The sequence below is a fragment of the Sorghum bicolor genome, chromosome 3 (assembly GCF_000003195.3).
Source record: "Sorghum bicolor cultivar BTx623 chromosome 3, Sorghum_bicolor_NCBIv3, whole genome shotgun sequence".
Classification (NCBI taxonomy): domain Eukaryota; kingdom Viridiplantae; phylum Streptophyta; class Magnoliopsida; order Poales; family Poaceae; genus Sorghum; species Sorghum bicolor.
This window is the reverse complement of record NC_012872.2, coordinates 1,016,243-1,085,125: the sequence shown is the minus strand read 5'-3', so window position 1 is coordinate 1,085,125 and position 68,883 is coordinate 1,016,243. Positions and strand designations below refer to the sequence as shown.

At 42.9% G+C, this 68,883-nt stretch overlaps 9 protein-coding genes across 12 annotated transcripts in view; 4 read left to right on the top strand and 5 right to left on the bottom strand.

Moving 5' to 3' along the window:
- The window catches only part of LOC8079475 (indole-3-pyruvate monooxygenase YUCCA2), a 3,570-nt gene extending 816 nt beyond the window's left edge, over positions 1-2,754 (top strand). The window contains exons 1-4 of the mRNA XM_002457059.2: positions 1-234; positions 1,629-1,877; positions 1,986-2,108; positions 2,232-2,754. The exon at positions 1-234 is cut by the window's left edge and continues 816 nt beyond it. Coding sequence (XP_002457104.1) covers positions 1-234; positions 1,629-1,877; positions 1,986-2,108; positions 2,232-2,423 — 798 coding nt within the window. The 3' untranslated portion in view covers positions 2,424-2,754. The remainder of the gene's footprint in view (positions 235-1,628; positions 1,878-1,985; positions 2,109-2,231) is intronic.
- On the bottom strand, positions 11,785-15,321 carry LOC8081377 (mitochondrial arginine transporter BAC2). Its single transcript, XM_002454862.2, has 2 exons — positions 14,264-15,321; positions 11,785-12,884 (listed from the first exon to the last, which is right to left on the bottom strand). Exons 1-2 carry the CDS (start codon positions 14,612-14,614, stop codon positions 12,171-12,173), a joined length of 1,065 nt encoding a protein of 354 aa, XP_002454907.2. The 5' UTR covers positions 14,615-15,321; the 3' UTR covers positions 11,785-12,170.
- Positions 21,133-25,491, bottom strand: LOC110433962 (aspartate--tRNA ligase 2, cytoplasmic-like). The gene is made up of 10 exons (XM_021457222.1): positions 24,868-25,491; positions 24,385-24,495; positions 24,134-24,247; positions 23,367-23,657; positions 23,186-23,296; positions 23,040-23,093; positions 22,549-22,628; positions 22,360-22,475; positions 21,581-21,695; positions 21,133-21,479 (listed from the first exon to the last, which is right to left on the bottom strand). Exons 1-10 carry the CDS (start codon positions 25,390-25,392, stop codon positions 21,353-21,355), a joined length of 1,644 nt encoding a protein of 547 aa, XP_021312897.1. The 5' UTR covers positions 25,393-25,491; the 3' UTR covers positions 21,133-21,352.
- LOC8081375 (SMR domain-containing protein At5g58720) lies at positions 36,113-44,237 on the top strand. Of its 2 annotated transcripts, XM_021455414.1 has the most exons (12): positions 36,113-37,032; positions 38,208-38,233; positions 38,924-38,947; positions 39,070-39,231; positions 40,017-40,093; positions 41,452-41,669; positions 42,020-42,090; positions 42,188-42,244; positions 42,800-42,867; positions 42,939-43,045; positions 43,176-43,243; positions 43,733-44,237. In XM_021455414.1, the coding sequence occupies exons 1-12, from the start codon at positions 36,249-36,251 to the stop codon at positions 43,853-43,855; spliced, it is 1,785 nt and encodes a 594-aa protein (XP_021311089.1). In that variant the 5' UTR covers positions 36,113-36,248; the 3' UTR covers positions 43,856-44,237. The 2 variants fall into 2 exon arrangements, with proteins under 2 accessions (XP_021311089.1, XP_002457102.1); XM_002457057.2 differs by lacking the exon at positions 38,924-38,947 and having other exon boundaries at positions 43,733-44,213.
- Positions 45,517-51,022, top strand: LOC8081374 (GTPase Der). Its single transcript, XM_021457938.1, has 11 exons — positions 45,517-45,944; positions 46,320-46,544; positions 46,632-46,888; positions 47,344-47,426; positions 48,446-48,571; positions 48,708-48,758; positions 48,852-49,031; positions 49,673-49,810; positions 50,199-50,486; positions 50,594-50,629; positions 50,993-51,022. The coding sequence occupies exons 1-11, from the start codon at positions 45,517-45,519 to the stop codon at positions 51,020-51,022; spliced, it is 1,842 nt and encodes a 613-aa protein (XP_021313613.1).
- Positions 51,641-57,855, top strand: LOC8079474. Of its 3 annotated transcripts, none has more exons than XM_021456835.1 (9): positions 51,641-52,064; positions 52,718-52,809; positions 53,574-53,653; positions 54,900-54,941; positions 55,016-55,143; positions 55,640-55,820; positions 55,925-56,103; positions 56,621-56,821; positions 57,072-57,855. In XM_021456835.1, the coding sequence occupies exons 1-9, from the start codon at positions 51,691-51,693 to the stop codon at positions 57,313-57,315; spliced, it is 1,521 nt and encodes a 506-aa protein (XP_021312510.1). In that variant the 5' UTR covers positions 51,641-51,690; the 3' UTR covers positions 57,316-57,855. The 3 variants fall into 3 exon arrangements, with proteins under 3 accessions (XP_021312510.1, XP_021312509.1, XP_002457100.1); XM_021456834.1 differs by having other exon boundaries at positions 56,618-56,821; XM_002457055.2 differs by having other exon boundaries at positions 51,643-52,064; positions 56,582-56,821.
- LOC8079473 (3-methyl-2-oxobutanoate hydroxymethyltransferase 1, mitochondrial) lies at positions 57,874-60,506 on the bottom strand. The gene is made up of 5 exons (XM_002454861.2): positions 59,830-60,506; positions 59,202-59,408; positions 58,946-59,092; positions 58,580-58,633; positions 57,874-58,457 (listed from the first exon to the last, which is right to left on the bottom strand). Exons 1-5 carry the CDS (start codon positions 60,232-60,234, stop codon positions 58,209-58,211), a joined length of 1,062 nt encoding a protein of 353 aa, XP_002454906.1. The 5' UTR covers positions 60,235-60,506; the 3' UTR covers positions 57,874-58,208.
- On the bottom strand, positions 63,470-64,868 carry LOC8079472 (3-methyl-2-oxobutanoate hydroxymethyltransferase 1, mitochondrial). Its single transcript, XM_002454860.2, has 3 exons — positions 64,464-64,868; positions 64,007-64,360; positions 63,470-63,939 (listed from the first exon to the last, which is right to left on the bottom strand). The coding sequence occupies exons 1-3, from the start codon at positions 64,866-64,868 to the stop codon at positions 63,586-63,588; spliced, it is 1,113 nt and encodes a 370-aa protein (XP_002454905.1). The 3' UTR covers positions 63,470-63,585.
- Positions 67,125-68,787, bottom strand: LOC8079471 (3-methyl-2-oxobutanoate hydroxymethyltransferase 1, mitochondrial). The gene is made up of 2 exons (XM_002454859.2): positions 67,845-68,787; positions 67,125-67,752 (listed from the first exon to the last, which is right to left on the bottom strand). The coding sequence occupies exons 1-2, from the start codon at positions 68,697-68,699 to the stop codon at positions 67,393-67,395; spliced, it is 1,215 nt and encodes a 404-aa protein (XP_002454904.1). The 5' UTR covers positions 68,700-68,787; the 3' UTR covers positions 67,125-67,392.

Below are 68,883 nucleotides of genomic sequence, written 5' to 3'. Positions count from 1 at the left end.
TACCGCTCCAAATGGCTTGTCGTCGCCACGGGTGAGAACGCCGAGCCCGTCGTGCCCGACATCGACGGCATCAATGCCTTCAGGGGCCTGGTCATGCACTCCAGCGACTACTGCAGCGGCGAAGGCTACCGGGGTAAGAAGGTGCTCGTCGTCGGCTGCGGCAACTCCGGTATGGAGGTGTCTCTTGACCTCTCCAACCATAATGTGCACACCTCCATGGTTGTGCGTGACTCGGTGAGAAGATCGATATTCATGGATCATCGGTTTCATACTCAATCGCCTCTCAGTTCGCGCTCTTCCATTCTAATTTTGCGGCTCCAATTCGATTGTTTGTGTTTAGGTTCCTTTTGCAATTGCTGCTCTTTCATCTTTATTTATTTAAATAAATAGATTTGCTTTTGTTCTTCATATGGAATAATACCGATCGATTTAACTAACCATTGCAACCATTAGCTGGTCTAATATAATTCAGAGATTTGTGTTTTGCTAATACTCTCCTACTAACATTAATTAGTGAAAAAGATGCACGCACAAACGAACCCACTAAACAAACAAAGGTGGTATTTGCATCTTTTCCATTGGCTCAGCTTTTTCCCCGGTCCTTTATTTCTTTTTGTTCATGTTATGTTGCAACAAAATATATGCATGGCCGTATGGTAAAGCTATAGCTAGCTAGCATGGCTGTTATTATAGTACTAACTATATATAAAATGCTTGGCCTTAGTTGGCAGCACACTTGATCTCACGTGTTCATACACTTCGATTCCCGAAACACAATAGTTTTGTGGCTAGTCTGTGAGATCTCACTGCATGTGTTAACCTTACCTTTCTTCCTTGGGTTAAAAAAAGCACACACGAGCTACCTAGCCAGAGAGAGAGAGAGAGCCCCTGGCATGCATGCCAAGAAAGAGGCCGTGATTCTCCATGGAACTTTCTCGGGATTCATGAGCATGCGCATGATCCTTTTCGAGGAAATAACAACAGAAAAAATAAAACTTCCAGCTAGATTTGTTTACTCCAAGACAGATTGAACTGAACTTTCAAAACTGCCATTCAGTTCATCAGTTAGTTGGCCAAATAGGAGTAACGAACAATAGCACTTACAGATATTCGTTCGGCAAGAAAAACTCTTCCGGATTGGCCTTCACATACTTTACACTGGTATTTCATATATATTTTGTGTTTTATCTTTTCTTTTCTCTTACTGGAACGTGATTTACAACCCATTACCAAAACTGCTTTGATGCTGATAAGCATATGCATATGGAAGCTGCACCACAGGTGTTGTTGCTCCCACGCACTTTGCAAAGTTGTAGTACAACCTAGCAACCGCTAGCTTGCAACTAACACAATATCTATAAAGGGCAGGTTAGCTCCAAGCGTTTGGGCCCCGAGGCTCAACCTTTACTATTTTGCTCCCTTTAGCCAAATTGCTTTTTTAAACCTGCATCCCTGTCACGAAAGAAAACAAAAACAAGAGCCACTTTGATTTGCTTCCCCTTTCGGTGTTAGTTTATAGTATCTCAGATAGATGATTATTTCTCCAACTGACTGTAACTGTAATTAGTGCATTAGTGACTCTTATTCTGAACTATGAAACCGATAGTATCTTTTCTTATCTTTTTCAGGTCCATGTCCTTCCAAGAGAGATCATGGGGTTCTCCACTTTTGGTTTGTCCATGTGGCTTCTCATGTGTCTATCGGTCCAGACAGTGGACCAGGTCCTCCTCTTACTCACGCAGCTCGTGCTAGGTGACACCTCACGCCTCGGCATTCCTCGACCTAGCATTGGCCCGATGGAGCAAAAGAAAGTCTCCGGAAAGACACCGGTTCTAGATGTGGGAACTATAGCGAAGATCAAGTCTGGAGACATAAAAGTAATTAATTTATTTGTTTTTATTTAGACATTGTTGTGGTTAAATAACTATATATCTTAATTAATTACACATCCTCATAATTTTGCCTCTATATTGTAAATTTTCCAGGTGTTTCCAGCAATTCAAAGTTTTCAACAGCATGGTGTTCAATTTATTGATGGCAAGACTGAATCATTTGATGTTGTAATTCTTGCCACTGGATACAAAAGCAATGTTCCTTATTGGTTAAAGGTATAAAAAATTATATAAAAATAGCATGTTGTGTACTTATATCATTTTTGTTTAGCATGTACTCCTTACGATTGATGATGTCATGGAAACAAATTAGTGATCTAACTTTTTATTTGTACATAGGAGAAAGATTTCTTTTCAGAGAAAAATGGATTTCCACGCAATTCAAATGAATGGAAAGGAAAAAATGGTCTTTATGCTGCTGGGTTCTCAAGACGTGGGCTCTTTGGTGTGTCCATGGATGCTACCAATATTGCCGATGACATCGTCCGGTGTTGGAATGACTTTGGCTATGAAAGGCACAAGAGAAAATAATATCTAATTTGTTTGATTGATAAGGTCATCCATCTTTATATTTATTCAAAAATTTTGTGAATACGTGTACTAGTCTATTTACATCTATTTTGATGGGTAGGTGCAATAGGAAAAATATGATGATAGCTTCTCTATCACCACAATCATATAGTTGAATTAGGCTAGTACATGTAAAAAAAATTATAGGTTGATATTTTGTCTTTTCGTTTTGCTCTAACATTAGATCTCCTAATTTGAGATAGTTGATAGATTTTTTTGTGAGGTTGAAACGATTCTTTTATTTTAACAAGCAATGTAAGTTGTTTTTGTAAGTGTTGACTGTAATAGATGAATGGAAAATTTTCTTCTTTTTCTTATATTATAATAATATATTTGTTGCAAAATATTTTTACTTTGGTGCTTGAGTACACATATTGTTTAATCTTCATACCACCCAATTCTTAATATAATTGGTTTGAATATTTGAATACTCAACACAGTATTTAATTCTTTTTATGAATGAAGATATTTTGAGAGAACCATATTGTTGACCAATATTTTTCCTTCCACAACAAGCTATCTAGGCTCTAGTAATCATGCTAATTTGTTGGTAGCTCCATAATTTTGTATCCAATAGATTATTTAAATTGGATAGAAGTTGTAGCTTGTGATGATTACTGGGGATTAGTAAATAGTGGTGCCTAGATTTGTTGAATAACAAATGTAAAGACAAGTGCTTAATTCAGACCATGTTGAAATTAATCTTATTAGTCAGAATATAAAATGTTCACCTAAAATTTACATATACTATTGCTATGATAGTTTTTGTTATATTTATGTCAGTTTATATCTACTAAAGAACTGTATAGGAAATGAAGCAAATGGCAATGAAACTTTTGGTTGAATGTGTGACAACTATACCACTAGACAATAAAACTAAGGAAAACTATAAAAAATATCAAAAACACTACAATTTTTCTTTTACTAGAATGAGATAAGATGGTGCGGAAATCCATCATTCCATATGATTTAATTATAGTTCTAGTATGGTGTTTGATGCATATGTCAAACTACTCTTGATATTTTTCTCTATGAAAAGTGTTCCTATTATATTGTCGTCATTCTAGATCCATTTGCATTCTAGTAGACAACCGCCACTTTCACCATCTCACATATAATATAAAAAATAGAGAGGAGTAAATGAAATAAACAAATGATTCTCAAAGCTAAACCATTGTTGTGTGTGTTGTGCCTGATCATGTGCAGACAAATCTACTCCATGGGTACTTCTTCCACACGAGCATATTCTCATTAGTTTACAACGTTGTCACTTTACTAGTATGTGCAGCCTTGCTCCTTAGCTTTTTCTAGAGTCACGATTCCATTTCCTCTGTTTTGCATTGGTCCATGTGTTACTTTCCACTTTTGCGAGGTTTTGTGCCTAGATAGGCAGCAACGTAAGATGGTGTTCTTATGGAACCTCATTCTGTATAGGGCATGCAAGTTGTAGAATTTACCTATTTTCTTTTCTGTGCAACTGGTCCATGAACTTTTAGGATATCTACTCGTACATTTATTGGAAGAGTACACCTAGTATATGGGTATAGGATGTATGCACGCTAACTGACAATGGTAATAGGAGTTGATGATTTCTAGAGACGGCTTTTGCCTTAAATTTTAATAAAATTTCGGTAGGGCCTTAAACCCCTCCTTTTCCATAAAAAAAATAATTTCTAGAGACATATATGATGAACACTAGTCAAGTGACAAGCTCATTTCTAGCTGCAAACCAATGTATAGCGAACCACGCATTGGACTTGTTAAGGATAGATCAGCATAAAAAATTGAATAGGAACTTTTTAGTGAATATTATATGCGTGTGCCATAACTAGTTGTTACTTTTTTGTTAGTATATATGCACCTACAACACTTATAAAAAAGTAACAGTGTGTGTATTTGCATAGCATGCAGCTCTTGTTCACTGTATTCCAAAGACTGCTAGGGAATCGATACATTTCATATGTTTCATATATTCAAATCATGCTTTGAAAAGATATATCATGCAGGCACTTTCAAGGACCTTCGGAAAGCATAGGATCGAAGGGTCCTAGAAGTCGCTATAGAAGAAAGGATTGACTAGGTTAATTAAAGAAAAACAAAAAAAACCACAACACAATATCCCAAGTGACAAAATAACGAACACAAAGCAGCCAACAACACTATTCCACCGAGTGTCATTAATTGTTACAAAGCCTCATTACAAAAGATGACCAAGTATCCCTAATTTTTCATGGAAAACCTCAACCAAAACCACAATATCCCCTGCATGCACATAGTTAGCGCCAGTACACTTAGATAGAGATTGCAAGTCTGCAACACTTCATCATCACTGACAAGCATCGCCATACCCCAACAATGAGCAACTCTAACTACACCTCTACATGATCAAACTAGGAATGTCAGCCTCACACCAAAAGCAAGTAACAAATCCTAGGAGATTTAGGGCATTAGAACACCTTGGAGCATCGGGCAAGAACACAAAGATGAAGACCGTCATGGATCATCATAGACAAGCATCATCCTACCGCAATAACAAGCAATTCCAACTGCACATCTGCAAGCTTGGACTAGGAATGTTGGCCCCGCGATAATAGCAAGTAGCGGTTCTAAGGAGGTTCAGGCATTGGAACACCTTGCAGTGTTGGCCAAGAACACAAAGATGAAGACCATCATAAATCATTGTTGCCAAGATCGATGCAAAAGCAAAGAGCACCTTCAGCTTTCTATTGCAGATGGCAACCTTGCCTCAGGTTGTTGCCATATGCCCACAGAAATAACCTTCCACAATTTTAAAGGCTAGTCATGTGTCATTGTTGCTGGGACATCACCACACACAAATGACACGGTAGGTCTCACTTGATAGGTCTGGTTTGACAAGGCACACCCAATCTATGTGCATTAGATATTCATGGTGAATTGTGAAGCAATGAACAACCAAAAAACTAAGCGGAGTCCGCAACCCATCGTTGAGTTGACAACCACAACTAAGATGGGTCTGAACGATGCCTCCAAGGATGGTGTGGCACCGAGGGTTCAACTATCGCCCGTCCATGAATGGACAAGGTTTCCACGATTGTGAGCGATGCGAGGGGGGAGTGTAAAGACACATGTGAAGCCCACGCCTATGATCGTGAACGATGTGGGGAAGGGGAGCAAACACACGTACGATGCTTCTTGTAATCTTCTACAGTAAACAAGCACTTTTATGTCCAGTTCAGATCCCAATGAAACGTGAAATCCATATTGTGATCCAAACAGCCTAGCTAACTTTTAGTTTAATTTATACAATTCATAAAAGTAGTTTTTTCTTTGGATTTTATCAGTTTTTTGCCAATTAAAAACCTAGGTACCTTTTGCTCTAGCCTTTTACAATCTAACAAAAAAGGTTTTAAAAATATAGCATGGATCCAAACATGCCTTTGACTGCAATGCATCCATACGGATAAAACCGTTTGTCACTATGAAGGATAGAAAGGCAGTACAATGGTAAGAAAAACTAGTTGTAAGTTGTAACTAGATAGCCTTATCTAGATTACGTACTACGACATCCAGTAACCAAAGTGGATATGCTTGAGAACACAGCATACATGCAAAGCCATGTCCTTGTTATGTGAAGACGAGGTAAAAAAATCATAGGGGGATTGAACGAGCGCTCGGTTCTGAAGCGACAGCGAGCCGCACTCACTAGATATATATATATATATATATATATATATATATATATATATATATATATATATGCCTGGGCTGGACGGCATGGACGACCGGCGCACTCCGATCCCCTCTCCATGCATCACCGTACGTCGCAGGTGGTGGTGAAGCAGTAAAAAGCTGACCGGCCAGCCGGACGTCGGCTGTCGTTGTCGCATGTGTATGGCTGGTAGAATCCAAGGCATGCAGTAGCAAGCTAGTACTTGCGCGCGCGCCTGCTGCCGCGCGGTGGATCGGAATATGTCCGAGAATCAGAGCCCCCGCGAATGATTGAGGAATGAAAGGCAGGCGGCGCGCGCGCGGGCGAGTCAGCGACTAGTGCTCCGGCGGTCCCCGGCGCCGAACGCTGACGCGCATGAACAGTGCGTGGTGGAGATCGAGAGCCAGAGAGGAGCGAGGCCCGGCCTTGCGTGATTCCGCGCGCGAGCATCCATCGATCGATGTCGTGGGTTTCCATTCCATTTCCATCAGCAAGCGCTCTGGCACTTGGCGTGGCGCGCAGCCGGCCATGGCCGACGCCGACCTGACGCTGGCATGCACAGCACCGCGCGTGCGCCTCCCGTGGCGCCCACAAGGGGACGCTGGTGACCCGGCACACAGCGCGGCCGCGGCGCCCACGTGATGACATGCACACCGCGCGCGCGGGCGCATCGAATGATCGACGACATCGACCGACGGGCAAGCTATAGCGTTAGTTCTCGGCGGTTCGGTCGGTAGCCGCCAAACGGCATGCGTGCTGGACTGCTGGTGGCCTCCTGGAGCGTGTCCCCGTCGCGCCGGCCGCGCCCCATGGATGGATCGCCACGCCATGCAGGCTGCTGGCTGCTTGCATTGGTAGCTTGAGCTGTTCCATATCGATCATGACGTGACAGTGTCACGCCGCACTGCGGCCAGTGGACCGGCCGATGGATCAGATCCAGGGTCTGTCCACTGGATTGGCCCCCTCATCGATGGCCTTGTTGACGAACAAGTGGCGTAGCATCATCCATAATGTGAGTAACGAAGGATGCATGAATGAGCCACAGCCAAATGATGCATCAGCACTACTACTACTACTACTACTACTACTACTACTACTTGGTGTTGTAATTGTCGTACTACGGCGGTAGTGTCGACCGGGTGAGCACACGATCCACTCGGATTCTGGATGCATGCAGCAGGCAGCCATGTCAGTCGTCTCCTCGGTCAGATTCGGGAGAGATTCCCACACGCATCCAGCATGAATGGATCCTGGGCCTGCAGAGATCCATATGGACATCGCGTCGTAATGGGCAGCAGCCAGCAGCCATCGGTGGGCCGGCCGGCAAAGGGCAAAGCCGCCGCCCGATTGGGCTCGGCCGTTCCGCCCCTGCCATGCATGTCGGCCAGCCCCTGTCCGTGCGCGCGCAACTCAAACTCCTCGTGCCTGCTGGTGTGGTGGTGGTGGTGGCCATTGGCCATTGCCATGCGCGTCTCGCCCGGCGCCCACCCTACAAAATGAATGATTGGACGCCATGGTGTCCGTGTCGACATCGGTGCGCCCGCCCCGCCACCGCCATGCCGGCCGGTTGCTCCAGACACGCAGATGGCGGCAACCTGAAATGATGGGAAAGCCTCGCGCCCTCGCGTGGCAAGGGAAAGCGGCGGCCACTTTTCCGCGGCCCGACCGTCCGGCCGCAGCATGCCCATTTCGGGGCGCTCCACCAGCACCAGGTGGGCGGCGTGTCCCATCAGCTTTGGGCTTTGCCGCTTGCTCCTGTTAATTAACAGGAGCCCGCCTGTTCTTTTGGGCATCTCATCATTGCACATTTGCAGTGTCCATCGGTCGACCTGCACGAGCACCATGTTTTGATCATTATCGCATCACCGTCGCGTGCTCGGGTCCGTCAGGTCTCAGCAGCTGGTCGTTATTACGATGCCATCATGCGAACGATTCTTACGAGACAGTGAGTAGGGCCTTGTTTAGTTCAACATGAAAACCAAAAAATTTTCAAGATTCTCCATCACATCGAATCTTGCGGTACATGCATAAAGCATTAAATATACACGAAAACAAAAACTAATTACACATTATATATATAAATCGTGAGATGAATCTTTTAATCCTAATTAGTCTATGATTAGATAATATTTGTTAAAAAAAACGAAAGTGCTACGGTAGCGAAATTCAAAAAATTTCGCATCTAAACAAGGCTAGGTTAACGACACGGTAGCTTCGCTACACAAAGACCAGCCCATTTTTTACCGGCCCGTGTAAACCAAGGTGGGCCTTAGAAATAGAAAGTCCATGAGTCTTTTTGGGCCTATCTTTCAACTGTTCTCTGTCTCCCGTGTCATACTGCATTAAGCTTTCTCACGATTCTTCTTTCTTTCCTTAATTAAGGCTTTTTTATTAATTTCTTCAGAGACAGTCTTGTCAAGGCCCCCACTAATTTTTAAATACTTGAGAATTTTGAACTCATTGTTTCTCCTACAAGATGAGTTCAACTAAATAGCACCTTTGAGCTCACTTCATTATCACATCTATGGTATTTTGACTTTTTTTCCAAAGGGAAGACAGAATTATACTGAAACATGGCAGAATACAGCCCATACCACACATGAAAAATCTAAATAAAATTATATAATATTTTATCTATTTCCTTCTATTGTCTTCTTTCCTAATGACTTTCTTTGATGCAGCCAATGCTATAGATAAACACAGTCTTGTTCAATACTGGAGTCGTAGTCCAGTCCTTATGCCGAACTAATGATCAACCCCAAAACGACAAGACAGTTGCCAAATTACCGGCGAAATCAAAGAAAGAAAAAAAAACACAAAGAGCCAAAGAAAATACAGACAGCTATACATCTACTCGGGGGTCACATGCACATTCTCTACAGCGACCACTAGAAGAGCAGCCAATGCAAAAGCCCAGAACCGTAGAAGCCAACGTCTACTACGCTGGTAGTGAAGGTCCGAAGGAGGAAAGATTCCCTGTCAAATTCTTCAGTGACCCAGGAGTCGGGGACCTCAAAATCAGCAGGATAGTTCAAAAATTTTTTGCAACACTTTCGTTTTTATTTAACAAATATTATCTAATCATAGACTAAATAAGTTTAGAAGATTTGTCTCACAAATTACAAATAAACTGTGCAATTAGTTATTCTTTTTATCTATATTTAATATTTCATGCATGTGCTGCAAGATTCAACGTGACAAAGAATCTGAAAAATTTTGTAAAATTTTTTAGAACTAAACAAGACCGAATCTACTTCTGCTTGGCTTGGCTAGCTGGAGTAGCTGGATAGAATCTTTGTCAGCCGTAGCCGCGCGGGAGGATTGGACATAAATGGTAAAATTTCATATCCTCAGTGGACAGTTGCTGCAAGAAACTCTACTCCATGTTGCCACTGACCATTGCTGTCTTGCTGACTAAAAGCAACCGTTTAAAAAAAATGAATGGCTGGTCACAGCATCTTCCTTGCTCAACTGACAAGCAAAGTTCTGATGTTTTCCTTTTTTCTCAAATATACAAAAGACTTACTCCCTCCATCCTAAATCATAGGTCATTCTAAAAATCTTGGAGTCAAACCATCTCAAGTTTGACCAAAATTATATAAAAGAATTACAAAGTTTTGTGACATCAAATAGATATACTATGAAAATATATAATTAATGAAGAACCTAATGATACTTAGTTGTTATTATAAATGTTATTATTCTACCATATAAATTTGGTCAAACTTGAGATCACTACTACAAAATTTATTAACCGTGACCTTTCAAAATGGTCCTTGGAGGCGGGTAGTATTTTCAACTGCCTCGATTAATGCTTAGCATTAACTGAGGCGGTTATTCTTTTATTAACCGAGGCGGTTATAGTCAATCGCCTCGTAAAATCTATTTACCGAGGCGGTTTTTCTGACTCAACCATCTCGGTTAATATTTATTAACTGAGACAGTTTTCCTAATGCAAACGCCTCAGTTAATGTATTAACCGAGGCGGTCACGTTATAAAGTCCGTCTCGATAAATCAAGTCCAACCCATAAGCTCACTTCAGGCTCGCTACCATATGCAATATATAAACGATGTCTCATCTCAAATCCTAACTTCTCTCCCAGTCTGAGCCGCACCCTTCCCTCCCGACCCGGCCCCTCCACTCCACTCCACTCTTGTCCTAGCACCGAGGCAGGCCCCCCACTCCCCATCCCCTCCACTCCACTCCACCGAGGAGGTCGTCGGCCAGGAGCACATGGATGAGCGAGTTGGAGCCCCGGCCACGATGGGCACTCGCCCACGCGCCGCGGAGGCCGCGGCCTCGGCGGCCAGCGCGCGGAGCTCGCCCGCGTCGACGCGGACCACGCCCAGGAGGTGGTTCGGGACGCCGCGACGGGCACCCACCCACGCGCCGCGACGGTCAGCATGTGGCAGGAGGTGGTTCTAGAGCCGATGAAGGTAGGGAACCCTCTTTCTCACCATCTCCTTCACTCATCCCTCTTTTCCCCTCTCATCTCCCTCACCTTTTCCCTTTTGCAGATCCAATGGAGCAGAGGCAGATCCGGTGAAACAGAGGTAGAGCGTGGACGTGGATCTAGCTTTGGGATTGGGATTAGGTAGTGGATCTAGCCAGTGGGCTCGAAAACGGACTCTTCGGTGGGCTCTAGTTTTTTTTTTTGTTTTTATTAAATTCATTAACCGTGGCGGTCTTCCTTACTTGCCCGCCGTGGTTAATCAATTAACCGTGGTGGGCACAAGCAACCGTTGCGATTAAGCCACCATTAATGGTGACCTTTCATTCGCGGCGGTCACATGTGCCCGCCTCGGTTAACCAAAAACAACCGTCGTAGTTAATAAATTTTGTAGTAGTGCATGCTTTGACTCTTTAAATTTTTTGAAATAACTTATAATTTGGGACGGAGGAAGTATATCATTCTATTTATGAAGAAGGCACGACAATTTCATCACTTCTATTTTTTGGCGAGAACACGATTGATAACTTATAAAATTTTTGATTGATACTCCTTGTCGTAGTAGCAATCAAAAGCCCCACCCACCGCTGGATGTTTTCCATGCATCGTTTATCGATATACTATATCAATTAGTCATTGTGTCACTGATGTTCATGCATGAATAACAGCACACCAAGTCACCAATGTATGTACTCACATTGCACACCAAGCATGCTTCAATTTGTATATGAATCTTGCAGCTATGGTACTCTGAATCTTGCAAGTGTTCGGAACCGTGCCAAACGAGGTCTCACATGATCATATCCTCTGTTGCTACACAGAAAAGCTAGTCCATTTTTGCCTCTTCCACTGAAGCTGGAAAGTAAGGCCTTGTTTAGTTCCTCAAAAATTTTGCAAAATTTTTCAGATTCCCCGTCACATCGAATCTTTAGACGTATGCATGGAGTATTAAATATAGATAAAAATAAAAACTAATTACACAGTTTGGTCGGAATTGACGAGACGAATCTTTTGAGCCTAGTTAGTCTTTGATTGGACAATATTTGTCAAATACAAACGAAATTGCTACAGTGCTCATTTTGCCAAAAATTTTGGAACTAAACAAGGCCTAACAGTGTTTCAAAAAGAAAGACGAAAAGAAAATAATGACTGAACACAGCCTCCTCTCCTTGCTCTGACTGAAAGCAACTGACTAGAAGAATTCTGATGTTTTCCATGAATGGTTTATCGACACATACTGTAATGTCAATCGGTCATTGTCTCACTGATGTTCATGCAGAGTATCTGAAATAGCAGCACACCAATCTAATGTACTGCAGACTGTATTTCCCCAACTATCGGGGTAACTGATCGCCATCATCATCAAAGACGCAAGCTTCAATTTGTATGAAGCTTGCAGCTACAGTACTCTACGAATCTCAGCTCATTCCCATGGCATGAGACTCCCCCATCCACTCCCAAATCCCAATGAATACTAGCCTATGTACAACACGGTCCAATCTCACAAATGGGGTAGGGTATGGTTGCACGAACGAACGGTGCAGAATCTGGCACAGCACGCGAGCTCAGTTCTCCTCCATGACCAGCCTGGGGCCACTCCCGCTGGCCAAGAACCGCAGAGCCAGCTCGTAGGCGGAGAAGATGGCGCCATTGACGACGAACGCGCGGGCGACGGCGGTGCCGAGTCCGCGCCACAGCACGGGGAGACCTTCCTCCCGGACGCTCCTCCGGAAGCAGTCGACGACGCCGCGGTACCTGGGCGTCGCTCCCATGCCCTGCGCCTGCAGCCGGGACTTGACCACGTCCAGCGGGTAGCAGCAGACCCAGCTAGCGACGCCCGCCAGGCCACCGGACACGAGCATGGTGCCCAGGCCCTCGTCCCCGTCCCCGTCCGCGCCCTGCCGGCGGCACCCCGGGTGCATCCGCTCCCGGGCGCGCTCGTACGTCCAGAAGTAGACGCCGTGCGCCGGCGCGTCGCGGAGCGCGGTCACCGTGAGCCCACGGTACACGCCGCGGAGACCCTCACGCCGGAGGATGTCCCGGGCCATCTCCACGGGGCCGCGGCGGCGGTGGTGGTGACCCGGGCGCCCGTGCCCCGCTGCCTCCAGTTGCAGCCGGATCTTGACGAGCTCGACCGGGGACAGGATCAGCGTCTGCAGCGCCCCCGTGCCGACGCCGGCCAGCGCCACGCTCGCGTAGGACGGCGGCTCCGAGGTGGCCGAGCTCTCTGGGTCCAGCGACCGTGACAGGATCGCGTACACCTGGAACACCATCGCGTTCTGCAGGAACGCAGCAGCGAGAAGAGCATTCTCGTCAGTTGTCATGACACGACACAGACTACAGAGCATGCCATTGCAGCTCGTAACAAACACCACGTTGGTGACTTGTGCGGCGAACGCGGCAAGGCCATGGCCATGGCCATGTGCGGTGAAGTTGATGGGTAGTACAGTACAAATTTGTTGCACTGTACCAAACTTTGGATGGCTGACTGTTCATCCATATGATGTTGTGTGGCTAGGAATGGTGCCATGGATTCAGGTTAGATCCTTTTCTTCTACCTACCTTTGCGTTTTTTGACGGAGGAAAAGAGGTGCCTTTGCTGAAAATCTGAATGTGACGTAGCCGGAAGCGAAATGCATCAACGCCGACAATCCTAAGAGGACAAAAAAAATCTAAGACTTAAAATTTGTATATTTTTCAATCAAATTCAGTATCCCTTGACTAATCCAGCACCCCTTTGGAGCAGAATCGTGAGTTTGCCAACGCTAGGCGTGAGGCGTTATTAGGCCTTTGTAAGATATGAAATGACTTGGGCGACGTTAGGCGTTTAGAGGCAGTACATATTTACGCAAAGGTGGGCAGGAACACGAGCGCATGGGCATGTGCATCAGCGTACGTTAGTACGTTGCTGGCTTTGTTGGTGACTAGTGAGCGTGAGCACAAGGCGCACACCATGTGAAGCTCCAGAAGCAGCGGGCGGGCGCAGGGCAACAGTGCATTGAAGCTGAAGCATACCATGTGAGTGAGAGGACCATTGCGTGCAGCGTTTCGAGCCGTCAGCCCAAAGATGTTGTGCCCAGATTGCCAACTGCTTCTGCCAAACATGCAGAAATGCAGCCATTTCCATTCATCAGGTTTTGGTGATGGGTGATCAAGAGGACCATTTCCACACGTCTAGTTCTGAAATCGATGGCCACAAGCTGGCACTAGCAGGCTGTGTTTCCTAGTGCGATCTTTACGGGAAAGGGGAAACATGGCAAGAAAAACGCAAAGACAGACAAAGGCAAGAAAAGGTAGTAGCGCTGCAACAAGAGTTCAAACGCGACAAGAAAGGTGAAAATTTTGCGCATGGCCTTTTTGAGTGAGTGAGACGGGAATTAGAGTGCCGTCCATCGATGGCTAAACTCGATCGGCGGCGAGTGGGTGTGGCGCATGCTTGTTTTTTGAGCAAATAAAAATTTGTAGTATCTTTGAAAGCGATCGACTTTTGCTAAAAAAAATAAAAGTAGGTAATCAGTGGAGACAAACAAAAAAGGAAGACGTATCGAAAGAATCCACGGCGTCCGAGGTCCTGGAAATGGAATCCGTGATCCGTCCGTCCGGACCGCCGCGGCATGGGACGGAAGCGCGGCGACGCGGTGGTGCAGACGTGACTGACCTGGAAGGCGACGGAGGCGAGGGGCGCGGCCATGCCGCGGTAGAGCGCGGAGGGGCCCTCGGCGTGGAGGATGCCACAGAGGAGGCGGACCGCGGAAGGGTGTGGCGTGTCGCGGCGGCGGGGCGCGTGGGCAGGGGCGAGCCCGACCCTGGGGCTGGCGGCGGGCGGTTGCTGCAGGCGGATGCGGAGGGTGTCGAGCGGGTGGCCCGCCAGCACGCCCGCCATGCCACCCACCCCGCCGGCCACGAACTCGCGCCCGCCGCTGGTCGCCAGGAACTCCGGCCAGAACTCCATGGACCTGCCGGTGCTGCTCTCGTCGCTGTACGTGCCTGTTGGCGCGGCGGCGACCATCCGGGGACCCGGACGAGCGACGGGCCGGGCTGGATCGACTCGATCGATCGTCCTCCGCGCGCTCGGACGGACGGACACGGACACGGACAGGGCGCCCGGCGCTGAATGGACGAAATGGATGGTCCTCCCTCCGCCTGCTAGGTGCCCGTACGTGCACGGCAGATTGCGCGCCCAGCCAGCCCCGGCACCCCGCCCCCGCACCCGTGAACGCGATGGACGGACGGACGGACGGATGGGTCCAAAATTAAAGGCAGCGCTGGCTGGCGGGGCGGGGCGGGGCGGCCTCCGTTGGGAAAAGAAAACGACGCCACGCCCGGGCTCGTGCGGAGAGGGCGCGCGGTGGAGGAAAAAGAGGAGGCGATGGCGGCGGGATAATGGTGGGAGCCGAGCGCGCGAGGGAGCGTCGCCTGGCTGGGGCGGCTGGCTGGTTGGCGGGCGCCGAGGAAAGAGGAAACCGGGCAGCACCAGCAGGCTGCAGGCGCCCGCCTCGCCCTCTTTCCCCCCTCGTTTCACGAGTCGCGCGGGCCAGGATTGACATACAGAGCATGACTGTCACATGGTGTTGCGACTGGAACCACCAAATCCCTCTGCGTGCGCGTCCTAGGTTCCGTGACCGGCTTCGGCATCGCCATGACGGCGACCCTCTCGCTCTCCTGCCGTCCTATTTGGTGGTAGTTTTTATTACATACTGTAAGTCTAGGTCCATATCAACAGTTATGCATAATGTATTTATAAAGAAAAAACTAGAATGATTTATAGTAAAGAATAGAGAAAATAACAAAGAAATGGCTGATGAAATATGAGGGAACTGATCATCGTCGTCACTGGACTTTGTTGGACCACTTCGGACTAATAATAAACAAGTAAAGTCTCCACACGTGTCCGGCCGGCACTCTGGGAACGTACGTGAGCACGTCACTACTGGAAACCAGCTCACGGACTCGTGTGGACTCGTGATTGTTGCGAGGACAATACAATGCAGACACAGAGACGAATGAATGAAACAAGCAAACAAGTAAAGACGACGCAGATCGATCGATGAGCAGCACCATGGCATGCTAGTATGTTTACCAACGTTTGCTTGCGGGGTTTGGGTTTGCTTGTTCATGGGGGAGTAGCGAGCACGCAACGCGTAGCTAGCTAGTGATGGGTCGTTGATGATGGTTTCCATCGACGTACGTAGTCGACGTTTCTGGAACCATGCATATGGTGTGTTCATCACGTCTGAAATTCCCCTATTGACGACGATGACGTTTTTCGGGTACTGCGGCAGGCATTGTAATTTACCCACTTCTCGATTTTTAACTTTTGTTAAAATGCATATAGTTCACTTTCCTTTTGTCCCATATTAATTTTTACCTTTTTTATAAGTGTGTCCTAAAATATTTACACATCTACAATGATGGTGAGGAGATTATTAGTAGAGCTACCAAATTACGACTATAAATGATGGTGCAACAGTAGTAGTGGCTTGGAAGTTGCGGTGCAAAAACACTCCTGAACGAGTGCATGGGAGCTTTCGGCCTCGATCCCTTGCTTGGACGGAGGGACAAAGCCCTTGGATTACATTTTAGTACGCCAAAGCTGATGGCCGGGTCCAGCGAGCGAGGTGCGGCCGTTCAAGCTGCTGTTCCACGGACAGCCTGCCTGCTTAGCGCAGTCTCCTCCTCAGCTACACAAGCAGATGGGCATGTGGTGGGTTCGAGCGCGTGTTCGAGGTTGGTCCTGTTCAGAGCCCAAGACACCCAGGCATCTGCTGAATGATAGTGAGCAGATTAGTAAAGCTGTTGTGAGCTATGCAAAAGTCCTATCAAAATCAATGGCGACATAGCCATCTTCGTTCTTAAACTATCACCCGAGGCTCTATTTAGTCTCTTAACTTTCAAAACGCCCAGTTTAGTTCCTAAACAATCGATTTTCGGGTCAATCTCGTCCATCGCCGTTAACTAATCGCCACGTGTTTAGGAGGTCATGCCAAAAGCCATTGCTACCCCTCGTCCATCCTTTCCGAGCTGCCCAGTCTTCACGGCGTACCCTGTGGGGGTATAAACTCCTATACCCTCGTGGACCTATATGGGCCGCACCATCAGAGGTGGCTCGGCCCACAGGATGAAAACGTGCGGCGCGCGACTGGTCGGCGTGCACCGCAAGACTACAAGATATTGTACCAAATAGGATACTTTGCTTGTAACTCTGTCCCTTCAGAATATATAAGGAGGGGCAGGAGTCCCCTAGAGGACACATCACATCATATTCTCTCGACACAAATCAATACAACCAGACGCAGGACGTAGGTATTACGCCAACTCGGCGGCCGAACCTGGATAAAAAGCTTGTCCGTGTCTTGCGTCACCATCGAGTTCGTAGTTTGCGCACCGTCTACCGATAAACTACTACCGTGGGTACACCCCAAGGTAGACTGCCGACTAGCTTTCGTCGACAGTGGCGCGCCAGGTAGGGGGTGTGCGTACAGCTCTCCTAGACGAACAAGATGGCCATCATCCCAAACTTCGTGGCCATGGCGGGCGGCTTCACGTTCACCGTCAGCTTCAACAGCTTCACCACCACGACCGCGAAGGAGGCGTAGATCCAATCTGTGCCGATCACTTCTTCACCGACGTCGGCTGCAGCTCCAACCACGCTGGCTACGACTTCGACCACACCAGCAACGTTTCCGACCACGCCGACAACGCGTCGCACGCTTCCCTGCTACAAAGGGAGGCAGATCGACAACACCGACCTGCTCGGGTCATCGACCGAATTGTTTGGCCTACTTGCTTTGACCACCAGTCGCAATAATAATCGCCGCGAAGAACGACGCTATGACAACAGCGACCACCGTCATGACAAGTCGAAAAGCTCGAGGGCCGGACAATTTTGTCGTCACCGACTAGACTTTCTTTCAAAGATAAGTACACTTCTAATATTTTATTTATTTTTGGCATAATATTTTTAATATTATTATTCTTCAAAACAACTTTTTTAGCCGACTAGTTTTTTCTCCTACACGAGCTTTCCAGAGCCGGTACTGTCTCCGACTCCTCCCTACACGTGCACGAGATCCGCCCTCTGTGTTCCGGGTGGTCGGCAGTAGCTCTCTAACGTGGCTGACAATCCTACGCGTGCCTAGGTTCCGCACCTCATGCTGATTGTTGGCTAGACCAGAGCTGGTACAAGCTCTAGGATGAATTAACTACTCGTGCTAATTTTATAACAAAAAATCTAAAACTTATCTCAGTACTGATTTTTTATCTAAAGTTTATTTATACATCATGTACTACCTATTCTCTATATTTATTTTTCAGGAGTTTGGTCCAGTCGACAAGCTACGCTCGGGGACTCGTCGACTATTCCCTACGCTGTGTCCGGGGACTGCTCCGACCACTGAGCACGTTTACGTTCCCAACCACGCTCGGGGACTTGTCGACTACTCTCTACGCTGTGCTTGAAGACTGTGCCGACCACCGAGCACGTTTACGTTCCCAACCACGCTCGGGGACTTGTCTACCAGTCTCTACGCCGTGCTCGGGGATTGTGCCGACCACCGAGCATGTTTACGTTCCCAACCACGCTCGGGGACTGGCCGATCAGTCTCTATGTCGTGCTCGGGGACTGTGCTGACTACCGATCGTGCTCGGAGACTCATCAATCACTCCCTGCGCTGTGCTCGGGACTTGCTTCGATCACTCTCCGACCACAGCTCGGGGACTGCTTTTCTCAGTTACATATCTAATTGGACTGGATAATTTAAATTATTTAGACCTTGCTGCAAGGCTCATACTTCGCCTTCCAGCAAGCTCGGGGACTACATCGGTACGATGCATCTGACGATGCATCTCAGTTTCAGAATTTCTTTGAGGACTTTTCTTTTGACCCTGGCACCACGTGCCTACGTCACCTACTAACAGGCTCGGGGACTAAGTGGGCACACTTCACCTTGCGCTGAATGTGCTTGCTTTTTGAAAGGCTATACTTTTCAGAAAAGTAAAGTGGGCACACTTCACCAGGAAAGAAATCTTTTTTGATTAAGAGCACCATGCATTCTTCGAACAACCTGCTTCTTCGATGTCAATGTTGATCAACTGTCTTTTGAGTTGGTCAAAATACCGTTGCAACTGTTTGGGCGACTTTCCTACTTATTGAAGACGTCAAGCCTCACTGATCGAAAAAGCTCAAGACGGCGTGTTACATCACAATACATGGTGCTCGGGGACTAGCTGTGGGGGTATAAACCCCTATACCCTCATGGGCCTATATGGGCCGCACCATCAGAGGTGGCTCGGCCCACAGGATGAAGACGTGCGGCGCGCGACTGGTCGGCGTGCACCGCAAGACTACAAGATATTGTACCAAATAGGATACTTTGCTTGTAACTCTGTCCCTTCAGGATATATAAGGAGGGGCAGGGGTCCCCTAGAGGACACATCACATCATATTCTCTCGACACAAATCAATACAACCAGACGCAGGACGTAGGTATTACGCCAACTCGGCGGCCGAACCTGGATAAAAAGCTTGTCCGTGTCTTGCGTCACCATCGAGTTCGTAGTTTGCGCACCGTCTACCGATAAACTACTACCGTGGGTACACCCCAAGGTAGACTGCCGACTAGCTTTCGTCGACATCCCCGTCCACCGTTTTCTCTCTATTTTCCCTCTCACAATAGATGCCTCATGCAAAAATAAATTTCTAACAACGCTAGTCATATATGTCTCATGTTTTGACATAACAAAGACAAGTGTTCACAGACAAATGATTGGGTGATACAAAGGCATTAATACCATTGGCTTGAAACTATATTTTTTTCTTTAAATGTATCTAACGTGTTCATAGTTTTTTTTTCTGAGGAGAGCTACTCTGTCTTTTGGCTTAAAAAATCTAATGTGAAGACAAGCACGAGATTGACGTGTTCATAGTTTTTTCTTTAAATGCATCTAACGTGTTCATAGTTTTTCTCTTTGAATGCATCTAACGTGACTCATAAAGGATGGAGGAAGGGGCAGGAATGACTTTTGGCATGACTTTCTGGACACGTGGCGATTAGTTAATAGCAATAGACAAGATTGACCGAAAATTGATTGTGTAGAAACTAAATTGAACGTTTTGAAAGTTGAGGAACCAATTTGAGCCTTCTGCGATAGTTTAAGAACAAAGATGGCTATTTCGCCAAAATGAATCTGCAGCAGCTTCTTACTCGTCTCCAGCAGCATCCCTCTCCCTCGAGCTCCTCGACGGAGGGCGGCGGCGAGGTGCAGTGGCGCCAGCGTCGGCATCTCTGGATCTTGAGCTCAGACTGTGAACCTACTTGGCCAAGTACGTGGACGTCCTTGCATGTTGAGGTCCAGTGATCCACAACCGGTGATACAACTCTTGTCGTCGACGATCGATCTTATGCAATTTGAATGTTTTGCAACACAACTATTACACTATATCGAATTAAGTGTTAAGCTAATAAGTTGATCAAGCTTTGTAACTTGCAGTGTGCTGCATGCATCATGTTCTTACTTATATTCATTTGCCGGATTAACACTTGATTATTAGAATCCAAATTAAAGTAGCTTCTGCAGAACGGGCCGGTTTGCTTGAAATTCGAGAGTTAGCCCAACCGCAACTCCATCTTAATTTGTTTGGCCTAGTCGGGAAGTCCTGTCCCTTGCCAACGAGGCCAAATCGGGTTTTCTTTTTCCATCTTATACTTGAACATAAGCGTATTTTATAGTAGACTTGTATAATAAAATTTGACAAATAACAATCGTGTTTTCGTTTTCCATCCAAACTTTGCCCCAAAAAAAAAACTGATCAAAACTATATAAATGTTTAGAACATAAACCTGACATCATTTTAAGTGGCTATGAGATCATATTAATTTTTGTATCAACTGATAGTATATTTAAGAGAAGTTAAAGGTCTATTTGTTTGAATTCACTTTGTTCAAAACAGAAGATATGTTGCTACTCTCTCAGGCCGCAAAAGAAGTGTCAGTCAAATTAACTCAACTTTAACTAAGTTTATTGTAAAAATATTAACGTTTATATTTTTATATAAATTTGTTATAAAAATATATTCCATAACTAATATAATGATACTTATTTTATATCATAAATATTAGTGTGATTTTATATTATTTAGTCAAAGTTTAAACTATTTGACTTCTCAAAATTGAAACTTGCATTCTTTTGTGGACAGAGAGTTCACAAAGGACAACATGATAGATTTTACATCACCCTTTATTACACTTCACGGCAAATAAAGAAGAAACACAAAAAGCGATGAACCTAGAATCAAACCTTTTAACGGACGACAAATCCACTCGCAGCACAATTCTTCTTCACGTCTATAGATGCCGTGCAGAACTCCTACCGGCTCTTAAAAAAAAGTTTGTCATCACTCGTCTAGTCTTAGGAATTTAAGAAGCCCTAGCCCTTGGTATATACCATCAAACAGGATCAAACCTGAGCAGTGTGCACAAAGAATTTAGCAATACTTGCACTTAGTAATAATCAGACCAGAGCGACACGTGAGACGGGAAGAAAAGCCCAAAAGGATCGTATTGTTGTTGGTTTCATCAATCTAATAGATACAAGTAGCTTTGTGAATTTAACAGGAACTCTGAACCGCAGCAACCGGGTTCAGTTGCTGAGATTGCAAGTTAACGATGATGGTAACATTAACATCGGAACAACCCATACGCTTAGTGACAGTGACACCACTTGCAGGCTCAGGCTTGAAATCAGGAAATTAAGGCACAAGCCTCTGCGGGTCGCGGGGGAACATTGAGGTCTTCCTGATGTTGTTTAGGGCGCAGAACAGCATCACGACCCTCTCCAAGCCCACACCGAAACCACCATGTGGAGGTGCACCATAGCTACAATGGGCAGGGAAACGTACATCTCAAATAAGGAGCCTACGCAAGAAAGTGTACCCCAACTGATCAAGATTCAAGAGCATGGTATGGCAACAACATACCTGAAGGATTCAATGTAGGCCGAGATTGTGCTCACATCAATTCCACACTCTGTTGCACGCTTGGCCAACAGCTCAGGAGTGTGTATCCTTTGTGCTCCAGATATTATCTCCTCACCTGTAATATCAGCAAAATTGGTTCAGCTCATTATTTGGATGCCCATGAGTTAAGTTTGAAGTTCAAAAGGAACAAGCACATTTGCTTTAATGAAACAAACACATTTGCTTAAGTGAAAGAAAATTCTAGAGGAAGCTTAAATTGCAGTATGTCAAAACAAAATTTCTATTATTTGACAATGCTAACACTAATGGATTTGTTAGGAAATAGCTGAAAGTGATCATCCAGTGGGAAATGATTTCATGGTCAAATTGCATTCCCAGGAGACAAGCAGGAATAGAGTCGAGCAACAACACGTTTTAAGTTCACTGAAGTAAAATAACAGCTGAGTATAACCGGAGGTACAACCATAGCATAAGGGTGTAACGCTGAACAATAAAACAAGCTATTTATACAGCTCAAACCCAAGGAGACAACCTAACTCTTAACAGTTTAGAAAGAACAAATCCTGCCCATGCACATTTTTATTATAAATAAAAAGCAATAGAGATACATTAATAATAGAACAATAAAACATATAGTTTACTTTTACTGTTACAAATTGGAATGGGAAATCAAATGATTTCTTTATGCATAATTGCATATAAAACACTTACATGATCAAGAAGCATGCCAAATTACTACATGGTGTCAGAAAAATAACATTTACAATTGTAGTGCTTACCTCGAATGAAGACATCAAAAGAGTTGGTGTAAGCTGGGTTGTCATAGCAAGGCATGGTGTAGAACGGACGTACAGCCAAAGGATATCGATACAAGATGAAAAAATCTGTGTTATACCTACAAATAACAAAGGAAGTTGTTATCAAAATATAAATTAGTGAAACATAATAGGGCTGTAGAGTTTACATACTTTTCCCTGACAAGCCGACCAAGTTTTTTCTCAGCTTCAGTATTGAGGTCACCCATAGGCTCAATTTCTGTTCCGGCTTCCTGTTGATTAGATAAATCAACAATGTATAGTCTGATTTTGCCTATAACAAAATTCACAGTAGCAACTACTTCCACTGACTTAAATAAGTCCATTTGAACTTGCATACACAGATTAAGGTGGGTGGAGAAAAGACCCAACTGCTGCTATCATTGCTATAGAAAATGTAATTAGCTTGTTTACTTCATTTATTATTAGGTGTATTTAAATAGGGGCAACACAGGGAAGTGGAGCAAAAAAAAAAGTTACATTGGATTTGCTGATGGACGTGTATTTGGTTTGAGTCTGAGATGGCTATGGACTCATATTAAGGATCAGAGGAAATAGCAACTAGATTTATTTCATGATCATATATTTATATATGCAACACAGAGCAAGCCTAGACTATGCAAGAGACAGCTGCAAGTATGTACCTTCAACATTTGAATCCCTTCCTCATAAGTGAGCTTCAAGGTTTTGTCTAGATACTGCATAACATTATTAGTGATCTGTCAATCTCTAGAGCTACAGAACCCAGAGAACTGCATAGTCAAATTACAAAACAAGCAAGAATCTTTACCTTCAGAGGTTCAAACGGATACTGCCTGTTTATTGTTTCGAGTTCTTTCTTGCAGTTTTCAGTCAGGTGTTTAAATATTGATACGAATAAGCCATCTATAATGTCACAGACCTGTGTAAAAAATATAATTAATAATGACTGCTTCAGACAATTAAATAATACATTCTTCTTACAATCTTACCTCAAAATAATGCTCCTTAATCTCCATTTCAGCATCAAGACCAACAAACTCACAGAGATGCCTGTGTGTGTTTGAATTTTCTGCTCTAAACACAGGGCCAACCTCAAATACTCGTTCAAAACCACCACAGATAGCCATTTGCTTGTACAACTGAGGAGACTGTGCTAAACAGGCAGGTTGACCATTGTACAAAAGCTTGAATACAGCTGCACCTCCTTCACTAGATCCAGAAATCAATTTTGGGGTGTGGATCCCAACAAAATCCTTCGACAACAAAAATTCTCTGAATTTCTGCACATGTTCAGCAAAAAGAATACATCAAAAATCAGTAGAAAGAACAGTATATGTTAAAAATTAGATAATCAAAAATCCATATGCTTGGCGCCTCGACACACCACTGATGTAATATAGAGAGATGAAAATGAAAATGAAACAAAAAACAGCTTTGAACAATAAATGTCTCATGCTGAATGTTGAAAAGTGAAAACTACTATGGACAATTAGACAGAATACACATTCGACTTGTTAGATAATGTACTATGACTAATATTATTCCACTTGTTAGCATATGCCAAAATCAAGTCTGGCACCTAAGACAGAACAGCCTTGTATAGAAGAAAATTATTCTATTCTGGAAGCATGAAGGTTTTTGCAGACTCAATAACAATGCAGTTAAAGCCTAAAACATAAATCATATACTATCTCGTTCAGCACAATACATACATGAATGGTAACAGATTAACAATAAAATAGTATGGAACACTCACGTTTTCAACTTGACACTGGATCCGGAATACAGCTTGATTCGAGGGTGTTCGAAGATCAATAGCTCTGTAGTTCAAGCGGGTATCTTGACCAACACGAACAAGCTTTTCTCCAGCCTTCATCATTAGAACAGTCAGTTGAAAAAACTTCAATATGAATCTAAAATTCATAGGTAGAAAGGCTAAGCACAAAAAATGAGTGCTTTCTTGAAAAAGATGCAAGTGAAATCACTGAATGTGTGCATAACGCATACCAGTTCAGCCTTCTCAAAATCTGCCTCACTCCGAGCCGCATCTTCAAGGTTAATTGGAAGGGTCGGGATAGCCCTATTGATGCAATAGATCTTCCTCACTTGAATCTCAACCTATAGATTACATCCAGAGCGACCAGAGACAATCCATCCGTTAGTTGAATATAGACAGTCACGGGATCCAAACAAAACCATGTTTGCAGAAGCATGCGGTAGGTTGAAGCGTGAATTAGGCTACATCAGCAAACCTAATTTATACTGACAACAATCCAACATGCATATGTACAAACAACATAGTCCCATGTCAATTCATCAGCCTGGCTACTTCGAAAAAATTCATCATCCTAGAGTCTAGAGACACCAGGAATTATCCTAGATGTTCACATGTATCTGATCAGTTGGAACCGGTTTTACTACTCGTGATGATAAGAAAATACCATATTTGCGTGAAGCCAAATTACAAAGCAGGAGACAAGTCAGACGAACCTGCTGTGTGGTGGCCTTGAGGGGCTCCTTGGGGAGGGAGACGACGCCCTCAACGTCGACGATGGACTCCTTGCTGAGGGCAGTGGCGAAGCGCACCATCTGCGTGCTGACGCCGGCGTCAGCGCTGGCGACGAGCACGCACTGCACGGTGCTCATGCGCTGGCGCAGCACGACGAAAGCCATCTTCTTGCTGACCGGGCGGAAAGCCTGCGCGGCTCCGCGGATAAGCACGGAGCGGCCCGCAGCAGAGTCGTCGAGGTCCCCGATTTGGGTCCACGAGCGGCCGGAGATGACCTTTGACTGGATCTCCTCGACGGGGACATCGCCGTAGTTGGCCGCGAAAGGGTCCTCGGCGTCGACCGGCTGCTGCTGCTGCTGCTGGCGCTGCGCCGCCTTCTCAGCTTTCTCCGCCTTCCTGGCGTCCTTCTTCTGCTGCTTCTTGCTGAGGGTGGCGGCGGAAAGGTCAGCAGAGAGTTCCTCTGCGCCGGTGGCAGAGGAGGCGGCGGGTGGAGGCTCCGACGACATCGTGGCGACGACGAGAAGCGAGCAAGGCTAGGCTACGAGGTGATCTGGTCGCCGGCGGCGGCTATCGAGCGTGAGGTCAGCAGGAGCAGAAAGGGACTAGGGTAAGTTAACGTGTAAGTGGGCTCGATGGGCCAGGGAATAGAAGCCCAGCTATGGTCTTTCCAGGATTAATGGGCTCATACAATATATGTCCTGATGGGCTCTTACCATATATGCCCTCAAGACATCTATATAAGGACAGTCTCAGTGGCCTATTTCAATACACTATTTCAAAAATAAATTCGCTGACAGGGCATCAATAAGACGAATAATGAAAAAAATCTTCACAATGCATAAGTTTCACCTTGACATTTTCTAAGCTGGGTAAAGCATTTAATTACTACAAAATGATTGGATCACATGCAAGATGGTGAAACGATTTAACCCTCAGTGGGGATTTCATCCTGTTTCACCGCGTGGGAAACAACGCCCGTGGGGTTTCACCATGGTGAAACTACTTCATTCTCTCTCCTCTTCGTTTCATGCAAAAAGTGCAATTTTGCTGACATGGCACTCTAATAAATGTGCATGACATCCTCGTGAAACCCCCACTGAGACTGGCCTAAAAAACCACATGTACGTCTATATTGACTAATGAAAAGGCAGCTCCCCTCATATACTTGTGTCTTCTATGTGTTCTTGTACATTGTTCTTGAGGATTGAGAGAGGGAGACGAGATCTATCTACAACTTCTACACGCCTCTTTTTTGGGATTGCGAACAGAAAACGGATCTGATGATTCATAAATAGCTTGTTTCTCAACACGTTATCAGCAATTCTTCCAACTAGGCTACCCACTCCACTCCATTTCAAATTGTAGATCGTTTTGACCTTTTATAGGTTCATGAAGTATATCTAGACATACATTTATATTTAGACGCATATGAACATCTATGCACCTAGAAAAAACAAAACAACCTTCAATTCAGGATGGAAGGAGTATAAGCCAAATCATAGCTTGGTTTCATTACAAATGAAATAGATATCAATCTTAGCCATTATATTGGGTAACTCCAGCCTATATAAATTCAAAACATGCGGTAACTCGATCTCTTTTCGTGGAAAGTAGAACAGACAGACAACATCTACAGTCTCATTGTAAGGTGATCGCATAAACAAAAAACAGAAATGTTGGTACTACTCAAATAGTAACAAAAAATAAAGAAGCAATCACATTCTTTCTTTCGCTTGAATTTCATCATCTTAAGCATCTCGCATGATTCTCTGCACTGACTACTTTAGTGTTGAGCATCTAGAGTTAGTCTTAAGCATCTAGAATTCTATGGTAGGTGACTCTAAGGACGTGATCCTTAAGCTTCTCATCTTCATTTGGTACGTAGTCCTCATTAAAATCAGAATGATAATTCTACCGGATATCTTGCCAAAGGACATCGACACCACAAATAATATGAATCTAGACACCACCATCACCGTCAGCAGGATTCTAGACACCGGCATCACCATGAGTGGGATTCTAGACACCAGCATCAACAGTACCCTGGGCAACAACAACACCATCACCATCAGTAGGATTTTGGACACTGGCATTAGTAGCAGTCTGGGCAACAACAGCAGTAGCTCTCTTAGCTACAATCGAGGTCCCTGCTTGAAACTCCATGTTTGGAAGTGACTTGTATTCTAGGAAATGGTACACCATAGCTCTAGGTTCCAAAAGAGCAAGGGGGCAAAACAATGTGGCGCCTGAATTTTCCACCACCGTTGATTTCACGACAAGGAAGATAGATATTGTGTCTGACCTTGAGAGATGACACAAGTAGCTCTAGCATACTCAGAAATATGTTTGGTTTGTACCTAGGCCACCCCTAGCTCCTCGACTCCTCTAACAAGTTGCATTTATGCTGGTAATTAAACTTAGTCATAAAAGGCAGCCCCAAACTTTGGAGTCGGAAACTTTGAAGTTAACTTTCTAACTTCTACCATGAAGTTTGTTTGTAGATAAGTTAATATGGCAAAAATAAAAGTTTGAGTTCACCGGGAATATTTCGGCTTCGCTGAAAGATTTCACCTTCATTACTAAAAATCAGCAGATAAGACAAGATCAAGTGAAGACAAGAAGTTGGCTTCGTCTGCTGATTGAGAACAAATTTTGACTAAGTCAAGATTAGAAAGACAATTCAAAGACTTGATGAGCAAAGCTGAAGAGTTGAAGACATAGATTAGTCATTTCGCCCTTGTTTGTAAAAAGAGTTGTAGTCATTTATATCGAGGATATATTAGTCATTCGGTGTGAAACGCGAAGGTTGGGGCCTTATAAATACCCCCACTGACATGTATAGTGAACTTAGAGTGCAATCCTCATATGTGTTCGACATTCGATGCTTGTGTGATTATTTGCTTGGCATAAAACTTTCACCCAACAATTTCATTATACAACTTGTTAGTTACCAACATATTTTTGAATTCCTTATGATTACCATCATCAGCTGGGGGGTTGACATTAGCATACATCTCGCCATTCATCAGCCTAGCACACACTTTAAGGTTCAGGGCATGTCATTGTCTAGCATTATCCATTGAATAGGCCAGCGATTTAGGTCTATCAAACCCATGAACATCAAAGCCTCGCCACTGCAAAATAAAAAGCCTCACAATATAAGAAAAAATAGGCCCTACCTCAATAACAAATAAAGTTTATAAAATAAATACTCATAACGTAAATAGTAAATCAAACATATATACCCTCCACAAGTACAATATACCAAATTGAATTTCTAGACTGTGTAAACAAAATTAGTTAGATTCGATATTACATAAGTCTTCAAAAACTCAGTAATATTATATACAGTAGCAACGTGGAGGTTGATCCACATGGAAATTGTACTTATTGTTCACAAATATATTCACATATATTCAGAGCTACAAGATAATTCAAATAATATTAAATGAACAATCATCAAGAAATGATTTGTATAACTAGATATTGTCTCAAATAAAATATTTAAAAGCTTCCTTAACCCAAGATATTTCCTTGAATACCCAAAGATTAGTTGTCTACTTGAATAAAAGAAATATTAGTTTTCTACTTAAATAAAATATTAGTTATACACATTGATGCCGTGCGGCAGCCGACAAGCAAATGGGTGCCGTTGTGCATGGGGGCTGAAGTGCGGCGGGCATCGGGCCGAGAGGAAGTGCAGCATGTGGTGCGGGCGTAGCATGTAGCGGTGGCACTCGCTCGATGTCGAGCAACTAGAGATTGGGATTAGGGAATTGTGGAGTACGTTTGGGCCCTTAGTTGGCTAAACAACTTACCTATACTGCCAAAATAAAGGCCCAACAAGTCAACGAGTCGTTCATCACCGTTCTCCTCGCGTATTCGCGTGGCTCGTCGTTGTGCCTTGCAAGAAAATAAATACAACAAAAGCTATTATTATAATTATTATTTATGTCACCACAGTAAATATTCCTACAGGGTTACTATAAGTCTATTCATGTGGATCTTTTACTATTTTATGATGCAGTAAAAGAGCAATAAAGATTTATTTTATTTTATTTATATATATATATATGCATATGAAAATATTAAAGTAAAAATATTAATGTAAAAAGGAATACTAATTAATTAGATAACTACCATATTATCTTATGGCAAGAATATAAATGTTAAAGTTTTACCGATAGGTCTTCTTCTTCTACTCTTGTGTATTTCTTCATCTTGAGAGATGGAGGTTTTGATGGTTGCATACCTCTAGTGATGGTAATGTAACTTTGTTCTTTGATTTGGCCAGTAGGTTGAAGTAGAGCTTTAATGATAGTTGGTAGCATCTTGCTCAGTGTGCATGCTCACAGAACTTTTACTTGTAGAATTAATAAACTTTGCTTGATGTGTTGTCTTGTTTGCAAAACTAAGGTAGAGATCAAGTGCATGGGCTCTGCTGGTGGAAAAACATCAACAGAACCAAATCTATTTCTTTATTTATTTTTCTCCATCCTTAGACATATTAAATAAGATGAAATTGTATTACATGATTTATTTATTTATGAGTGGTAAGATCAAAATATTAAGCATTTAATGTTTCATTTAAGTTCATATGACAGAAAAGAATGAAGTTGCTTAACCAATGGAAGGATTGTCTATCTCTATATAAATTTTCCCATGAGTATGACTATCATATTTTTAAGATTGAATACAATGTTTTAACTTGTTTGGTTAAGACTGAGATTAAAAGGGCAGTGTCATAAACAATCTTAAAAGATAAATCATGTTGAGTTAACTAGGTTGATCAATTTAAGTTGTAACTCTAACATGTTTGTGTTTTAATTTATGTGCACACCAAGATCAAGAGGAGAGAGTGACCACTTACCTTAGAATATTACCTTCATTATTAGAGCGTGATGAGACTAACTGATGAAGGGTAAATGACTGGTGGTTCTTCCTCTTGCATCTTGAGCTGTTCATGGACATCTTGTCTCCTCTATTGCACTTATGCTTTTGCCATCTTTTGCTTCTTTAATCTATCAACTCTTTTCACTCCAGTCATTATTATGCCAGCGTGGGGAGCGATAAGGAAGGACTCAGTTGGACTAGCTAGTAGAGTTGGCCTCCCTTATTGACCTTAGAGGTGAGAGTGCAGAACGTCGCATTCTCTTCTCTTATCAATCCTTATTTCTTCTTGGCTACGAGTGAGTTGTATCTTCCTTGTGCAAAATTATTGTATCTTTTCATCTCCAGTGCGAGTTCATATCAGGACTTTCCCACTTTGAATTTGAAAGTTTTTCTGCAGGGGTTAGTCTAACAAAAATATTTCAATATCTACTACAACATACTATCGGCTTAAAAATCAACCTAGACACCACGTCTATTTTGACTTAGGAGGGTATTTTAACCTAAGCACCACGCTTAATTTAAAAAAGCCTTTGAATGTAAGTTCACCACTCCTAAACTAGGCACCATGCTTCATTTAAGAGATGAGTGAAACTACTCCAAACCTAAACATATACTACAGCAAACAAAGGTAACATGAAAGCATTATAGAGATTTACTCAAACAATGATAAAAAAGCATGATTATTATTCAACAAATTGAGCATATCTTAAAAGTAGGGACAACCAAGATAGTATAGCAATGTGGCAAAAGATATATCTATGTAAGCATATCTCCTAAGCTTGATTTTTTCAAAAATCAAGATTGGATGAAAGTAATTCAATGTTGCATAGTGATTGGTTGGACATACCATGTATTTATTACTCCATCGATCTTTTGCTCCAATCCTAGAGGGTTAGTGACAAGAATACCCGAAGGAGTATTTTCATAATTATGATTCTATGCTCAATTAACAAGGGTAGCACAATAGAAGAACACTAATGACATGGCCTAAACAGTGCTTGTTTTAGAACACTAAGCTTGTCCTTAGAAACCTTCAAGATGTGGTTTGGTGAAGTGGTTTCCCTTCCAACACCACTCTAAGTGTATTATTCACCACAACAAGATCCACAATATTTATGGTCTTATGTGTCTACAACCACCCTCTTAGTGATTTTATTAATAGATAGAATAAGGGGGTTGAGGATCTTGTGTGTGATAATATTAGTGACTAATTGATCCAGGAGATTTCTCATATGAGCATGGGTCTGATAGGGTGTTTAATGAAATAATTCACATGCTCGGCAATATGATCTCCCTTTTTAAACTCCGAGGGTGTCTCTTCATGGTTGTCTATAGGCAATAAATTTGTCTCTATTATTTCATGCCTATAACATTTATTAGATATTTTATTTTCTAGGATTTCTCATGAAGTGATGTCCCTAAGGTTGGTCTCGTATAAAGCTTTCTCTAAACTTGGGTGAGTTTTGTTTATCAAATAAATTGATTTAAGCTTAACATTTAATTTAGACCAAGTTTAGATGCTAGTGCTAAAACTTCATCTTCTTCCATTCTTTGACAATAACATGTGTATTTCTAGTATGTTCTACGCATTCCTTCCATTGTTGTTGCTCTTCTTGGGTATTTCTATAATTTTCATGACTCCTATTCTTAAGACATCTTGATGGATTCCTAGGGTCATTATGAAGTTTAGTAGAAGGAGAATAAAAAGATTTATTGGGGTCAAGGATGAGTTCAAAGACATTTAATATGGGCATAGAAGGGAAGAAGATCCTGGCTGTCATCCCAGTCTCAACTTCATTCCCTCGTACAAGAACTGAAGAAGAAGCTAGGACATAAGTTAATAGTTGAGTTTCATAAGTAGAAAGTTCATATTCTTAGTCAATAGTTGAGTTTCATAAGTAGAAAGTTCATATTCTTCAGTCATTGATAAATAATTTTTTGGATAGAATTTATTTCTAAGTGGCTTGACTCTCCTTCTATGGCATCACTTGGCATGCCATCCTTAAATTCTTCCCAATGTCTTTTTAGGAAAGGAAAGGAAGTTGATGATGCTTTTTCCAACATACACTTCTAAGAAGATTTGATATGCGTTAATTTATGAGCATCTTGGCTAATTGGAAGTCTAAATCATTGATGTGGAATTTTAAAGGTTTAGGATTGATAGCTAAATTTTAAGAATGATGTGATTGTGTTTTAGCTACCAAGACTTCTATTTTTAGTTTGGATAATAAATCCTTTTCTTCTTTTGGGGAGCTAAGAAATAGCCAGAGCAACTCTTTTGAGCATTGCTTTTAAATGATAAGAAAGAACTCTCGAGAAGATAAATCAAGGGATTCCTTATAACTCTTGGTAAGACCCAAATGTTGAATGAACATGGGGCCTAGTAAAGCAAGGTCACGATTAATGATCCCATGATACATTTGAGGAGGATTTATTATATTATGTAGACATGGGCATAGCTTATAGATATTATGATAAAATTTATGCTTTAAGCTCTTGCACATGCCATAAAGATAAATATCAATAGAATTAAAAACATCCATAAGGATGAACACAAAAATAATAAAGAGATTGAGATAAAAACAGGAAAAGATAAAAGTATAATACAAGATTAAGCTAAACTAAGTCAAAATCAGCAAACCATTCTCCGGCAACGGCGCCAAAAATGCTTGTTGGTATAAATTAACTGTACTCCATTTAAATAGATTTAAGTAGGATTATCCGCAAGCGCACAAATATCATACCAATATCACATTTTACCTAGAGGTTTTAAATATCGAATCCACAAGGAACAGTTGTGATGATAACATAGTATATAGACTTGACCGTACAATTAGGCTAGATCATATTAAGAAAAAGAAAATACTAATGCACTCTTGTTCCGACTCCGGTAAACTTTGTATAATATCATCTTATCGGGCAAGTAACCCGAATAGGGGGAGAATCAGAGTAACCCCCTATCAGGCACCTATAAGTCTATCAATCCTATCAACAGCAAGTGGACTATAGAAGAATCAACGCAGCTGTCACTTACGCGAACTACCACTGTCTGGCTGATCAGGGGACATTCACAAGTAAACCTAGCCTAAGCACCACGCCTACACTACGAAATACTACTTCAACCAAGTAATGACTAAGATCAAAGCACTCAATATGAGTTGTGAACCAAAGAACGAATAATAACAAGTTGCTTACTTAAACTAGAAGGGTGTTGGGTATTTTACACACAAACAGAAAAATCCGCAAGCGCACGAATACCGATGTAGCTTTCACACGGAAGTATTCTAGAGTATCAATTTTCCAAGGGAACGTGAGTGTACTAATTAAGATTCAAGATCGCCCAAGGATAACTATATAATTATTTTTGGTGGGAATAGAGGAAGTTTCCTAAGAGTTTTTTAGTTGATCTAAGAATCAAGAATTACTTCAAAGATTATTTATTTCGGAACATCAGAACACTAACCACAAAAAGAGATGAGAAGGGGGCTAGGAAGCTCTGACTATGGTCCTACAAACACCGATCCGAACGAGGTGGAATACGTCGACCGTTAGGGCTATCACTACCCTAGGGTTACCACAACAATCCGCAGGATTGGGTGCAATTCCAGGTAATTGCAAGACTAAACACCATGTCTAATTTATTAATTACTACTCTAGCGTTGCAAAGACTAGAGCACTTGATGCAAGCGGGAATCCAATAAATAACTTGAATGTAAATAAAAGTAATTAAAGAACTCAGAAATTATGAATTGAAGAACTTGGAGAACGATGAAGAACGAACCAGTTGCTGCAAAAGTACAATGTTGAGGTTGAGGAAGATCCGACAGATCCGGCTCCTCCTCCGCTCTCCTCTTCACTCTCCCTATTTTCTAGATTACAACTAGAACTAACTAGAACTAGAACTAGATGAACTAGAGGGATCCTCTCTACTTGGATGAATAATTCAAACCCTAGCTTTGATTCTGTAGAAGAGGTATGCCTCCAAGGGCTGGTGGGGGTCTCTTTATATAGTCTAGGAATAGTAGCTCCCAAGAAATCTAGGAAGAGTAGCCCCCAAGGAATTTCCACGTCATCGATCCGCGTCACGTTATTCTCCACCATCCGATCAAACCGACCTTAATCACGTGATTTTCCTCGATCCTTAGAGTCGGTGGGACATAATCCCCGAAGTGGACCCTGATTGGGCACCACAGGAGGGCGCGCGCCCTGGGCCAGACCCCGTTCTGCCTCCGCTTCATTCCCGTGGCTTCTGGACTCTTCTAGATGTTGGATAATTGCGGTGCACGTTAATATCTCTATGTAAACCCGACATGTGGACCTTTCCTCCATATTTCCTGATAACCCCCTGCAGAAATAGACAAACACCAAAACTCGTGGAATTCTGTCAGATGAAACCCTAATTTTGGATATTAGTTGCATATAGGTCCTTTTCTATGATTAGTTGACGGTTAAATGTGAGCATTAAGGACCGTCAACAAAGGGTAAGTACAAAAGTATCTCAGAACGTAGCTCCGGGCGAGGGAACTGAATTCCGAAGAATACAGCCACGAAGAAGCACCGACAGGCCGGAACTCCTCCAAAATCTCTACTCCTCTACTCAATCTCTCTAATCTCTAAACAAGACTAGATTTAGAAGAACTAGTCTCTCCTAATTGCTACATCTAGATGAACTAGAACTAGAAAAACTAGAGGAACCCTAACCCTAATTATGTAGAGAATATGAAGCACCAGGGTGTAGAATGCCTCTAGGGGAGCCTTGGGCGTCATTATATAGGCCGAGGTGGAGTAGGAGGCAAGGAACCGCCACGTTAGCGATCCGCGTCTTCATCTTGTGTGCACCGTCGGATCAAACCGACTTAAAATCGACGGAGGGATATCTTACTTGGCTTCCATGGATGCGTGGGAGGAAGACTCCAGAAGATGGTGGACATTGACCGAAATAGGGCGCCGACCAGCCCTAGGGTGGGGCCGGCCGGCCCCACCTTTCCACCTCCTCGGCTCTCGTTCCTTCGGGTGTCTTCTAGACCCTTTCTGAGTCTTCTCGTGTTATTTTTCGGCGCGGATGAGTTTCATGGTAAATATGCACTAGAATCCCTCTTTTCAGCTTTCTATAAAATAAACCCTGGAAAACATAAAATATGCAAAACTCGTGGAAATTGTTAGTTTAAACCCTATACTAATGTGTATTCATGTTCTACTTCAGGTTTAAAGTTCTAATAAATATTGACGTTCTCGACCGTCAACACTCGTGTGACGCGTAGGGGTAGTGACCAATAGATACAACATAGACATAAGAGATAGGGGAGACTATTCTTTATTTCTCTAAATATTGGTGATTACAGCATACAACTCCTACGTATATATAGTTTAGCCAAGGCCTAAAAGTTTTGATAAAAGGTCACATACAAACGAACTAGGATTAAAATTTCTTCTTCTCCTTTCCTTTTAGGACTAAGTCGTTTTAACATTTTTCACCCCCGCATCGTACATAGTATGACGCATAACATTAGTGGAAGTAGCTTTGCCGACACTGATCCCTTAATCCAAAGTTGGAAAGTTGGTATTGTTGGTTTGGTGAGTCTAGGGCCATGCTTAGGATAGCATTATTCTATTTGATCCTATGAGAATGATATATTACAAATAGATCCCTCGCCGGTGGATGATATATTCTACGACGACGACAAGGCGAAGAGGTCGGCGGGTGGCGGCGCTCGACTGCGATGCTTGGTTGAGAGGGAGGCGGGCGGCGCTCGGAGTTTTTTTGTGTTTGTTGTTGTAGTTCGATAATTTTAGATGTCTTCTTTAATCGTATGACTCAAATAGCCAAAGAGGTCTCGTGTTTATATCGGCTCTGTTGGAGATAGTCTAATGCTGTAAGGCCTTGTTTAGTTCCCCAAAAATTTTGTAAAATTTTTCAGATTCTCCGTCACATCGAATCTTTAGACGTATGCATGAAGTATTAAATATAGATAAAAATAAAAACTAATTGCACAGTTTGGTCGGAATTGACGAGACGAATCTTTTGAGCCTAGTTAGTCCATAATTGAACAATATCTGTCAAATACAAACGAAATTGCTACAGTACTCATTTTGCCAAAAATTTTGGAGGTAAACAAGGCCTAAATGCCAGTCCAAAAATAAGTACCCTGCCACCTACAGCGAACCGTCCTTACGAGACTCGCCCATGACAGGCAGGCCCCACCCTTGTGGTACCCCACATGACATTGAGCAGGGCCATTCTACATGGGCCCACCCGGGGCGCCGTCGGCCGCCCGTCTCCCTCCGCGAGTCCGCGTGGCTGCTCCTCTCGGCATTTCTCTTTGGTCGTGGGGTGTCCCCGTCTCTTCCCCCACGACTGAAATTTTTTTCTGGCAAATCGAAACCCCCCCTCGCGCGAGAGACGCCAAGACGGAGAGGAGAACGATAGGGGAAGGGGAAGGCCCAGGGGGAAGCCACGGCCACCGGCGCGATGAAGCCGTCGCAGTCCAAGAAGAAGGGCAAGAAGAAGAAGAAGTCCTCGCCGCCGGCCGCGGTGCCGGCCCCACCGCCGCCGGCGGAGGGGGCTGCGGATTCGGAGGCCTGCTCACTGCTGCCCGAAACCCTAACCATATCCGCCGCCGCCGCCGCCACCGCGGCGGTTTCGGAGACGGAGTCCAGCAGCAGCGGCGAGGCGTCGACGTGCGCGTCGTCGGCTTGCTTCACCGCAAGCTCGTCGGGGACGGCCTCCTCGTCCTCCTTCTCTCCCTTCTCCTCGTCGGCGTCCACGGCTTCGTCGTCGGCCGCCGGCGAGGAGCGGCGGGACCTCACGTGGCTGCTCGACGCATTCGCCAGCGCCACCATCGACCAGATCGACTCCGCCTACCGCGAGGCCGGCGGGGACCCCTTCGTGGCCGCTGGTATACTCGGCTCCACGCAGGACACGCAGCCGCCGCAGCCACCACAGCCGGCGCCGCAGCCCCCGCCACCACCGGATCTCTCGCCGCGCAGTGGATCTGGTGGAAGGAAGGCTGGTCGGAGGCCCAAGCGGGTTGCGGTGGCCGCTACGGGCATGGTCGCGGACGTTATTGGCAAGGAATACACGCGGCCCGTGACTGCTCCTGTAAGCGTGCCAAATGCATGGAAGGGTCGGGATGTGGAGAGGGATGGCGGGTCTGGTGGCCGCAAGTACAGCGTTGAAGAGGCAGAACAGTTCCTGTGCTCGATGCTCGGGGATAATTCCGAGCTTGGCATGGGTGTTGTCAGAGATGTACTTGGTGAGACATTTTTTCACTTGGCGGTCTATAGTTGTCTATTCAGAATGCTGCATTTTGACCCATCCATGCCATGCTGCCATTTCCACGACTCAACTGAATTTTGGACCTTGAATTTGTAAACCCAATGCCCTTAGAAGTAGTTGAGTGTTCAAAAGATGTTTTTTTACTGGCTTGCATATATAGAGAGGTTCTAATAGGAGCCAAACATAAAAAAAGGATCCTTTACATAAAATCTTCAGTGATTTTTCAACAAAAATCTTGTGAAAAGAAATATCTTTTGGCTCATTGTTGTTCAAACATGAACTGTAAAGCTATCAAGCTCCTTTTTTTGGCCCCTGTATTACATGGGAAAATTACGAAGGGCAATGATGGCATTTGAACTCTTGGTGGTTAGTTTTTTTTACAGTGCTGTGTGCTTTGCTGTGACCAATGACAATGAAAAGGAGTAATATACTGTCTAATTAATTCATGATGCGTGGCAAATTGATTGGACGATGCCACTTACAGCGCTGATGTATCAATGGACAAGCTAAAGATGGTGGCTTTGGGCGAGAGGTCCTTTGGTCAGGAACATTTGCAAGATTGGATTTTCAGTTAGTCATTTGAAAGGACTTGCAAGTTGCAAGGCTCAGAGAAAGTAGAGTATGGCCAAGGTCCAGATGCACCAGTTAAGTGGGTCGATGGCTTGCTGCTATGGAAAGATGTGTTTCAGCTTATTACCTGTGCTTACATTGGGATGTGAAGTGGAATGTTGCTTTTACTCTCTCTCTCTCTCTCTCTCTCTTGCTATCTTTATGGGAAAACTAGACAACATTTTGGTCAGCTGAAAGATTCAATTTTTCCATAGAGTTGCTCTATCTGGTGTACACTTATTCCATCTCTTTGTTTGCCAAACAACTGCACTTTTGACTTGTTCTAAAAGTTGTGAATTATGTTATGTGTGTAGTGATAGGCTGAATTGACTGTTTTAATTCTGGAACGGGCTGTACTTTTTTCGGCACTAAAAGATTTACTTTTGGCATATTTTTTTGTGTTTTCAACTAAATTGATCAATTTAAGTATATTGAAATTAGCTTCTTGGTATATGTTTTATTTCTACAACTTGCACGCCATTTGTTTGTTTATCTGATTGGAACGATATCTCGTGTTGATATTTTCATCTCGTCCATTTGCAGGTCAGTATGGGTATGATGTTGAGAAGGTAATATTTATTTTATTGGGTGCATGTGCATCTCCCAGGGAATACACTGTGTTTTTACTTTTTTTTTAAAAAAAATTCAACAAAATCCCACCTATTGATTTTAGTAGAAACTGGCCTGTTCTCTGTGTCAACCGTGTTTTTTTTGCCTTCAGTAAATATCACTTTCAGGCCAGATAACACTCTGTTCTGGAGTTAGCCTTTGTATCTACAGGCGTATAAAATGTAGCACAAATGGTCCTGTGGGTTAGCGTTCTAGTAGTCTTGTGCGTATGTGGCTGTCATGGGCCAGTGGCTGCTATTCAGGACACTCTTAAACTATTGATTGATGTGCCTGAATTGTAGTATTTGCCTATTTAGTGCACAATTTTTTTAGACTGTCGTGTTTTTGTAAGAGCTTTACCATCTACCAGTCTAGAAGCCCTTGATGGTTTAGCATTAATTAATTATTAGTAATATATAACTACAGTGTGTATCAATGTAATGGAATTTCTTTGGTTGTTTAGTGAGCTCAACAATATTTTAACTGTTCACACCAACTGATCTTTCACATTTAGAACCAAAATTAGGATATGAAGACGTTATCTTGGTCACTTGACTTTATCTTGGTCACATTCATGGTTTTATTAATATTTCTTTATCCTCTTGTTCTTTTTCGAGGATTCCCTATATAATTCTTCGTGCTTAAGGAAGAAGTTACAGTTACTTATGAAATCAGTGAGGAGTTTTCTTTTTGTCTTGCATCTTCCTTCTCATTGCCAGGAACAAGTCCCTGCTTTGTGTTCTGAATGGATGCTATTCTGTTGGTTTGTACAGTTGTGCTAATCAAGTGTTTTCAGGCGCTGGATGCATTGCTTGATATATCTGGCGTGTCTTCTGTTGAAAACATGGAAACAAATCATCAAAATGCTGGAAGGAATGACACCCGGCATCTATGTATGTTCCCTGGAAATGGGCTATCAGTGGACAATCTGACTGCTGGGAATAGAAGTCTACAACAGGTATTTGCTTAGCACAGTTTTAGTTTAATGCTTACTCTCTTGGATGCTAAAGATATGAATTGATATTTTATTAAGTGCCATTTGTTTTAGAAATGGGTGAGTTCACAAGACATGTTATTTTTCTAAAAAATGAATTTGCACAGTATGATATATTTATTACTACATCCGTCACTATGATATTTTGGGATGCATGTACTGATACGTGACCAGAAACATACGCAAACCAATAACAGCGTACTGCTAGATAGAATCGGTAACCCTAGTTTGTTAGAATCATTTTTCCCTATCATTGCGATTTTGGAACGATGATTAACACAATCAGAAAAGTCCAAATATCTGTGTTTTGTTACCATTTTGATTTCTGAAACAAGAAGATAACATGTTTATTTAGGCTGTCAACATGGTTGATGTAATTTGCAATGCATGCAGATTTGTCATATGTATTAACTTAATGTGATTTTGAAGCTCTTTGCTGAATATTATCAGTTATGTTTTATGTATTTTAGTCTCTTAGTTTGTATCAAACCATGACAGTAACGTATGGTAGCAATTAGCAGGAAAGGCAATAAGACATTTGTAGTTATCCACTTATCTCATTTGTTGTGGGTAGCCTTTTGTTCCAAACTGATGAAAATATTAACTTGGAATGATGTTCCATTAAGTTTGCTATTTACCTTGGAATGGCATTTTGTGCTCCTGATTCCTGTTTGTGGTCAATATGTTTGTTATAATTTTCATATGAAATCCTTTTTATAATATTCTAACTTTTAATTAATTCTACTCAGTTGACAGATGAGATATCCAACACTAGGTTCCAGTCTGAATTAGGACATGAGTTTTTGTGGAGTGAACCACAGATCAGGTGAGCCAACTCTGCTAAATGATTTGGCCAAATGTTCAGTTTACTAACATATTATGCTCAGTTAAATTTTGTTTGGCATTGCTTGTATATATTGTTTACTTGTTATAGATGTAGTATGCTGAAAGAAAAATTTAGAGAAATGATGTTTTTCTAGGGATCCTTTCCTTCTTTTGTAGTTTTGAACTTGTATTAAAATGGTTTTGTCCAACCAGCTGTTGCATGCCTATAAAGACCAACTAGTAGGAGGATCTACTTTCCAGAAACCATAGGTGGAGTTGCTTTTATTGGGATTGCATTAGGGATATGAATATTGTAGTGACTATAAGGGATGCCAAATTGAGGAAGATCTTCTGAACCCACCCAGCAATTTGGTAAGGGTTTGGGCCTCTGGGGGCATCAACTGTCCTGTGATTTTGTCCCATTTAGCCTGGGCTGATTCACAACCATTATTTTCTACTCCCTGTTCCAAATTTTAAGTTGTTTTGGCTATCCTAGGTACATAGCTTTTGTCAAACATTGGACCACCTTTTCCTCTCACCTCTCAATCCATTGTCATTTCGGTGTTTTGGCTGTTGCCACCACTCCAAATTGAATAACCTCCTCAACTCCCTTTTGTGCTATTATACTATGATGGCGTTATCCAATGATCCAAGTGATCATAGACGTTGAGCCATTGCACATCAGACATCCCACAGTGACATCCAAGGGTGGTGGATAAGGCCTAGATGAGTTGGTGGGAGACAAAGTAGATGTAGGTAGGATGAACAAGAAATGCCAAAGTGATGATGAGATGCAATTTTTCTGGTAGTTTTGATTCCAATGGTGCAAAAAACGGCTTGCATGCTTGCTCTGAATTGGTTGGTTTAGTTTCAGAAAGTCCTATTAAATTACATTCTCCATACTAGCCAAGGCTGTTTTGTGCACCTTTCATGCACTATACTGTATTAGTTTTTTTTTTCTCATATATGATGCAGGAGAGCTGCGTATCATTTCATTAAGAGAGAACTATATTAGTATATTTATGCCATTGGATTGGCATTTTGGTTTGGTGATTTTCTCGTTATTTTCTAAGCAAGCCTCATTTATCCCTTGAGCCATCAATGTGCTATGGCCACACCTAGTTTTTCTTCATCTCCTCGTGACTCTTTAATTTACTGAGCAAGCCTCAGTAAACCCTGGTGAGGATAAACATAAACATGCTGATGCAGCACTTTATTACCCTAATAATGGTTGGCTTAAACTGTCCAGCTAGTTATTTCCAAGTCGTTAATGCCTTTAGTTAGTGCAAGTATATATTTCAACCTGGTTTTCATGTAACTGGCTGTTGTTTATAACAAAGTTGATATTTTGTTCTATAGCTATGCGGAGGCTGTTAAAGAGGCACCACGTTCACCAACATTGCCTTCAAGATCAACTGTAGCGAAAGCTGGTCCACAACAAGTCCTCGATTCACTGTTTAAAATTCCTGAAATACACACATATGAACCAAGTTCTATGGACTGGAAAAAGGTAGTAAAGAAACTGCAAATGTTCAATAATACCGCTGCATCAAACAATCAAGAAAGGCCTAAGAATGGTATGTAACATTTGTATAATTGACCTAATCTATTTGGATTTAGTACCCTGTTGGTTGTATCTATATGACCCATTTTATATGTTCAAGTAAGTCCACATTAAATAGAGTGCTGACTGCTGATCTATGGCTAAAACATTTCCTTTCCTTACGGTCCATCGGGACCTGGCTTAATCACTTCCACTTAAACTATGACTGTCTACACATTTTTTTCTTCTAATTTTACTAATCAGTGTCCTTGTATTGCAACCATTTTTGATAGATCTATTTGCAGTTACATGTATTATTCATGTTCACTCATTGGCTATTACATTTTTTAATTGTTGATGCAATTATTATTGCTTTATGTTAAGGGGATGGCTATCGTGAGTTCCGTGGTGTTGCTGCGAGACATTATGATAAAATGAAAGAATACTATCAGAAAGTATGTTTTTTGTGCCGAGTTTTGCTTCAGTCAATTTGATCATAGAAGATCCTTCTTTTTTGTTATTTCTTATTGTTTCGTCATTTCTCCCTGACAGGCTGCCCTGGCATATTCAAAGGGTGACAAGTCATATGCTTCTTACCTTGCTGAGGAGGTGAGAATTTGAACTGTGATATGCAAAGGCTAAGTTATCTGTGGCACTGTTAAAAAAAAGGAAAAGGAAGCTTTTGATCTTCCTTGTTAAATGGTAGACGAGGATGTTCTAGCTGATGTGCTAATGCTGTATTCTTACAGCAGAAAAAGCAAGCACATCATATTGTTTTTACCCATAACAAGGGTCCATACTCTGAATGCTCCTGTTAGCTGTAACCCTATCATCCAGTACATACCTGGTGTATTCAGGATGGTAATAATTCCTAAATGATCTAATGATGTTGTATTCCTACAAGACAAAACCTAGTATAGTGGACATTTTCTCCCAAATTTGCAGCCTAATAATGCCTATAGCTTAACCAGCACTTGGGAAGTACAGACAATTGCTACTTCGGTGTCAACTTCCAAGTTATAGTTTTTTGCTGGAATACTCCTGTTCTGCCAGCATTATAACCCCATCATCAAACAGAATAAAATGAATAGTTTTCTGCACTTAGGTGGTTGAGTATCATTCACCCCTCCAAATAACTCCAATAATTTATTCTCTTTGTTTTAGGGGAAACATTATCGTGAACTGGGTCGCTTAGAAGACGAGAAGGCCAGCAGGAATATATTTGAAGCCAGGTAATAGTCACTCGTTCAAATACTTTTGGTAACTTGGTTCTGACATCTGAGATCTAATATCCTGTTTGCAGAAATAAGCATATTACGAATACAATAACCATCGACCTGCATGGCCAACATGTCCAACAAGCTATGAACCTTCTCAAACTTAACATGATGGTTTGTATTTGCATGCCATGTGAGTACCACACGAGATTTGATACTGTATTCTCTGCTACTGCTTTAATTCATGCCACTCAGCTATCTGTGTTTTTCTAATGCCTTATTATGCCTTTTTTCTGTTTTTTATGCCTTTGTTCTTTAAACAGCTGTCTTACTGAGGGTAATTACTGGTTGTGGTTCAGAAGGTACTGGGAAGGGAAAAATAAAGCGCTCGGTAAGAAAGTACCTTTGAGTAGTAACTCTAGTTATTCTCATGTGCTGTTTCCATGGTAATTCTGAAACATTGCAGAAGGTTAGAATTTTAATGCCATTCCTGAAGTCCTTTGTTGTAAATCATGTTATAACTCATAGCCAAAGCTTGCGCTCTCAAGTCAGGCATTCTTGAACAGTTCGGTTTCTTGGCACACATGTCACTTTCTTAGGCTCCTTGCTCCCTGCATGTTAAGCCTATTTTCTTGTCTACACTTGCCACAATTGTGCCATCAATTCTTTTGCCACAGTAGTGCCATGCTACAGGTTGGCAGACTTCGTATTTATACTTATTCTTGCAAAATGTGGCTAGCACAAGAATGCACTACTATTTGCTTTTTGCAATTTGTATGCTGTGATAACATGTTTCAGTATAGTTGGTTTTTACTGTGAAGGTCTAAACAATGTTCTTGTTGCAATTGGTAGTTGAACTTTTGTGATTAAATGGTGACAGGTTATAGAGCTTGCAGAGAAGGAACATATTGAGTGGCGCGAAGAGAACTCTGGAACTGTAGCCCTTCGGCTTGGTGGGCCAAGAGAGTATCGGTTCCTTGAGCATGAAAACGATTCTGACTAAGCGGGGAAGCCTTTTCAGGAGACTTTAACATAGATTAACCTGTGATCTAATCTATGTATCCCCGTATTTATCTGTATTTATGTGTTATGATTATGGATACCTAGGCTGTGACGAAGGCTGTAGTTCTGACACAGAAGTTCGGTATTGTAGTTGAAGTAAATTATGGTGTAATGTTGATCCCAGGCTGCTAACTGTGTAATGTAGTCTGAAGCTCTGTACACCTGTCTAGTTTAGATGTTATGGTGTGCTTCTGTGTACAATGTACGACAGGAGCTGCAATGAAGTGTAAAATTATCGTGATGTTTTGTTGAAGAATATCATGGTATGACTGATTGCCAACTCATGCTGTTCAAAATAAGCTTTCGCGGGATGCATGCCTGAACCCCTTCGGATAATTAACCTTTGGATACTGGACTTTGGCTTGTACCAACTGAAACTCATATGATCTTTATCGGACTACATACGTTGCAACAAACTTAAGCCTTGTTTCCTCGTAGTAAAAGAATCTTTAGTCTGACTGTTTGTAGAGAAAATATGAATTTTTACATTTTAAATATATTTTTTATGAAAAAAATATTTCATACTCTCTTGGTCAAGCTTCAATTTGTAGAGTTGATCCTTAAGTTAAACTTTTTAAACTTTGATCAAATTTCTAAAAAAATGCTTAGATTTATAATAGCAAATTAGTACCATTAAATTATCATAGAATATATTTTCATAAGATAGTTATTTTATGTATGCTATTTTCTATAAAGTTGGTTAAAGCTAAAAAACTTTAGTTGATACGGATTTTAAGAATTGAAGCTTTCGAGGATACTTCATAATACTTCTAGGCCGAAAAGAATGTAACTCTCATTCTTGAGAGTCAACAAAGTATCAAGTTTGACGAAATATATATAGAAATAGATTTATATTTATCATGTGTAATAAGTATTATTAGATGAAAATATGTAATAAATTTGTGTAATAGGTATAATTAAAAATTAATATTATTATTTTTATAAAGCTAGTAAAACTTAAGACTTATGAGTAGTTAGGAAATGAGATTTAATTTATTTAGTATATCATAAATAAATATTGATACTTTAATTATCTATAGTTGGTCAAACTTATAAGTAGTAAAACGTGATACTGTGCTAGAATATATTTAAACGAACATGCTATTGCTGGACTCTTTTATTAAACGAGAGTTACATTCTTCTTGAAGTGTACTCTCTCTGTCAAAAAAAAAACTTGATGTCGTAGTATACTCTCTCCATAAAAAAAAAAGTTTTATTTGAATTTTGACATCAACTTTGCGCTTGTTTGGTCGGCTTCTAGACGACCTCCGACTTTGACTAAAATCCTGTCAAACGAAACGGTTCCAAACTTTCAAATTTCCAAACTATAAGAAAACTGTCAGGAATCGTTTTGGCCAAGGTTTTTCTAAAACAGCTCCCGCTCCATACGAGAAGAAATAAGCCGAACGCTCCTTTCATTTTGCATTTGCAAAGGCCGAATAAACGTGGACAGAACGGACGTTTGTTGGGCCTTGGAGCATTGGACGTCGCTGACATGTGGGCCATCGTGCGCCCCTGCATCTGCATACATTTGGTTTGGGCCTTTGGCCCATCTCCTCCTGCCTTTTTTCTCCAAGTCTCCCGCAAAGAAAGAGAGAAATTATGGCGGCCGCCGTTGCCGTTCTTCGCGCCGCCCTTCGCCGGGGCCGTCCGGCAGCCGCGGTGCTACTGCACCACCGTCCCAATCCCTCCGTTCGGAGCATCCCGCCACCGCCTCTTCTCGGTAAGGCCAGTCTCCTCTCCCTAGGCTACTCCCTAAAACCCCCTCACGATCTCACCCCGTCCGCCCCCCTCTTCAACACAGGTCGAGCGCTTCCTCCCCTCCCGCGGCTTGGTTTCTCCGCCGGCTTCGGCTACTCCACTGCCACCGAGGAGTCCGTGCCCTCCGCGAGGCCCAAGGGCAAGGCCAAGGCCAGGAAGAATCCCATGAAGCAGTCGCGCTTCGACTTCACCAAGGTGGACGCCGCGCTTCTCCCCACCGTCATCCTCGTCGGCCGCCCCAACGTCGGCAAGTCAGCCCTCTTCAACAGGTGAGAGACGTCTCGGGAAGTCATCCGTCGTTGGCTCTCGCATGTAGTTTCTGTGCAGCTCTAAGGGGGCGGCATTTCCACGAACACCTTGGGTCTCTCACCGCACCCCTAGCACAAGAAACCATTTTGTATGGCGCGCATTTGTTCAGCTGTGCTGGCAGACATATATATCTCGACTCACCAGCATCGTATGCATAGATGCTTAGCTATAGCTGCTAGCTCCTCGGTCTTACACACATGATTCCATCGATGTTGCTACTATGAAATTATTCCTTCTTGAAATTTTGTCAAGTGGAATTTCTGTCGTATTATGTTATATGTTACAGCACTGCTCTATTTAATTTCTCATCTGAATTGTTTTGGCGTTTGCATTAGATTTATACGTAGGAGGGAGGCGTTGGTGTACAATACTCCTGGGGACCATGTCACTCGTGACATCCGTGAAGGAGTTGCCAAGCTTGGAGATCTCCGTTTTCGTGTGCTTGACTCAGCTGGACTTGAGACTGCAGCAACATCTGGGAGCATTCTCGCTCGGACAGCAGACATGACAGGGAATGTATTGGCTAGGTCTCAATTTGCCATTTTCTTGATTGATGTGAGGTGAGTGGGATAATTCCTGTTCTCATCATGGAACCAGTTGAAAAATGTGGTTACTTGTTGCCTAGTAAATTGCAACTCTCTTTGAAGGGATGGTCTGCAGCCACTGGATCTTGAAGTTGGGCAATGGTTGCGTAAGCATGCATCTGGGATACATACGCTTGTTGCGATGAACAAGTCTGAGTCACTTGATGAGCATGGACTTCTGACCGCTGCTGCTGGAGAAGCACACAAGTTGGGGTTTGGTGATCCTGTTGCAATATCCGCAGAGACAGGCCTGGGGATGGCAGAACTCTACGAGATACTCAGGCCATTGTTTGAGGAATACATGTTCCAGCTTCCAAACAGTAAGCCTGTAGAAATATATGCAATGGTTTGGTACACATGTCGCTTGTTTCTGTCTATTGTTATACTTTTTGAAGAAACTAATACACTATTTTATCAGTGTAATCCTGTGAGGCATTAGTATAAGCTGATATTAAATATTGATTAGGTATCAAGGTGACCTAAACAAACATGATAGCTTTATCAGCTATGTTGGTTTCCATTTTAGTTCCACTGAAGTAGATGCATTGAGTGAAAACAATTACAACATTCGGAGATTGATATGCTTATGGTTTAAGGAACCCATTTCAGTGAGGCGTATTTAGGATTTTCAGCAGTATTATTTGCCCTTAGATAATGCTATACGTTTCTCTAGCAATAAGAGATTTATGAATCTACACCATTGGTGCTATACTGATATTGAGAGGAACCAGGCTTTGAACCTATGAACTGACTATTCAACATTGACATGTAATAGATGATCTCAACCAAGATGATCCTATCTCGGAGGTTGAAACTGAGGCCCATGAAGGTGACGAGAGCAAGTTACCTTTGCAGTTGGCAATTGTGGGACGTCCTAATGTTGGGAAGTCCACCCTTTTAAATACCTTGTTGCAAGAACAGAGAGTTCTTGTTGGTCCAGAGGCAGGCCTAACAAGGGACTCGATTCGGGCACAGTTTCAATTTGATAATCGAACCGTGTATTTAGTAAGTTAGTTGTTCTCTGTTAGTTTAACACTCCTTTTGCAACACCATATACTATATGGCTACATTTTTGTGCTTATATTGTGAACATTATGTGTTGTAACACTTGCACCTTGGAAATGCCTTTTTTTTTTTTTACTTTGTCCGCATTAGTCATTTATGACAATTTTTGTACTGCCTCAGATAAAGAATACTTGACACTGTTGATTTTTTATGGTCTCCAAGTACTACTTTGACTATTTTTTTCTTCTATTAGAGTGTGGCTACAGTGTCTAATAGATATACGAGATTAAGTTCTTTCAGAAGACAAATATACTCATATAATACTTCTGTTTCCAAACTCGATATCTTGGAAGCTATTGGTGGTCAAAGTTTCAATAGGGAATGGATATTTTTCGAAGTGTTAAGTATTTGTGACTGGGTTTAGTAATAATTAAGTTTCGACTGTGCTTGTTTTCTATTGTGTATATTGTGCATTTTCACCTCTTATATTTACTGTCTAAGTTCTGGGCTTTGGAATGCTAGAAATTTGTTTTGGCTCATCCCTGCCTCTTATTTGTATAAACTGTTGAGTGAAAAAGACTTGTCTACTGCTGAGATAATTAGCAACACAGAAAGTTGACTAGAAGAATAATTACATAGGCTCTACAACCGTTACCACCAAGGCACCAAATATGAGGATCTTATATCTATGAAGCGGTAGCTTAGCCAAACGGAATCATATCAAATTTTCATTCAATTTGTTACTTGAGCACGCTAAACTTACCCAAAACTTATGATGCTTGTTGCAGTGTTGGAGTTCATGGCATGGCATTCATGCAATCTGTTTCTGTGTTGCTCGTGGTCTAATCATCTTATTCATTTTCATAATGCAGGTAGACACTGCAGGTTGGATGGAAAGATCAGGGAAGGAGAAAGGGCCAGCATCTTTGAGTGTTGTGCAGTCTAGAAAGAATCTAATGAGGGCTCACATTGTTGCTCTTGTGCTGGATGCTGAAAAGGTACTTACTGTGATTTTGATATCCAGAGCCAGTGACTTGCAGGGTGTGTTAATAGTTCTGTGATTACATATTTACATAGCACTAGGCTTGCTGGATACTGGTTTAAGCATGTGTTACCTTAATGTTCTGGTGTCAGGGCCATGTTAAATCATTGAGCATTATGACCAACCCCATGTTTGCTTTCAGTGTGCTGAGCTGATATTACCAATGTCCTCATGCATTTTAGATTTCTTTTGAATTATGACGTACAGTCCCATGATAAAACTCTATGGATATGCAGATTGCTAAGTCCAAAAGTAGCATGAATCATCCAGAAGTTGTGATAGCACGGCAAGCAATAGAAGAGGGCCGTGGGCTCGTTGTGATTGTCAATAAAATGGATCTCCTTAGAGGTAACCAAACGCTGTTTAACAAGGTTATGGACGCTGTTCCTAGTGAAATCCAGACAGTCATTCCTCAGGTAATTGTTATATTTTGTTAGTTCATAATATACTAGTTTTCGACCTTGAAGACATTATTACCAATCACAGTTAAGTGCTACTAATAACTCTCCAAAAGCGAACTGCACTCTTTCTAAAACGGAACTGTTAAATGGTAATATGAATGTTCAGTTATTCTCTGCGTGAATACAAGCAACTTCTGATCGTGTGTCTCCAAGTTGTAAATTATTTGTCTGTAGTTAACATTTTTTTAATAGTTGATGAGGTGGCATTCTTTGATTAACTTTACACTTTGGGTTATCGTGCACGCAGTTTACTGTTGATTCAGTTTTATTTTGCTAATCAGCACAGATTCAGGTGCTCTGCTATGTCTACTGAATAGATTTGTCATGTTCCTTGATTGACAAGGCCGCTTGTGTTCTTTTGGTTTAGTGTTTGTTAGTAACTGGAGATGCTGTCTAAATTTATTGGTCACTGGCGTTTTCTTTTTTATCTTTTTCAGACATGTTGCATGCATGCTGCCTCCTAACTAAGACCCACCCAATTATTTATCTTTAGCTGAAAAGAATGAACTGCTACATTCTGGAATATGTTGGTTTGTTTCATATTCTTATGGAGTGCCAGATTGCAAAATGTTGATTTCCCTCCTTCCTTTTGGCAGGTGACAGGAATACCGGTTGTTTTTGTGTCAGCACTGGAGGGGCGGGGGCGGGTTGCTGTGATGCGCCAGGTTATAGATACCTATGAGAAGTGGTGCTTAAGATTGTCAACATCACGGCTCAACCGTTGGTTGCGTAAGGTAAACATCCCGCTTACATAAATTTTATTTGGCTGTTTGCTTGTGTGCATGATCTGTAGGAACACTCATTTAAGATGTATAGATAATAATAACTTTGATCTCATACCTTAAAAATTCAATTTAGATTGTTGGGACCCAGATGAGTTACCTATATCACAAGAATCAGTGAAAGTGGAATGGTTTAGGAGATCCTTCAAAAAAATTCAGTGCCTTGGCATTTTCCAGTATCCTTTTTAAGATCACTTCTTATTTTGTACATTACCATGCCTACCACTCTGTTTATTTTGACTGCATGATGTTCAAAGTTACTGACACTCTGGCTGGCCAGTCATGCCATTCTGGCATTTATATCGATCATTACCTCTAATACCTTGTGATTATGCTCTAGGTTATGAGCAGACATTCCTGGAAAGATTCAGCTACTCAGCCAAAAGTCAAGTACTTCACTCAAGTGAAAGCACGGCCACCAACATTTGTTGCCTTTATGAGTGGGAAGACTCAGCTTTCTGATACAGATATTAGGTTCTTGACGAAGTCTCTCAAGGAGGATTTCGACATTGGGGGAATACCAATACGGATCGTACAACGTTCTGTTCCAAGAAAAGCTTCTGCAAAGACCAACACAAGGAACACTGGGCCTAGGATTGTCAGGATGAAAACTGACAAACGAACAACGGTATCTGACCCCGCTCTGTCATAGAAGGCGAACATCAGTATCAGCCTATCCTGCACCAGGGAAGTCATGTTTTGTGTTTGAGCTATATGCTTCTCCTGGGGTTTAAGGTGCTGATGAAACAAACTGCTGGGTGCTTCTTCTCGGTAAGTGATACAAACACGTGAGCTAGCAGTTTGGATGCCTGCATGTTGAAAAGGAAGAATGACTGTATGAAACAAGCCAGCAATCTGACCCGTGGAGGGAGGAAAACCTACCTTCTTCCGAACAGATAGGAAACGGCCTCGGTTCAGATGTTTCAAAGGACGGCATAACTTCTCAATATTGTGTGCAAGGGATGTTTTGTTCGTGCATCCCTCGTATTTTGTACAGAAAATATATTAGAATGGTCTCTGATGGTAGTGTCGGAGGCTTAGTGATCATCGTCAGACAACAACAGCTGCAAGCCTACACGGCACCTGGAGCCCCTTTATTTTTCTGTTCTCTTATAAGGCAACTCCTGTGTGTAGGGGAATAGCATTCTATGGTTCTGCTTCTGATCTGATCGATCCTAGTTCTTCTATGATTTTCGTGATGAAAGAATATTGCTATGAGCTTTCCAGAAAAGAAAAAAAAAGACAATTTTGATATGCAAAAGTTTCGCAGTTGCTCTAGGCCTTGTTCAGTTCAATCCAAAAACCAAAATCTTTTCAAGATTTTCCGTCACATCGAATCTTACGCCACAGAAGTATTAAATTAAATATAAATAAAAATAAAAACTAATTGCACAGTTTATCTGTAAATCACGAGATGAATCTTTTAAGTCTAGTTACTTTATGATTGAATAATGTTTATCAAATAAAAACAAAAGTGCTACAGTTCTGAAAACTTTTCAGTTTTCGGAACTAAACAAGGCCCTACTTGAATAGTTTCACCTGAAAGCATTTGTCCGTTGGCGTTGGATAGTCGATCGGATATTCAGGTGTTTCATACACAAGCAAAGCCCTGTACACGCATCGGACAATGGTAGTGGGATGGATGGAATCGGATAAGCGTGCGCTGTGGAGCACTGCCTGCGTGGCCCGTCCGCCCGTCGTGCTCGTGCACCCTAACGCACCCGGGCCCTTCCAAAGCCCAGATCCCCACCCAACCTAACAAAAAGGCACGCCCCACCCTGGCCAGTGGCCACCCAGTCCCCACCGTTCGGTCCAGTGGTCCACCGACCACCATGCCGCGCTCCTCTTCGTCGTCCAACCCCTTCCACTCCCTCGCCTCCGCCTTCCCCTTCTTCTCCTCCTCATCCCCATCCCCACCCGCCTCCGCCTCGCCCTCGCCCTCGCCGGCCGCTCCCCACCTCGCCGTCCCGCTCCTCCTCCCCGTCTCCTCGGGTTCGGCCTCGGCCTCCTCCGAGTCCCGCCGCGGGCCGCAGCCGCTGCCGGGCGCGCGGATGGCCGGAGCGGCCGCGGCCGGCCGGGGTAATAAGGCTGGCGGTGGCGCGGGGCCCGCGTTCGTCGGCCAGGTGTTCACCATGCTCGACCCATCCGGGAACGGGCTCATGGCCGTTACCACACGCTTCGAGCTCCCACGCTTCCTCACCAACAGGTAATAGACGCGCCCCAATCGGTGCCCTGCGCTCTGCCGTGTTGATTTCCGCTCTGCGCCTCTGCCTCCGCCCTATGGATAGGACTGCTGCATGCCCGTAGTACTTAGGCTCCACCTGATGTTATGCTTTCAATGACGCGCGCGAATGTGTTGGCCTCTAGCTCTGTACTGTGTGCACGCTAATCTCAAACCAATTCGACTCTTGTCATGTGAGCTAAATACACGCATCATGGTAATTTTGTGATCTGGATGTAGTATGTTAATCCACCGAGCAATGTGGGAAACTGGGAATGTCACCGTTCTACGCCTCTACAACATGTCTCAATAGATTTGGTGCTATGTAACGGTCGTTTTCTTCTGCAGATTGTTCGTGCATTCATGGGGAAGTATATGGTCACTGCATTAAGCAATTTGTGTCTATTATTTGTAATCGATTTGAAGGAATTTGTCTAGATAAACTAGATTGAATAAATGTAGCACTGAAAAATTTTCATCGCATTGTTTTCATGGATCAACTTGCAATTTGTTACTTGGTCAGGAAAAACATTCTCGCGGTTGACTGTAACACATAATTATATATCATAGCTGAGCTAATATTTTAGCCTCTCGCCCGATCCTGCTAATTGGCATTTTGAAATTTATTCTTGTTTCAGGACTCCTATGTGGTTCAAAAGGATGTTATCACCATTGAAGAAGAGCGAAAGTAGTCCAGTATTTAGGTTTTTTATGGATCTGAATGATGCAGGTAATGCTGTCTCTAAACGTTTCGTTTTCTTCTCTGCTTGATGCTTGTGACCTTAGCAGTTATTATTTTAAGTGTTCAAACCAGAGCATATAAATGGTATGCCCAGCCTATATTATTTTAGTTCTCTTACTTTCTCGATTAAACTGAACTCTGTTGTCTATGTAGTGGATTTAGATTAACATTGGGATTCAATGCTGTCAAAAATTTTTTTCTTTTGCAAAAAAATTGAATATTCAAGTGATCTAGCTTTTATGTGGGCATGACTAACAGTTGCACTTTTCCCTTAAGTCCAACCTTGGGAACTGCTTTCAGTTAGGGGTAATAAAAGTTGACTGAAGCCAATTCTCAACTCTGGATTTCTAGGTTAGTAGGTGTCCTCTGTCCTAAACCCAAACCTGAGTGCGAAACATCCGTATCTTTGGGGACCTCTAAACATGTATAATTAATTCTGAAGTGGAAAGTGACCAGCTCTGGCACGACAAAAAGGTCCACTGTTGCTTACCGACATATTGGCAGGTTAAAAAACATCCACTTTGGTTCCTAGTTCTCTGGATGTAATTTACACTTTCTCTTGGTTGTGGTAGGTTGCAATGTCTTCTACCAAGAAAGGAGTAAGCAGGATTTACTGATAATGTCGTCTAAACGCATTTGATTTCTCAGCACTACCTTTTCATAACAATGTTCTGCAAATTTAGTTATATCCACCTTATTTAGTGAGTCTGAAAGGATTTTCAGCTAACTTGGACTTTGTTTATCATTTCCAGTATCCTATGTAAAGCGACTAAATGTGCCAAGTGGCATGGTGGGGGCTTGTCGCCTTGATGTAGCATATGAACATTTCAAGGTTAGTTGTGGTCTTTTTTCAAGGAAAATAATTTTGTTTTCATTTTTTTATGATAAGGGGGTTCTGATATTTTTTATTTGCTCTTGACTTTGTTTTAGCTTTATATTTTGTGTTGTGTCACTGCTGAGCTTTAGTGTCTAGTATTTCTTTATAGTATGGTAACACAGTTCTACGTACTCCTGTATGGGATCTGAGTAACTCGTCAGTGTCAGAGTTGTTTTAGTCACATTAAGAACAAGTGAACAACAAAGTCTCCGAATCCGGAGCAAATAAGACTATAAGCTAGATATAAAACAACAGGAGTCACAGATATAGAGGCCATATACTTTATTCTTACATGATGTGTGTGTTAGGCTTTTCTACCCTTTAAAAATGAGGACATATTCTTAAAATTGCATCCTTGGTTACCTTTAGATTCTAGACTAAGGTTGACTACATCAAATGTAAACTAAATTCTCTAAACCACCAACATATGATAGTGATAACTGATAATTGCAAATAATCACATAGCACTATAATACTCTTTTGCATAGCATTATTGAAGGCCATGTGATTTTCAGTTCTCTGAGATTGTTCATTAAATTTCTATTATCTCATAGCTTTCAGCCAACTCAGCATGATGTCTATATTTTTATCTATTGCTAACATTTACTTCTTGGTGCATTCAGCCTGTCATGACTCATGCATCTACATTTAATACTTGATTGACACTGTATTATTATCTTTTTTTCTTTTTTATTTTTTAAGAAATACTACATCTGTCCTGCAATGATAATCCTATTTTGATTGATCAGGGAAAAGTCAAACAAATTAGATTTTGATCGTTGATTCCTCTTACTTTATGTTGTCATTAGCTAAAGAATCAACATCAGCTTAGAGGCGTTTTGAATACAAATCCATTGATGCAAGTTTTATGTCCTAAACTTGTACTCCATCCATTCCAAATAATAAGATATTTTGGCTTTTCTAGATATAGCTTTGTTATGCATTTAGATATACACTATGTCTAGATACATAGTTAAAGCAATGTATCTAGAAAAGCCAAAATGTCTTATAATTTGGAATGGAGGGAGTGTATAATTTGAATAATTGTTGGTCCAATTTGTAAAGTTTGACTTTTACATGAATTTGATTATCATTCTGAGATGGAGGGAGTGACACCAGCTTTTTTAGTTTGCAATATTTGTTATGTATGGTTTTTACTCTGTGTGTTCTCTTTCTGACATTGCAAATAATTTTTGTGCAGGAAAAGCCTCACTTGTTCCAGTTTGTTCCAAATGAAAAGCAGGTCTGTGCTAAAATTTCTCAGCCTACCTGTAAAGCATGCCGTTAGAGATTGAGATTATATTGTTTCCCTCTCAGGTCCAGGCTGCCAATAAGCTATTGAAGTCACTTCCACAAAGGAGCAGAAGGAAAAAACTTGGTGGCGTTCCTGTTTTTAGTGCGCAAAACTTGAATATTGCAGTGGCAACAAATGATGGAATTAGATGGTATGGATCTTCCTGATGCCTCTTTGATTATATCTGTAAATATAAATAATGTTTTTTTACTGCCATATCAAAGATGTGAAAGATGTGTGGTTATCTTCTGTTGTCTTTTATGCATGCATGTATAATGTATTTCCTATGATTTGCCCTCAGCATGAGCAGACATCATTTGGACATTGACAAATCTCCTCCTTAAATCTATTTTCTGTTTCTGTTTTAAAATTTTTACTTTTCTGGTTTTCACCTTGCCAAATTTATGTTTTTCATTTCTTCTTTATTTTTATTCAATTGTACTGATTTTTGTTTTTGTGCAACTTTGTAACTGAGAAATGTCAAGAAGACGATGATGACATGTCCTCATATGGTCCACTGATATGTCCTCATGGACTATTCTGTATTATAGATAATTCAGTTTGGCACGAGGAAAACCGGAACATATATTTTGATGCCTTAAATGTCAGCGCAGGCTTGATATGATCCTTTATGCTCATAATGTCAGGTACACACCATACTTTTTTGATAAAAATTTGTTGGACAATATTCTGGAAGCTTCAATGGATCAACATTTCCATTCGATAATGCAAAATCGTCATACGCAACGTAGAAGGGATATTGTCGATGATAGTTTAACATCAGAAATAATTGAAGAAAGTGCTGAAAGCTTGCTTGAGCCTCCAGAGGTATTATGACCATTTTTTGCACATAAGATATCTTGAATTTGTTTTTTAGAGAAATATATCTTAATCCAATTTCTGACTCATAGTATGAGGTACTTTTGATTTAGGTACAAGAATTGATGAATGAGATTGGCCCAGCTGGTATACCATTAAATGTTGTAACGAAAGCTGCAGAAATTCAGTTTCTTGATGTCGTTGATAAAGTTCTTCTAGGAAATAAGTGGTTGAGAAAAGCTTCTGGTATACAACCAAAGTTCCCTTATGTTGTTGATTCATTTGAAGAAAGGTGCAGACGCAATTGCTTATCTCTTGTTTCAGTTTTTCATATAATTGTTTGTTGGATGTGTTGGAAGATTAACTTACTGAGTTGACTTAAGAGCCTTATGAAATACTTCTTTTTTTTAGTTGTGCATGCCCAGTTACTGCTAGGATTATTTTTTCATATACATGAAATAACTTTTGTCATAAAGGAAACATTTTCCTGATAATATTATTTTTTGGTCGTGTTTTTAGCAATTGTAGTTTGTAATGAATTTCTCATGGGCGAGTGGGTTACGGACATAGGTATTGTTGGTATCGTTAATCAATAATATCCTAGTTAGCTGTTTGATTGGTATTTGTTTATTTTAACCTTTCATTTGCTCTCCATTTTGAACCATCTATCAATAATTGCACTAAGTTTTGGTTCATATTTATTTATTCCCCCCTTTCATTTGCTCACCATTGTGAATCATGTATGTTTATATTCTGCTCACACTTTTCAGGACTGCTGTTTCGATTGCTAATATTGCTACTACCAGCAGTTTAACTACTTCAAATGACGAAAATTGTTGCCAGAATAATCAACAAACACAATCTTCCGGGTCAAGTGTTGACAATAGCAGCTACAGAAATCACAATAATGAAGATCATAATCACTTTCCATTTAGCAACCTGCTTCCAAATATATGGCCAGGGCATGACAGAAAGTTCAAAGCACAAGAAAGTGACAATAAGTTTAGCAGGTTTGTTTAATCAGTACTGCTTGGTGTCATGCACAAATGCATGCACTATGTGTCCTATGCATTCAGTTGAATATCTTATTATCTTGATAAGTTTCCTATCAAACTTGGTAGTTGGCCAAATTTTTTGAATAATATAGAGCCTAAAAAAAGTTTTAACATCATAATCCATTCAGTTAGCTGCTCCACTTATCTGGTTATATACAAGGACTTTTTATTAGCATATTTTGAAGTCATCTCTGTTTGGTACCAGATATGATGCCGACGTGAAGAGTAATCTACAATCAAATCCTCTTCTTCCCAAAATCACCATGGTTGGCATCTCAATGGGTGATGGTGCGCAGATGAGCAAAGCCAACTTAAAGAAGACAATGGAAGACTTGACAAAAGAATTGGAGCAAACGAGTGAAGAAAATATGTTCAGTGATGACAAAGACCCACTTTTTGTTGCCAACGTTGGTGACTACTCAAGGATAACAAAGATTAGCTCTGCATGAGGCTCATTGACCAACAGGCAACAACAGGGGTGTTCTGTACATACTGAGCTCCTAACGAAGTCTACAGTCCATCATACTGATCTTAGAGGGCTCTAATGATATAATGATGCAAATTGGAGGTCTTCAGATCATATGAACATTCGCTTGTCGACAGTTCTGACTTTAGGAGGCTATCCAACGTCAACAATTCAGTATGACCTGCACTGAATGGTACAAGCCAATTTAAAATTTCAGAAATGACTTGTCAAAAGGATGTTTGTAAATAGAAAAGTTGCTTGTAGTATGTGCATCATGCAGCAGGCGTTGTAGATTTGAAGCAACATATGTTCAGAAGGTACTCCTTTTTTTTTGACGAGAAGGTACTCCATTGTGAATGGATAGTTTAATTTTCTCGGGCACATACATATTTGTACTTTACATTTACATTATTATATATTATATATTAACTTTATAGCTGGTTTAGGATCAAGGCGTCCTGGTGTAAGCTAGACCTCAAATACTGTGAATGTTATCAAAGGCTGCACTTTATTATTTTGTTCATTTGACACATGATAAACATTCTGCATTTTATTATTTTGCTCGTTTGATATATGACAAACATTCAAAGCTAGTATCTTGAGTAGCAAAAGATGATACACCATCATGTGTCAAAACTCAAAAGTGATAGTAACGTAGCTCTTCTACTCGGAACATCTTGATCTAGCTCATGTTTATTAAGGATCCCTTTTGTCCAGTTAACGACATCGAAAGGGTTCTCAGTTTCAGTCTACACCTGCAGTCTTACAAGATTGCACTAGTGCAGGACACCGTTATGCTAGGCAATATATTCTCTAGCCTTTATTCTCTAGTCTAAAATCTGGTGTAGCCGTTGAAAGCAACAGGCATTAGATCAACTATTTTCCTTTTGGTTCTCCACCATTCTCCCTGTTTTCAGCAGCAGCAGCCGCAGCATCTGCGGCGTCACTCAAACCCATCTTCTGCAGTGCATTTGCAAAGCCATCAACATCTGTGGGAGTTATCTTATACGGTGTGTGGCTTGGACCAGGGAAAGAATGAGTTTCCACTTCTTGCTTATACTCTGATAACGCCTTGTTGATGACATCGCCCACGTTACCAAATTGTTTACAAAACTTTGGTGTGACCTGCGGGAGAGCAGAAGTACACTGTGGTTAATAAACTCGAACAGGTGACAAAAAAAATTTGCTTAGCAACCTCACTTCAACCTCTCTCTCTCTCTCTTGCATAGGAGTAAATAAACACTTGCCTTGGCATGGTGTGGGTGTCGTAGCATCCCTAACAAGTCATGGTATACCAAGACCTGCATTAGAATAAGGGCGTATCAGGATTCAAGAACAAACATGTTATGCATCTTCAGATGTCGTAAACGACTGATATCAAAGTGGTCAAGTGACTTTGATCGACGAGTTCATTTGTAGCATATATTAGATAACATGCTAACTTTATGATACGAGAGGACCACAAAGGCATGTATCTGCTTTTTGAGGGAATAATTAATGTGTACTCTGGCATGTAAACTATGAATATGAACAGAATCAACATCTTGTATCAGTGAGCAAAGCTATCTCTAGTTCTCTAGTACTCATTTTACAGAGCAAAAGAACAAACGAACCTGTCCACTACAGAATGGTCCAGCCCCAATGCCAATGGTCGGGATTTTCAATGCTGATGTTGCAGCGGCTGCCACTGGAGCAGGCACACACTCCAACACAACCGAGAAGCATCCAGCCTCCTGCAAGGCAAGTGCTGTCTCCACAACCTACACAAGCAGAATAGCATGGATTGAGACCATATCATTCAGTCACAAATATAGCAACAAAGGTGTAGCAACAAATATAGCCAAGCCACAAAAATGAGCAGCAGCACACCTTTACAGCACTGTCAACCGTCTTCCCTTGAGGCCTAAATCCACCGAGCACACTAATAGCTTGCGGTGTGAGGCCAACATGCCCCATGACAGCAATTCCAGCCTCCACGATAGCCTTGGCTGCAGTGATCCTGGACGGTGCACCCCCTTCCAGCTTGATTGCATCCATTCCACCTTCCTTCAGTACCCTCACAGCTGAATCAACAGCCTAAAAGAAGTAATGAACATGAAAATACCATCAGTATTCCTCAAACATGTGCATTTGTGCGTGCACTGAACATGGTGATCTTGTGTTTTCTTTTTGGAATTTGGAGTGGTACTTTTACAGCATTATTATTTGGTTAAGCAAAAAAATGTTGTTGATGAACATCTAATATTGAATAAAAGAAACAAGCAAATGGGGAGAGAGCTAAAATTAGTGAATTATATACTGTAAAACAAGATGTTTCCTATCCAAATCTAACAAGCATCACAGTTCTGCAGTGACACAATGGAAATCACGGTACAACCTTCGACAGTGAGACGAACGGGATAGGCAAGTGCTGCATTGTGGGTCGTGGCACCACCGCACCATTCTACCCTCGTCGCATCGGAATATCTGGTCCAGAATGGAGGGGAGAGGCGCGTACCTGCGCTGCGGAGGACTCGTAGCAGCCGAACGGGAGATCCCCGACGAGGAGCGGCCTTGGCGCGCCCCTGGCCACGGCGCGGCAGTGCTCGAGCATGAGGTCGAGCGTGATGGGGAGCGTGGTGTCGTGGCCGTGGACGACCATGGCGGCGGAGTCCCCGACGAGGCAGACGTCGATGCCCGCGGAGTCGACGTGGACCGCGGAGGGGTAGTCGTAGGCGGTGACGACGGTGATGGGCTCCCCTCGGCGGTGCTTGCCGCGGAGGGTGGTCACCGTCACGCGCCGCGCCGCCGCCGACTCCTGCGGGCGTGGGCCCCCGTAGACGGTGGACTCCGGCACGTTGCTCAGCAGCCGCCGCTGCTGCGCCACCTGCTGCCGCGCGAGGAGGGAGAGGGACCGCCGCATCGTGTCGTGTCTCTTGTTGCGAAGCGGCGGCGCGCGGTTGGTGTGGGGGAGCGACGAGCGTTTGGAATTTGGAAGGTGTTTGGTTGCAATATGTATATACTCGTAGGTGTCAAGTCAAATAGCGGGCGCCGCCCCTCGCAGCCAACGTAAAATTCGCTACCAGCAACAACAGCCGCCGCCCCTCGCAGCCACGCACAAGCTGCCGCCGGTCGCATCCTGGCAGGAGCAACACCAGCCACCGCCGCCGCCGGCACTGAGAGGAATCAGAGAATGGATCGGGGCAGTGTTGCTTTGGGCCTGCCTGCCTGCGCGTGATATGGGCCAAAGGGAAATGGAAGCCCACGCAGATTTGACAACAGCAGGGGCTGAATCCCGCTAAATGCCTAGCGTCAAGCGTCGGACCCTCTAAAACGCTAAATCCCGCTATAGCAGGGGCTGAATCCCGCTATTTACAACACTTCTCTCGTTGACCAAAGTTTTTTTGATTACAGTAGACAAAGTTTGGATGTTGTCGAGCTAAGCCAGAATTCTTTAAACACGACTCAAAAATTGCGTTATGTTATATACCACAATTTTCCTCACCAAGAAACGCCAGTAACTTCTTCTACGGGCACGACCAATATTGGTTTGGCCTATGCTGACCAATTTTATGAAAATCAAGGGCTTAATGTCAAAATTTTGTCATGTCTCGCCTTGAGGACTAGTTCTTTTAGGGAAATGTAGGAAATTTATTGATGATGATTGGCAACGTTTACATCCTAGAAATTTCAGTTTTATTTTAGGCTAAAAAATTCCCTTTCCCTATAATTATGTGGTGTGCTTTTTTTATATGTAGCTCTTTTTTATAAAAAAAAACTTTATTTTGTAAAGAGACCCTAAAATCTTTGCAAAAATGATCCTAAATCATGGTGTGTCACGATGCAATACTGCGGTGTGTGGCTCAATTTAGTGGTGGACTGTACCGAGCCCTGCCACATCAACTACAACTTGGATACGACTTTTTGAGACTTCACATGTACACACTAATACTAGGACACAGACATCAATGTTGCCTAACTCTCTTTCGTCGCAAAAAAAAGTTGCCTAACTCAATGGCGAGGACTACAAACTTTAGCTCAATGTTCTCTCCTTCCTCACCTCACCTCTTCGTGCTTTTGGCATCACTCACCTTCTCTCTCCCCCGTTAACTCAAGGTCCCAAAAACCAGCCAATATGAGCCTAGGTTTTGCCTAGGATCACTTCCTTAGGCAATCCTCTTTTATCTTCCATTTCATCTATTTTAGCCTTTTTGTACGGATTGGTTATATATGGGTCAAACCCTAGGTTCGAGGAGTTGGGTAGATTTCATATTATGTAATTGGCATATTGAGTCCCCACCCTCTCATGTGTAACATATAGATTAATGTTGGGATTGTACAATGCTAAACCACTTTATTCTTCACGCATTTGTTTTATTGCCTTCTTTGTTATATGTAACTACATGTTATATGGTAAATAATTAAAAGGAATAATATATGGAAGTTGGGGTAATTTATTGTGCATATGACAATTGTTTTAGAATGGGCATTTTATGGACTTTTTGTATATAACAATCAAAGAGAAAATTGTGATTTTAAAAATGTTTGTTTTTAATAAAATATAGATAGTGTGTTGCCTATATTATTTTGTATGCATGTAAATAGATAAATTCGAGCGTGTCTGCCAAGGCTTCTAGAGCCAGAGCCCCAGAGAGAGCCCCACCAAAAGGGGCCTTAGCCAGTGAGATTGCATTATTGGGCTAATGCCTTGAGGACCAAATATTATAGTGTAAATTTTCAGAACATGGTCGAGGATGTGTTTGCTTTTTCAGTAATTCCCTTTTGTTGTCTCATTTGGTAAATAGAGTGAAAGAGAGGTTGGGTTATGGAGACAATGTGATGTAGATGTAAAATTGGAAGGTGTGATGTGTGATTAATGTCATGTCGTTAAAAGGAGGATAGTACGAATAAATACTTGATCCTAAAACACAAGGCATCAAAAGTTCAAAATTTGCCCAAATTATAAGATTTCCTCAATTGTTTAACTCCATCTATGGGTGCATACCTTTTAAAGCACATCCATGCATGCCTTTTTATGCACCACCTTTCCCAACATGATGATGATTGGTAGCCAAAATCAATAACATGCATGCTTTTTTAAACTCACTAAAAATGAATCAATTTGACAACCAAACTAACTAATTAATGAGGGACAAGTTAGCATCTTGACCGACCAACACCTTATTTGATCCTAAAATTGCTTACGCACCTTATATTTTAGGACACCTCATATTTTAGGACGGAGGAAGTAGCCAAATTGAGTTGGATGTTTACAAGGTAGTAGTAGTTTTGGACTTGGAAAAAAGATTTATCGGTGTATAAGGTTTATAGATGGCGACAGAATTATATCGCCAACATCCTTCTTTGGTGCGTGGCCAAGATTTACACCAATAACTAACTATTATCATATTTCTCATGTCCAAATCAGTTTGGGTAGTCTCAAAGTATTTTGCTCTCTTCGTCACTGAATAAATCAATTCTTAAAATTATGCCTGATCAATTTTCCATTGGTTGGCTAAATTTATAGAAATAAAGACATAAACATTTATGACACCAGACACCATATGAGTATACATTATAACAAATATGTTTCATGATGTATCTGATGATATTAATTTTCACAATTCTTTGCCCTATTTTCTATAAATTTGATTAATTTTGTTTTACTTAACCAACTTTAAGAATTGATTTAGAGTAAAATACACTGGCGGCCCTTTAACTTGTCAGCGTGTGCCACTTTGGTCCATGAACTTGCAAACCCGAAAAAATGACCCCTGAACTTGTCCGCCTGTGCCACTTTGGTCCATGAACTTGCAAACGCGAAAAAGTGCCCCCTAAACTTGTCGACCTGTGTCACATTGGTCCATGAACATGCAAATACGAAAATAACACCAGCTGCATGGCACTGTTCTGCCACGTGGCCGCCTCTGGTATGCCATGCATGACACCCAGCTGATGTCAACACATAAACAGTGTCATGCATGGCCTACCAGAGGGGGCCACGTGGCACAACAGTGCCATGCAGCTGGTGTTATTTTTGTATTTGCGTGTTCATGGACCAAGGTGGCACCGGTCGACAAGTTTAGGGGGCACTTTTTCGCGTTTGCAAGTTCATAGACCAAAGTGACACAGACGGACAAGTTCAGGGGTCACTTTTTCGGGTTTGCAAGTTCATTGACCAAAGTGGCACAGGCTGACAAGTTAAAGGGCCGCCAGTGTATTTTACTCATTGATTTATTCAAGAACATGAGTACTACATGTTATAAGCCCGCCATTAAACTGCAGCACCCGCATGGCTCAAGATGCCATTGCTGACGTCCCCATCCTGTGGCTTTCCATCGCCAACTATTTCCTCTGTTTTTGCGGCAGCGGCAGCGGCGGCTGCCGCAGCCCCATCGAAGCCGATCTTCCGCAGCGCATCCGTGAAGGCATCCACGTCCACGGAAGATATCTTGTAGGGCGTATGGTCAGCGTCCGGGAAAGCCCGATCCTCCACCTGCTGCTTGTACTCGGCGAGCGCCTTGCCGATGGCGGCGCCGACGTCGCCAAACTGCTTGCAGAACTTGGGCGTCACCTTCGAGTGTTCTGGGCTCTGGAACATCCCCACCAAGTCGGCGTAGACTAGAGCCTGCACATGAATCAGTGAACAGGCCAGTTGATTACAGTACATGAGAGTGTAGCTAGGTTGACCTCACCTGGCCACTGCACAAGGGTCCAGCCCCGACGCCGATGGTGGGGATTTGCAGTGCTGCAGTGGCAGCTGCTGCCACCGGAGCGGGCACGCACTCGAGGACGACCGCGAAGCACCCGGCGTCCTGCAGCGCGAGCGCCGCCTCTACGACCTTGAGAGCGCCGTCGACCGTCTTCCCCTGCGCCCGGAAGCCGCCGAGCACGCTGATGGTCTGCGGAGTAAGGCCGACGTGCCCCATCACGGCTATCCCGGCGTCCACGATCGCCCTCGCCGCGCCCACTCTCGACGCCGCGCCTCCTTCCATCTTCACCGCGTCCACTACGCCTTCTTTCATCAGCCTCACCGCCGATTCCACAGCCTATATGTACATGAAAAATGATGGATACGTACGGTTTCATCAGAAGACGTGCATCTTGCGTTGGAATAGTGTGCATGGGTCATCGATCGATCAGGTAACGTACTTGTGCGGGCGAGGACTCGTAGGAGCCGAAGGGCAGGTCGCCGACGACGAGCGGCCTGGCAGCGCCGCGCACGACGGCGCGGCAATGCTGGAGCATGAGGTCGAGGGAGATGGGGAGGGTGTTGTCGTGGCCGTGCGCGGTCATCGCGGCGGAGTCGCCCACGAGGACGACGTCCACCCCCGCGGAGTCCAGGTGGACCGCCGACGAGTAGTCGTACGCGGTCACCATGCTGATGGGCTCCCCGCGCCGGTGCTTCCCGCGCAGCGTCGCCAGCGTCACGCGCCGCGCCGCCGCCGCCGACTCCTGCGGATGCGGTCGCGGCCCCCAGTAGACGGTGGAATCCGGCAAGTTGCTCAGCAGCCGCCGGCGCGCCACCGGCCATGCGAGGAGGAGGGTTCGCCGCATCGTGTGTTGTTGCGAAGTGGCGGCGGCGCGCGCACGCGGGGAGGGAGGAGTTCTTGGTGTGGGTGTGGGTGGGGAGCGACGGGGACGGGGAGTGCTTGGAATTCGGAAGGTGTTTGGTTGGGCCTTGCGCGTATGATGTGTGTTCTTATATTGACCTAAATTTGATTACAGTAGACAAATTTTGGATGTTGTAGAGCAAGACGAATTTCCTTGAACACACGACTTTAATATACGTACGGGTCTCCAGCTTCACCTCATCTACATGGTATCGTGAGCATATTTTAAAAAACTTTATATGTGGAGCTATTTTGTCAAACGATTTACCAAAACGGCTTCAGCTCCACGATATAGTTGTTTATGGAGTTGAAGCTAAAAAAAATACTTCATTAGTGAAGTGGAGCTATGCCAAACAGAGCCTTAGTCAACGTGGATCTTTGTTTTTGTTGAAACTCATACTAAGCATGTAAGACATATGCAAATGAGAACTTATTTATAATATATTTATTTGCAAGGAATACTATAGTGCAAAGATATCACAAAAATGATGTATAGTTTCTGAACTGTCGCCATACAATGTTCTTAATCACAAAGTTGAGAAGATACATTGTATCCAATCTCCCAAACAGATTGCAAGTGACCTAGCCAAACTTATGCCACAGTTCTCCTCACCCAAGAAACGCATGCAACTTCTACTCTGCAGCGGGGACGATTAGAGTTGTAGAGTTTGGAAATATCAAAACCATGTGAATAGATTTTTCTTAAATTTTTTTTATAAAAATATATATATACCACTTTTTTAAAATATTTTTATAAAAATAAAGAGTCAAAATTAGGGTTTAGAGACCGTGTCATTGTCCTATGCGACTTTTTTTTAGAGCCTTCCAGGTATGGAGGGAGTATGTGCGAAATGTGACTGATACCGGGTTATCGAGGATAGTACAGATAATCCTGTATCCTAATATACAAGGTATCAAAAGTTCAAAATTCATCCCAAATTATAAGGTATCTTGGATTGCTCAACCCCATCCATGCATGCGTACCTTTTAAACCACATCTATGCATGCGTTTTAAGTACCACCTTGCCCAAAATGACGATGATTCCAAAATAAATAATTGCACCATGCATGTTTTTTCAAACTACGTGTCACTAAAAATTAATCAAGTTGACAACCATAACAAATTAGTGAGGAGGCAAGTTAACATTTTGACAAAGACCTTATTTCATCCTAAAATTGCTTATACACCTTACATTTTAGGACAAAGCTAGGGAGTAATCAAATAATGAGTACTCCCTGTGTCCTGAAATAAATTGCATTATAACTTCTAAAATTTGTATTGTAATCATTAGCGGAGCCAAAAAAATTTTGGAGCTCGAGCAGTTTTTATTATACAAAAATATTTAGCTAGAAATTTATAGAATTCTAATTTGACAGCAAGATATTTTCCTTTTTGAACTTTGACAGTGAGCCCGGACGGCTGCCCGGGGTGGCCGGGCGGTGGCTCCGCCACTGATTGAAATATAATGCATCTTGCATAACGAGTATGATTCGATTTGGCAAGATTTGTTAAAAAGGAAGCTATGATTTGAAAAGAAATTGTATAATTAGAATAATCTATGAATACATATATCATTTGAGTGTTCTCTTAAATTGTCTTCAATTTTTTTATAATGCACTGTATTATAGGGCGGAGGCGGTAGGTTGTTTACAACTTTACAAGGCAGCAAATGCCGAGTAAATTTGACAAAAGGCAACATAAAAGAATAGATGGTGTGATGATCTATTTCTGTTGTAATGTTTAGAAGGAATGTAATAGAAAAATGTTCCAACAAAGATATCTACTACCGATCCAAGTAGCGCTTGTAGAATGATATTCAACAATACCAAATGGCACTAAGACCTATCGTCGTTAATGAGTAAATTCGTTGGCATGTTCTAATTTGGTCCCTGTCGCTGTTTTTGCTAGTTCAGTTGAGCAGCTTTCATAGTTGATGGACTGCGTGCCATAAGTAGCCGAGAGCTTACTTCCCTTTGCAATTTCTATGTAATTATATGTTTGTTTTCTCTTTTCCTCATCCAATAAAAATACAGCAAAGTTCGTGCCGTCTTTCAGGAAAAAAAACTTTATAAGGCAGCAGGTTGGACTTGGAAATAAGAAATATAGATTTATTGGTGGATAAGGTTTTTATAGACAATGATAGAGTTTATCTCCACCAGAATTTCTTCTTTGATGTGTGGCACCGATTTCACCAACAACTATTATAATCAAATATATTTTATGATGTATCAAACGATACAAATTTAGTGCCATATAGGAGTAATTCTTAATCCTATTTTCATAAATTCAAAAACCTTGGATCCTCGGACGGCTAGACAGCCCCGAAACTTTATGCTTAAGGAGACCTCTCACGTAAATAACAAAAAAAAGTTCCATACCCTGTCCGCACACAGGACTGTGCCCTGCGCTTTAGGAATAAGAATTAATTAATTTATTTAAGAACTACGGGAGCACACATGCCCCGCCATTAAACTGCAGCACCTGCGCTACCGCTCAAGATGCCATTATTGATGTTATCCCCATCCTGTGGCTTTCCATTGCCTACTATTTTCTCCTTTTTTCCGGCAGCGGCGGCGGCAGCTGCTGCAGCTCCATCGAAGCCGATGTTTCGCAGCGCGTCCGCGAAGACATCGACGTCCGCGGATGATATCTTGTAGGGCGTGTGCTCAGCGTCCGGGAAAGCCCGAGCCTCCACCTGCTCCCTGTACTCCGCGAGCGCCTTGCCGATGACGGCGCCGACGTCCCCAAACTGCTTGCAGAACTTGGGCGTCACCTTCGAGTGGTCTGGGCTCTGGAACATCCCTAGCAAGTCATGGTACACTAGAACCTGCATGCAATGAACCAGCTGACATGATGAACACAGAACAGTCATGCATGTGTGATGTGTGAATGTGTGATAGTAGTAGCCGCTAACGTCACCTGGCCACTGCACAAGGGCCCAGCTCCGATGCCGATGGTTGGGATCTGCAGCGCCGCCGTGGCGGCGGCTGCCACCGGAGCGGGCACGCACTCAAGGACGACCGCGAAGCAGCCAGCGTCCTGCAGCGCGAGCGCCGCCTCCACGACCTTGAGAGCGCCGTCGACCGTCTTCCCCTGCGCCCGGAAGCCGCCGAGCACGCTGATGGCCTGCGGAGTGAGGCCGACGTGCCCCATCACGGCTATGCCGGCGTCCACGATCGCCTTCGCCGCGCTCACCCTCGACGCCGTGCCTCCTTCCATCTTCACCGCGTCCACTCCGCCTTCTTTCATCAGCCTCACCGCCGATTCCACGGCCTGTGCGGGTGAGGACTCGTAGGACCCGAACGGGAGGTCGCCGACGACGAGCGGCCTCGGCGCGCCGCGGACGACGGCGCGGCAGTGTTGGAGCATGAGGTCGAGGGAGATGGGGAGGGTGTTGTCGTGGCCGTGCGCGACCATCGCGGCAGAGTCGCCCACGAGGATGAGGTCCACGCCCGCGGAGTCCACGTGGACCGCCGACGAGTAGTCGTACGCGGTCACCATGCTGATGGGCTCCCCGCGACGGTGCTTCCCGCGCAGCGTCGCCAGCGTCACGCGCCGCGCCGCCGCCGGCTGATGATCCTGTGGCGGCCTTGCCTTTGCGCCGCCGCCATAGACGGCCGTCGTCGTCTCCGGGGCGCTGCTCAGCAGCCGCCATGAGCTCAGGTGCCGGAACGCCGTCTGCAGCCGTGGCCATGTCCTGGCGGCGGCGGCCCTCGCCTGCCCGTGTGCCGCCGGTTGGCGATGAGTGACCCGTGCAAGAGCGGCGTGTTCCATGGCGCCTAGCTGCACTGGCAGCCGACACTACCTCGCTTTGAGATCGGATTGCCCGTGTACCTCGGAGGTGGGAGTGCAGTTATAGACGGCACGTGTGTATATATAGGAGCGATCGAGCTAGGCTTTGTGCTGGTGCCACGTATGCACTCACCTACACTGTCTGGGCACTCCAATGATGCTAGGG

Bases quoted from the DNA above. Each gene is read 5' to 3' on its own strand.
- LOC8081377 (XM_002454862.2), bottom strand. From the start codon at position 14,614: ATGGTCGCCGCCGCGCCAACAGGCACGTACAGCGACGAGAGCAGCACC. The intron at 12,885-14,263 runs GTCAGTCACGTC...GCGTTCCTGCAG, and splicing joins TCGCCTCCGTCGCCTTCCAG to AACGCGATGGTGTTCCAGGT.
- LOC110433962 (XM_021457222.1), bottom strand. From the start codon at position 25,392: ATGTCGTCGGAGCCTCCACCCGCCGCCTCCTCTGCCACCGGCGCAGAG. The intron at 24,496-24,867 runs GTTCGTCTGACT...TGTAATCTATAG, and splicing joins TCAAGGCCACCACACAGCAG to GTTGAGATTCAAGTGAGGAA. The intron at 22,476-22,548 runs GTATGTAAACTC...TGTTATTTGTAG, and splicing joins GGTCGGCTTGTCAGGGAAAA to GTATAACACAGATTTTTTCA.
- LOC8081375 (XM_021455414.1), top strand. From the start codon at position 36,249: ATGAAGCCGTCGCAGTCCAAGAAGAAGGGCAAGAAGAAGAAGAAGTCC. The intron at 37,033-38,207 runs GTGAGACATTTT...GTCCATTTGCAG, and splicing joins TGTTGTCAGAGATGTACTTG to GTCAGTATGGGTATGATGTT. The intron at 42,868-42,938 runs GTAATAGTCACT...TCCTGTTTGCAG, and splicing joins AGGAATATATTTGAAGCCAG to AAATAAGCATATTACGAATA.
- LOC8081374 (XM_021457938.1), top strand. From the start codon at position 45,517: ATGGCGGCCGCCGTTGCCGTTCTTCGCGCCGCCCTTCGCCGGGGCCGT. The intron at 45,945-46,319 runs GTGAGAGACGTC...CGTTTGCATTAG, and splicing joins AAGTCAGCCCTCTTCAACAG to ATTTATACGTAGGAGGGAGG. The intron at 47,427-48,445 runs GCAATTGTGGGA...TTCATAATGCAG, and splicing joins GCAAGTTACCTTTGCAGTTG to GTAGACACTGCAGGTTGGAT.
- LOC8079474 (XM_002457055.2), top strand. From the start codon at position 51,691: ATGCCGCGCTCCTCTTCGTCGTCCAACCCCTTCCACTCCCTCGCCTCC. The intron at 53,654-54,899 runs GTTAGTTGTGGT...ATTTTTGTGCAG, and splicing joins TAGCATATGAACATTTCAAG to GAAAAGCCTCACTTGTTCCA. The intron at 54,942-55,015 runs GTCTGTGCTAAA...TTTCCCTCTCAG, and splicing joins TTGTTCCAAATGAAAAGCAG to GTCCAGGCTGCCAATAAGCT.
- LOC8079473 (XM_002454861.2), bottom strand. From the start codon at position 60,234: ATGCGGCGGTCCCTCTCCCTCCTCGCGCGGCAGCAGGTGGCGCAGCAG. The intron at 59,409-59,829 runs GTACGCGCCTCT...TACTTCTTTTAG, and splicing joins ACGAGTCCTCCGCAGCGCAG to GCTGTTGATTCAGCTGTGAG. The intron at 59,093-59,201 runs GTGTGCTGCTGC...CTGCTTGTGTAG, and splicing joins CGGTTGACAGTGCTGTAAAG to GTTGTGGAGACAGCACTTGC.
- LOC8079472 (XM_002454860.2), bottom strand. From the start codon at position 64,868: ATGCGGCGAACCCTCCTCCTCGCATGGCCGGTGGCGCGCCGGCGGCTG. The intron at 64,361-64,463 runs GTACGTTACCTG...ATGTACATATAG, and splicing joins ACGAGTCCTCGCCCGCACAA to GCTGTGGAATCGGCGGTGAG. The intron at 63,940-64,006 runs GTGAGGTCAACC...ATTCATGTGCAG, and splicing joins GACCCTTGTGCAGTGGCCAG to GCTCTAGTCTACGCCGACTT.
- LOC8079471 (XM_002454859.2), bottom strand. From the start codon at position 68,699: ATGGAACACGCCGCTCTTGCACGGGTCACTCATCGCCAACCGGCGGCA. The intron at 67,753-67,844 runs GTGACGTTAGCG...CATTGCATGCAG, and splicing joins GGCCCTTGTGCAGTGGCCAG to GTTCTAGTGTACCATGACTT.